Source organism: Daucus carota, chromosome 8 (assembly GCF_001625215.2).
Source record: "Daucus carota subsp. sativus chromosome 8, DH1 v3.0, whole genome shotgun sequence".
Lineage (NCBI taxonomy): Eukaryota > Viridiplantae > Streptophyta > Magnoliopsida > Apiales > Apiaceae > Daucus > Daucus carota.
In genome coordinates, this window is record NC_030388.2 from 24,769,185 (window position 1) to 24,841,273 (window position 72,089).

At 34.2% G+C, this 72,089-nt stretch overlaps 3 protein-coding genes and 2 long non-coding RNA genes across 11 annotated transcripts; 3 read left to right on the top strand and 2 right to left on the bottom strand.

Annotated features, from left to right (window-relative positions):
* Window positions 1–1,053: 1,053 nt before the first annotated feature.
* LOC135148188 (uncharacterized) lies at window positions 1,054–6,508 on the bottom strand. 4 transcript variants are annotated; one of them, XM_064082377.1, is made up of 10 exons: window positions 5,826–6,506; window positions 5,630–5,663; window positions 5,477–5,552; window positions 3,540–3,661; window positions 3,091–3,451; window positions 2,541–2,785; window positions 2,137–2,340; window positions 1,964–2,056; window positions 1,766–1,882; window positions 1,054–1,666 (listed from the first exon to the last, which is right to left on the bottom strand). In XM_064082377.1, the coding sequence occupies exons 5-10, from the start codon at window positions 3,416–3,418 to the stop codon at window positions 1,289–1,291; spliced, it is 1,365 nt and encodes a 454-aa protein (XP_063938447.1). In that variant the 5' UTR covers window positions 3,419–3,451; window positions 3,540–3,661; window positions 5,477–5,552; window positions 5,630–5,663; window positions 5,826–6,506; the 3' UTR covers window positions 1,054–1,288. The 4 variants fall into 4 exon arrangements, with proteins under 4 accessions (XP_063938447.1, XP_063938448.1, XP_063938450.1 ...); XM_064082378.1 differs by having other exon boundaries at window positions 5,765–6,506; XM_064082380.1 differs by having other exon boundaries at window positions 2,541–2,776; window positions 5,630–6,508.
* Window positions 6,509–8,148: 1,640 nt separating this feature from the next.
* On the top strand, window positions 8,149–8,715 carry LOC135148526 (uncharacterized). The gene has a single exon (XM_064083802.1). It carries the CDS (start codon window positions 8,149–8,151, stop codon window positions 8,713–8,715), a length of 567 nt encoding a protein of 188 aa, XP_063939872.1.
* An 8,491-nt stretch (window positions 8,716–17,206) lies between these two features.
* LOC108199950 (uncharacterized) lies at window positions 17,207–24,034 on the top strand. Of its 4 annotated transcripts, XM_064083508.1 has the most exons (10): window positions 17,207–17,248; window positions 17,336–17,429; window positions 19,373–19,467; window positions 19,574–19,616; window positions 20,170–20,223; window positions 20,325–21,654; window positions 22,054–22,161; window positions 22,437–22,763; window positions 23,160–23,375; window positions 23,648–24,034. In XM_064083508.1, the coding sequence occupies exons 6-10, from the start codon at window positions 21,499–21,501 to the stop codon at window positions 23,663–23,665; spliced, it is 825 nt and encodes a 274-aa protein (XP_063939578.1). In that variant the 5' UTR covers window positions 17,207–17,248; window positions 17,336–17,429; window positions 19,373–19,467; window positions 19,574–19,616; window positions 20,170–20,223; window positions 20,325–21,498; the 3' UTR covers window positions 23,666–24,034. The 4 variants fall into 4 exon arrangements, with proteins under 4 accessions (XP_063939578.1, XP_063939577.1, XP_063939575.1 ...); XM_064083507.1 differs by lacking the exons at window positions 17,207–17,248; window positions 17,336–17,429 and adding an exon at window positions 17,658–17,767; XM_064083505.1 differs by lacking the exons at window positions 17,207–17,248; window positions 17,336–17,429 and adding an exon at window positions 18,125–18,816.
* A 32,987-nt stretch (window positions 24,035–57,021) lies between these two features.
* LOC135148265 (uncharacterized) lies at window positions 57,022–57,890 on the top strand. Its single transcript, XR_010286236.1, has 3 exons — window positions 57,022–57,126; window positions 57,233–57,275; window positions 57,833–57,890. It is a non-coding gene; the product is annotated as an uncharacterized LOC135148265 (long non-coding RNA).
* Window positions 57,891–61,043: 3,153 nt separating this feature from the next.
* Window positions 61,044–63,154, bottom strand: LOC135148222 (uncharacterized). Its single transcript, XR_010286154.1, has 2 exons — window positions 61,695–63,154; window positions 61,044–61,515 (listed from the first exon to the last, which is right to left on the bottom strand). It is a non-coding gene; the product is annotated as an uncharacterized LOC135148222 (long non-coding RNA).
* Window positions 63,155–72,089: the final 8,935 nt, after the last annotated feature.

Below are 72,089 nucleotides of genomic sequence, written 5' to 3' on the forward strand. Positions count from 1 at the left end.
TAAACGATCTGAAAACAAAATGATTACTTTGTTTAACTTATTTTTTATTTCATAATCAGATTGTAGGTGACAATTCGGAGTTTGTTCCGACTGAATTTCAGTATTTTGATGAATTCTTCCCATTTTGTCGAAAAAAATATAGGTATCTTGATCCATTTGGTTCATGCCTACAAGGATATCTTCAATGCCCGATCACATTAGAAGATGACTCATTTAATTTTAACATGTAATCTCATAAATCCAAAATTCTCTTTGTTCTTGAAGTAGCCACCTATTATTTCATGGGCTTCCATCCACTTTCTCCCGTGGGAAACCCATACCATCCATTTATTTTGTTTAGTTTTTTTTTTTCAATAATCTTCTTGAGGAAATTAAAGGATTTCTATATGTGTTTGATTAGACTTGGTTTGTTTTCTTAATCATCATTAGAGCTCTAAATTTATTTTTGGGTTTTATATCGAAGTGCCCACTAAACTCGCTAAAATGTATGAACTACCTACCCAATCTCCACGACCCATTTAAAATAATATATACTCAAATTTGAGAGTTATCAATGACGAAGATGAAAGCCTCACACTACACCATAAAAGGCCTTATCTAACATAAAAAAATTGTTGCAGAATGGGGTCAATATGTTGCTAAAGGCCCATAAAAGGGCTAAGGCAACATTTATTTTATGATAGGATTTTTGCCGTTGCCTTAGGGGGTCTAAGGCAACATATCGTTTGCCTACAGCAACAACCGAGATATGTTAGCAAAGAGTGTTTAATCTAACATTTTATTCTCCTACTCCAACAAAAAATTATGTTACCTTAGAGTAATTTTATTTTTTTAAAAAAGTGGGGCCCACGTGGGGGCCATTGTGGGGCCCACGTGGGGGCCACTGTGGGGCCCACGTGGGGGCCATCAAGTTGCCAGGTGGCAGCAGCTAAATTGGCAACATATTTTTCCTATACTGCAACAGTTTTGAAATACAAGTTTTGCAACATTTAAATAGGCTACTGCAACATTTTATCCAAAAAAATTTGCAATTCTACTGTTAAAATACAATACTTCCCAAAATTTGTCCATCATTTCAACAAACCATTGTAAACATACAAAAACCAACATCAAATCCAATTTACTCCAACATCAAATCCACAGCTAAACCAACATAATATCCAGAATCGACCAACTACCAGCAAACTAACAGTTTAATAACAAAAAGTCTAGATATATAACCCCATACTATTAGCTAGTCAAAATAACTTCAAAGAACCAAAGTCTAAACAACCATACTATTAGCAAACTAGAAGCTGGTGCCTTTAGTCATTGGTGTGCCATCGTCATTGTCACTGGCCACATGTGCACACAGCTCTGTAACATCAATTGTGAACGGGTTTGCTTCACCAAGTTTCTTAAGGACCGATGCCAAATTTTGTTGCACCTTCCTGTTTACCTGCTCATCTACCTCTTCTTGGATTTTCTTCACTTTTTCCTCGACTTCAGCAGCAAGGCCTTCCTTAATTTTTGTTGTCAATTCTTTGACATATGTATCCGTTGGAGCAGCAGCTGATAGTTTTTGCGGCTTCTTGCATCTCCCTAAGAGCCAAGTCGGGCCATGCTCTTTATCCAAAAGCATTTCATCAGCAGCCTCCCCGGAATTGATTTTTTTGTTAATTTTATCCTACAAAAGTACAATAACATGAACATAAACGAGCAAATGCAAAACAGAGAAAACTGAAAGGGCAAATATTATGTGTAACTGATTAAGTTAAATACTTACAATTTTCTTTTTCATTGTTTTAGTACTGGTCTTGTACTCGCGTCCTGCATCACGAGTCCGAGTTTTCACAAAAACCTCTGCATCACATGGTTCAGACTCATCTGGGGCATTCTTTTTCTACAAAAATAGATTATACGAGACATAAATTATCGAACAAGAAAGCCAGAAATCATTAATTTAAATTAGATGACCATATACCATTTTGTGTCGAAGCTGTGCGATACTTTTAGGACCAAGAGTGTGAGTCTCGGTATATGACTTGCGGCTATTTGAATTTTTCCTGGCTTTATCCTACAAAAAATTAAACGAAAGTTGAGCAACTTATACTATGTTCCCAAGACAATATTTAGTGCCTAAAATCACAAGTATACCTGAATACTTTCATCATTCCAATATTCCAACAGCAATTTGAACCTCTCAAGTGGAATATCATCAGGCCTATTTTGTAGCCTAATTTCATCAGTTTCAAAAGCTGTATAATGCGCTGCCTTAGTTCGACACTTATACCCCCTCCAGGATGCATGAATTGTCTCAATTGCCCAACTTTCCAGTTCATCGGGAATAATATAGCGGGCCTTGCAAATATTAATAAGAATTACTTTATCGAACTACTCATATAATTCACATTCTCTAATTAAATTTATCATCACCTAACATTTCTATAAGCCAATCAAAATGAAAATTAACTAATTGATGTTCCTAATTCATACTGCTTTGAATTATGCATTACTAATAAAAAGAACAAGAAAATATTGATATATTCAACAATAATTACCTTGACATAATTCCACATAGTTTCCTTCAAATTTTTAGGAACTTTGCGCCAAGTTACATAAGTCAGTGGCACACATCGCTTGGCCAGTGTTCCCAAAAAGCTACTCAGCTCAGAGAGTACCTTGTCATTTTCTGTTATGGGTTGGCCCAGCTCATTCATCCCAATCACAATTCTCTGCTCAAAACTTCTTGTATGAACTTTATCCATTCTTGTCTTTCCTCTTGGGCGGTATGGAACTACAACTTCTAATCAAATTTCAGCAGATGTATTATAAGAGTTATCATGTTTAAGTAGAGCTAATAAGAGTTATAAGCTGTTGAAAAAATTCAAAATGGGGATCTTTAATTTTAACTACTCTAAGTTGAATTATAACAGTTATCATGTTTAACTAGAGATATTAAAGAATATTTTTAAAAAAAATTCCATAATTTATCATACTGAGATCATGAATAAGCAATGTGTTTCTTGTATCTCCTATCATTCAACAAAGAAATGTACTCAAACTTGAAAAACTTATATCGAGAAATAAAATAAAATAGGAATTGCTTACCTTCTTCATCGCCCTCTTCTATTTCAGGCATAGATTCTTGAACAACCTTTTTACTTGCATCTGCAAGAGCTTTTTTCTTTTCAACTCTTTCTTTTTCGAGCTTTTCTTTTTCTTCTTTTTCCTTTTTAGCTTCCTCTTGTTGGCGTTTCCGGAGAGCCAAAAAAGCAGTCATTGAACCATTTCCATCATCTGCTTGGGGTATCTCAATTAATGGATTTGCAACTGTTGTTGGTTGTACCGAATGATGCGTCGGTTCCTTATCGCTTCCATCCTCAGTTGTCTTGCTTCCAACATTGGCTCGAGAACGTGTTGTTGGTCCACGTCCCATGACAAGCTTTTTTTTACTTTCTTTCTTCTTTCCCTGCAAAATACAGGGGCATATATCCCAAATAATTAATTTATAATTATAATGCTTGAAACCATAAAATTCGACTCTAAAAAATACAGACCTTTGGTGGAGACACTGATCCAGCAGCATCGCTACCATCATCCTGTGCTGGATCATAATCTTCACTCCCATCCCGCGTCTTTTCTTTTTGTTTGTCCTTCGATTCAGCTTTTTTAAGTCCAGCTAATAGCACAGGTAAATTCAGAGCATAATATACTTAATTATGCGGATATACTTAATTAAGAATTGAAACACAAGTTTATAATGGAAACAGTACTTAAACACAAATGTATCACTAGATCAAATTACAAAAGAGGGTGCACCAAGGATTTAAATATTTAGACATCTTAAGATATTAACTTTAAGTTAACAAAACAATTTCATTTAGAATTCTAGACAGCTTCTTTGACTCTATCCGGATCTATGAGAATTTGTTGAGCTGGAACATCTTCCCGACACCAACTGGAATCTATGACCTGATTGTCCACTTCTGGAACAAGGGGAATAGTATGCACCATTGGCTCTTCATTTTCATGACCTTCATTGGCATCATCTTTTTCGATATCACAACAGTCCCTAGGCACTTTTTTGATGACATTATATATCATCTTTTCAGTGGGATCTTCTACGTAGAAAGTCCCAAATCCAGACTCCGTGATTCCGTGAACACAATTTAAGGAATAAAGTCGGATAATAAAACTTAATCTTGAATATTTTTTGGAGCCTGGATATAAGGGTTGCTTTCCCTCTTCAAGATGGGCATAAAATTTTTTAGCATCGACATTTGGTCCATTAGGCTGATGAAACATCTCATCTAGGTTATCTTCGAAATTTAAATTATTCTCTTTATCCCCTAAATCAAGATCCTCGTCGTTAACTGGCTGGAGAGGAATCTGTGCAATTCCCACAATCCATTCAGAGCACAAAGGCGAATGGCCATTGCAGATGAGATGATCGTATATAAGGTCCTGACTATGCCACTTTATGTTTTTACATATTCTACAGGGGCATGTCATTTCATCACCTACGGCTACGTTAGGGAATGCATTCCGAATAAAGGATTTTATTCCTCTGATGTACTCGACACTATACTTTGGAAGGTTTATCCAAGTATTATCCACATCGTCCATGGCTACAATTAAGACAATTCAGTTTATTTATTATTTAGGTCACATAAACAAACGATTTCAATGCCTTTCCTAGACAAGACCATTATTTTACTTTATATATTGAAGATCATATATGGATTATACTTAAAATAAAACATTCAAAACCTATATGTTTATTATGGTAACCTATACAGGGGTTAACATATCTGCCATGTACTACCTCATCCCAGGGGTTAAGATAAACAGAATATACATATATGTCATAATTTATAGTTTCACTTTCAAATATAAGACCAAACACATGCATATTATTAATCATACAAATCATTAACAACAATATTCTTTTAATCAGGTAAGTCATACATAGAAATTTATCGCAATTCCCTTAAGTTATATATAGAGTATACATAGAGTTTATGAGCCAAGATAATATGTTATGGCATCTAACCAACTAGCTCACAATATCTACAATGGAATCTTACATGTATGGCAGCAGAGCACAAAAATATACAAATGTTCAACAGAGAATCAACACCAGCTACTCTTAATTGTCAAATTTTTTAAGTTATAAACAGAGCATACATATAGAAACCACAAAACAGAGTCATAACTGGTCACCAGAACAACCTATTTCAAGCATAAATATTTAATAACAAGTCCTGGACACATACACTTACCACAAAATATAAATCAAATGTTAACTAGTAACAAATATTAACTACAAAATGCAACAAATAACAAATGCCACAAAATGAAAACAACAAAGATTCATAAAATGCAATTCCAAACCCCTAATAAAAACAAAAATCAGATAACTTCCCTAATAAAAACAAATAACAACAAAAACAAACCCAAAAACTCAAAAATGTTGAAGCAGAGAGGGAGATACCTGTAGCAAAATCTTTAAACTGAAACCCTAATTTTAAATCCTTTAAATGAAATCCTTAAAATCAACCGAAGAAGCCCTGAAAATAGAAAATAAAGTTAGATTAACAGCCCCCACTATATACAAATGAAAAAAATTAAATCAAAGCCACCATACCTAATTCCAAATGCAAAGCCTCCGCTGAAAATACCTGAAATCAAAGATAAAGTACGATTAGATGTAGTTTAAAAGAAGAAAGACCTGTAAATGGAAGAAAATAAAGAAATGAAGCCCTGATTTAAAGAGAGAAACCCCTAGTTAGGAGTATCAAAGCATCGAGCCCTCAAACCATGCCCTAACTTGAAATCCAAACCTGAGATGAGAGAGATGTGCTGATGAGAGACCAGAGAGACCAGAGCGACGAGAGAGACACGGTGAAAAGAGAGAGAGGCGACTGTGGGGGTGAAAAGAGAGAGAGAGAGACGAGATGTGGGGGTGAAGAGCGAGAGAGGACTGTGTGGAAAATGAGAGATGACTGAGTGTGAGTGGAAAAGGAAGTGAAAAAATGGGGCGGGGTGTTAGTGAAACAAAGTCCCGCTGCTTGTCTGATTTCACCGGGAACCACGCCCGCTTGTTCAAATAAACATATATACATATATTTAGTTTATATTTTATTTTTTTGTTTACATTTTATTTTACTTTTTAAATAAATAAACATATATTTATTATTTAAAATAAAATCATTCACCTATTAAATTATTTAATATTTTATATAATTTTTTATATTTTTAGTTTATATTATTACATAACTTCTATTTTTATTTTTAATACAAGTAATTACTTTTTTCTTTAATTTTAAGTTAAAATATTATTTTCACATTTTAATAGCTTAAGCTAACATATTTGTCTCCATGTTGCACCCTTAAACACTTTCTAACAAAGGCAACATCCCCTTTTTGGCTAAGCTAACATGAAAAATATTATGTTGCGGAAGGGTGAAAGTAGTGTAGCTAAGGTAACATTTTTTAGCAACATTTACAAAGGTCGCGTTGCGATAGGCCTTTTATGGCGTAGTGTCATGATCATAAAGAGTGAGTGGGGTGATGAAGTGTATAACTTGGTGGTGACGGCACTAACAGAGTTAAACGAGTATAATTCAAGTGGAAGATATCCCGTACCCGAGTTGTGGAATTTTAAAGAAGGAAAGAAGGCAACCTTAGGTGAGGGTGTCGATTTCATGGGAAGAGAAATTAAAGTATTCTTGTACTCAGATGATTTGCACCCCTTCTTTACTTTTCCCGTTTGATTATTGATGTGTTAAAACCATTTTCTATGATGTATATGAATTTCTTATATCTTTTATACATCTTTATAAGCATGGGCATGTTGAATGTTCCAACTTCCAGCCAAATTTAGGAATTTATTCCTAAATAAATCCAAAGCGGATATATATGTGTGTGTATTTATATATATGCGGAGAGGACACTAGGAACCATTTTTCCCATTACTATATATCATCAATTATTTGCCTACACAATATAACATTTTGTTTTAATATATAATATTATGATACATAAGTTTTATATACTTAAAACTTGTAGGAAAAAGATCAATTTTCAGTGCATATTTTATAATTTTGAATGAATTTTAAAAGAATAAAATTCCTCGATTTTATTCATGGTCGGCCAACAAAATTGAAAAGAGGCCCAACCACTTATTGTTTTGTGATAAGTACCTGACAGCCTGGCGGCCTCATTAGTATGATATTATTGGTTGTAGCCATGGCCGAGCTCAGGCGGATTTGTTTTTGGCTCCACCTCTCATAAGAACTCAAGTTAATAGACTTGTTTGGCTACTTTTTCTTTACGATGTGGGACTTGGTTTGACACCCACTCAACACTACCCTCACTTAAGTGGAGTCCAGCCCAGAACAAGGACTGGGTAGGGAACATTATGGACCTGCCTCTTGCGCATGTTAGAATTCAAACTCTCAAGTGTAGTAATTATTACAGTTGGGTTTATAAATGCAGTGACATGAAAAAGAAAAATAAGAGCAATCATCCTTAAAATATGGTAGGCTAGTAAAGGTGGCACAAAGGCTGGAGTCAAGATTGCATGCAAGTATTAGATGTACACGGTTTAAATACTTGAATTAAGGTACGCTGCATGTGTGAAAATTAGAAAACCAAAATAGCTACAGCTGGTGATGAAATGGTAAGTCCAGGAAAGATGGTAGGCTGTTAGAAAAATACTACTGCAAGAGGGTGTGAAAGGAAGACAAAGGCAATGTGAAATCTGCATGTGTTATTAATTATGATAAATGAGAGTCAACGAAACCTGGTATATGTACTGCTGCGTAGCTCCTGAAAATAGGGCTGGTCACAGGCTAATATTAATTATAAGCATATGTAAGCAGTGATGCATCTATTTCTATTTGTAGTCTATAAATAAGACTTCTGTTTGTATTGTAAAAGCACCGAGAGAAAAAAAAAACTGAGAGAAGTAAAAGAGCCGAAGCTCTGCGTCTTGTATGAGAAAAGGGCAGTAGCCTGCAGTGTGTAAAATATTTATAAGTTGTATTTTATTCGGTGAAATTAGTATTGCAGTGTTTGTAATATTATTGAAATTTTAGTATACAAAGCTTATCACGTTTCCAACAAGTGGTATCAGAGCTAGGTTATTTCGGAGAAGAAAAAATGTCAAATATGATGGTGCAACCACAAATCCCGAGGTTGACGGCAACAAATTACGGGAACTGGAGTATCCAAATGAAGGTGTTACTCGGTTCGTACGATAATTGGGATATTGTCGAAAGTGGGTTTGACGAGCCCATGGATGAAGCTGTTCTTTCTGATGCGGAGAAAACGGCGTTTAAAGATTCCAAGAAAAAAGACCAAAGGGCGTTATATACAATTATTCAAGGAGTTGATGAATCAACCTTTGAAAAAATTTCAAATGCAAAAACGGCGAAAGACGCGTGGGAGATTCTGCAGAAATCATTCCAGGGTGTCGAGAAAGTCAAAAAGGTGCGGATCCAAGTTCTACGTGGAGAGTTCGAAAATTTAAAGATGAAGAGTTCAGAAAATATTGGTGAATTTGTTACGCGTTTGAAAACAGTGACAAATGAGATGAAAAGAAATGGAGAAAGTCTCGATGATGTTCGAGTCATGGAAAAGTTGCTCCGTTCATTAACAAGAAAATTTGATTATGTTGTGACATCCATCGAGGAGTCAAAAGACTTGTCCACAATTTCTATTGATTAGCTCGTTGGTTCTCTTCAAGCCCACGAGCAGCGAATGAACCAGTATGATGATGCAAGCCATTTGGAAAAGGTGTTGCAAAGTAAGGTGTCCATTGGTGACAGTTCTGGCAGTAGCAGTTCTGCACGTGGCAGAGGTGGCTTTAGAGGTGGCTACCGTGGTGGACGAGGACGAGGAAGGCAGTCCTTTAATAGAGGCCAGAATTCTGAAGGCTATCAGCCATCTGGTCGTGGTCATAATTTTAGAGGCCGAGGACGAGGCGGATATCAACAACGAGGTGATAAGTCTCAATATCAGTGCTATAACTGTAATAAATTTGGTCATTTCAGTTATGAGTGTAGAGCCCCAAATGTGGAAGAAAGAAGTCATTTTGCTAAAGCAAAAGAAGATAAAGATGTTGGCTCTGCTATGTTTCTCAGTTACAAAGGAGATGAAGGAGGCAAGAAAAATACATGGTATCTTGACTCGGGAGCCAGCAATCACATGACTGGTCATAAGGAATTATTCACGGAGATAGACGACACCATCAGCGGAGAAGTTACTTTTGGTGACTCGTCAAAGATCCCGGTGAAAGGAAAAGGTACCGTCACGATCATGACAAAGAAAGGTGAAAAGAAATATATAAATGATGTTTATTATATTCCTGCTTTGAAAAATAATATTATCAGTCTTGGACAACTGGTGGAGAAAGGATATAATATACAGATGCAGGACAATTCCCTTGTTATCAGAAATCAAGCTCGGGAATTGATTGCAAATGTGGAGATGTCAAAGAATCGTTTGTTTACGCTTGATATGCAAACGAAGGTGCAAAAGTGCTTAAAGTCGGTCATTAAAAATGACTCGTGGTTGTGGCACTTAAGATATGGTCATCTTGGATTTTCTGGCCTGAAATTATTGTCAAAGACAAAAAATGGTGGACGGCTTGCCAGAAATCAACGAACCAGAAAATTTGTGTGAAGCGTGTGTAAAAGGGAAGCAACATCGACAAAGTTTTCCCGTCGGAAAATCATGGAGAGCCAGGAGGCCATTGGAGATTGTTCACACAGATATTGCTGGTCCATTCGATATCTCATCACTTGGAGGTAATAGATATTACCTAACATTTATTGATGATTTTAGCAGGAAAAGTTGGGTGTATATCATCAAATAAAAGTCGGAGGCTCTTGATAAATTCAAAGAGTTTAAAGCACTAGCAGAAAAGCAAAGTGGTCATTATTTGAAGGTACTCAGATCAGACAGAGGAGGCGAGTATACTTCTAATCTGTTCAGAAGTTTTTGCAGAGCACATGGAATCAATCATCAGTTGACAACGGCCTATACTCCTCAACAAAACGGCGTTGCAGAAAGAAAGAATCGTACTATTCTTGACATGGCAAGGAGCATGGTGAAAGCAAAGCACTTGCCGAGAACCTTTTGGGCCGAAGCCGTTCTATGTGCAGTTTATTTGTTGAATCGCTGTCCAACGAAAAGTGTCAGAAACAAAACTCCAAATGAAGCATGGAGTGGTAGCAAACCATCAGTGGGACATCTCAGAATTTTTGGGTGTATTGCATATGCCCATGTTCCAGATCAGAAAAGAAAGAAGTTGGATGATAAAGGCGAAAAGTGCATCTTTACCGGATATGATAAAAGGAGCAAGGCGTATAGACTCTATAATCCCCTTACGAAGAAATTAATCATTTCTCGAGATGATGAGTTCGATGAATCAGATTATTGGAAATGGAGCGAGGAGGAAAGAAAAGTTGCTGGTTTATTTTTCAATAATGATGATGATGATGGCAATGACGACCCCAATATAGAAGGTGACGAGGATGATGATCAAACTCCCCCGCAAAGTCCGAATCAACAAACTCACGCATCAACACCATCTGATTCAAGTGGAAGCAGAAGTTCAGGGGGAGCACCTAGAAAAATGCGGAGTCTAGATAATATTTATGAAGCAACGAGTCCGGTACAACCAACCTTTGATTATTCCTTATTTTGTTTAATGGCTGAATGTGATCCAGTTACATTTGAGGAAGCTTATGAAGAAAGCAAATGGAATAAAGCAATGGATGAAGAAATTGGTGCAATCAAGAAGAATGATACTTGGGAGCTCACGGATCTTCCAAAAGGACACAAAGCAATCGGTGTCAAATGGGTCTATAAGACAAAGACAAATCAAGATGGTGAAGTAGAAAAATACAAGGCGAGGTTGGTGGCTAAAGGCTACAAGCAAAGATACGGAATTGACTATGATGAGGTGTTTGCTCCAGTTGCACGAGTTGACACAATCAGACTTCCTACAGCAATTGCCGCTCAGAATCAATGGAAGATTTATTTCTAAATGGTTATCTCGAAGAAGAAGTCTACATCGAGCAACCTCTAGGATATGTTCAGAAAGGCCAGGAAGATAAAGTCTACAAACTAAAGAAGGCATTGTACGGCCTAAAACAGGCACTGAGAGCGTGGAACACAAGGGTTGATGAATATTTTCAGAAGAATGGTTTTGTGAAAAGTCCATACGAGCATGCTCTTTACACGAAAACAAATTCAGGGGGAGATATTATGATCGTTTGCTTATACGTGGACGACATGATATTTACCGGAAACAATCTTGGTATGTTTGATGATTTTAAGAAAGTTATGACTAATGAATTTGAGATGACAGATATTGGTCAAATGTCATACTTTCTTGGAGTCGAGGTGAATCAAAGCAAGGATGGAATTTTTATGTCTCGGAAAAAATATGCCGAGCAGATTTTAAAAAAGTTCAGAATGGAGGAATGCAAGCCAGTGAGCACGCCAGCAGAAGCAAGCATAAAGCTCACAATTGATTCAACAAGGGAGTCGGTAAATCCGACATTGTTCAAAAGTTTGGTTGGAAGTCTGAGGTACCTAACTTTCACTCGTCCCGATATTATGTGTGCGGTTGGACTGGTTAGTAGGTACATGGAGAAGCCGAAGCAAGATCACTTCATAGCAGCTAAAAGAATTTTGAGATATATTAAAGGTACACTTGATCATGGTTTATTTTACACTCATTCTCAAGATTCAAAATTAGTTGGCTATTCAGATAGTGATTATGGTGGAGATTTGGATGACGGGAAAAGCACATCGGGATATGCTTTTCATATTGGCTCGGCGATATTTTCATGGTCTTCAAAGAAGCAACAGACAGTCGCTCTCTCAACATGTGAGGCAGAATATATTGCAGCAGCAGGAACAACATGTCAGGCTATGTGGCTAGGCTATATTTTGGGTGAGTTAAATCTTGTCAGGGAAGAACCGGTTACTATTTACGTGGATAATAAATCTGCTATTTCACTTGCGAAAAATCCGGTGTCACATAGTCGAAGCAAGCACATCAACATTAAATATCATTTTCTTCGTGAACAAGTGAATGATAAAATCGTGGAGTTGGTACACTGCAGGACGGAAGACAATCTAGCAGATATTTTCACGAAGTCATTGAAGCCGGATGTATTTCAGAAAATGATAACAAAGCTCTGTTTGACTTGTTAATAGGTCGCCGCGCCAACTGTTTGTGGAAACGACTGAGAGAGATAGTTTTACCAGAAACAATGGCTGTCACCGGAAACAATGGCTGTAAAACGTGGAGGTAAGGAGCTTTAAAGCTCTGATACCATGATAAAACTTGATGTACAGATATATGTATAAAACAGTGTGTGAATGTTTATATGTATATATGCTGCTAATCAATGGAAGAGAAGAAAGAACTCTTGTATTGATACTTGTCAAAGCTTGTTCAGTTTGATACATGAGAAGAGCTGATTTATAGAATACAAAGCGTGTGAGAGAATCTGTTCCATATTGAATAATACTAGTGAACTACCCAACTACTTACTTACTGAACTACTGCTGTTATTTACTATGAGAAGACTTTGTGTGCAAAGGAAACAGCTATCAACTTAATATATTTAACACCCCCCCTCAAACTGAAGTTGGTCCAAAAATCAACTTGAGTTTGTTAACTAAATCACGAAATTTGCCGGGAGAATGAGATTTTGTGAAGATATCTGCAGTATTGTCAGCACTTGAGACACTATGTAGACAAACTGTGCCTTTTGCAACTTGTTGACGAGTGAAATGACAATCAATCTCGATATGTTTCGTACGTTCATGGAAAACATCATTGTGAGCAATGTCTATGGCACTTTTGCTATCACAATAGATAGAAGTGGCTGGAGAATGAGTTACACTCATATCTTCAAGTAACCATCGTAGCCAAATTAATTCCTGTGTTGTGTCAGCAAGAGCTCGATATTCCGATTCGGCAGTTGACTTAGAAGCTAGTGATTGTTTCTTACTACGCCAAGAGATAAGAGAATCACCAAGAAAGAAACAAAAACCAGTCGTAGAACATCTGGTAGATGGATCACCACCCCAGTCAGCATCTGAATAAGCATGTAATTCAAGTGAAGAGTTGTTTGAATAATGTAGTCCATAAAATATGGTGCCTTTGACATAGCGAAGTATGTGAAGAACAGCTGTGAAGTGGGGGGTACGAGGAGCTGCCATAAATTGACTAACAATATGAACGGCATGAGCAATATCTGGACGTGTGACAGTGAGATAAATCAAACTCCCAACCAACTGGCGATACAGTGTAGGATTGGGAAGTAATTCACCGTCTTCAGCGTTAAGTTTAACCTCGTATTCCAAAGGAGTAGAGGTAATCTTAGTATCAGTAATTCCAGATTTCAACAAAAGGTCAGATGCATACTTCACTTGTGATAGAGTGTATCCAGTAGGGACAGAAGAAACCTCAAGACCTAAGAAATAGCTTAGTGAACCAAGATCCTTCATCTCAAATTGCTGACTGAGAAATTGTTTGAGTTCAGAAATTCCTGCGGTGTCATCTCCAGTAATGATCATATCATCCACATATAGAAGTAGAACAATTCCTCGTTCGGAACGTCGAATGAAAAGGGCATGATCATATAGACTTGAAGAAAATCCCAGTTGCTGAACTATTTTGCTGAATTTTTCAAACCAAGCTCGGGGTGCTTGTTTAAGACCATAAAGAGCCTTGTTAAGCTTGAACACTTGATTTGGAGAGTGAGGAAAACCTGGAGGAGGTTTAAGATATACTTCCTCATGTAGGTCTCCATTGAGAAAAGCATTTTTGACATCCATTTGCCACATATCCCAGTGTTTTGAAGCTCCAACAGCTAGTAAACTTCGAACAGATGTGAGACGAGCAACTGGTGCAAATGTTTCTTCGTAATCAATGCCATACTCTTGTGTAAAGCCTCTAGCAACTAGACGAGCTTTATATCTATCAATAGAGCCATCAGATTTTGTTTTGATTTTGTAGATCCATCGGCAACTTACGGCTGTTTTACCAGGAGGCAAAGTTACCAAATCCCAAGTATGAGTTCTGTCTAATGCATGAAGTTCTTCTTCCATTGCTTTCTGCCAAAGAGGGTTAACACTCGCCTCTCTATATGTTTGAGGCTCATGTAATGATTGTATAGCAGAATAAACATGATAATCAGTAAGTCGAACAGAAGGTTTTCTTACTCGAGTAGAGCGATGGACATGCTCGTTTGAAGGAGATGGTTGTGTGGAGGGCTCAACATCAGAATCCTCAGACTGAACTTCTGTTAAGGGAGCATCGGTAGTCAGAGGTGGTTGAGTGAGCTCAATTGAAGATTCTCCTGAAAATATGTTAGAAGATGTCGAAGAATCTACATAGTCATCAGTGGGATGTAAATCAACAAAAGGATCTGTAAAGTGAGAAATGCTGGTAGAAGTGTCAATCTTAAACTCTGACATTGATGAAAACATTTTGTGTTCCCAAAATGTCACATTACGAGAGACTCGTAGACGTTGAGAGATAGGATCCCAACAACGGTATCCTTTTTGACCACTACCATAACCAATAAAACAACAAAGACGGGCACGAGGCTCTAGTTTTGACCTTTCATGTGGAGGAAGAAGAACAAAACATGCGGAACCAAAAACCTTAAGAGAATCATATGACGGAGGTTCTTCATATAATTTTTCATAAGGAGACACATTATCTGTAACGGGAGAAGGAATCATATTTATAGTGTAAACAGCAGTTAATGCAGCTTCCCCCCAAAATAATTCCGGACATGAAGAAGAAATGAGAAGAGCTCGAACTGTATCAAGAATATGCCTATGTTTACGTTCAGCACGACCATTTTGTTGAGATGTGTAAGGACAAGAGCTTTGTGCAAGAGTACCATAAGATGCAAGAAATTTGTTAAGTTCTGATTCTTTATACTCTTTGGCATTATCGGCACGAAAAAGCTTGATTTTCTTTTTGAATTGAGTGTGAATCATAGTGGCAAAATTTCTATAAGTTTCTCCTAATTCAGATCGATTTTTCAAAATATATATCCAAGTATAACGAGAAAAATCATCAACAAATATCACATAGTATCGTGACCCTCCCATAGTTGGAGTAGGGGATGGACCCCAAATATCAGAATGTATGAGATCAAAAGTAGCCGATGATTTTTTATAATGGATAGGAAAGGGAAGTACATGTTGTTTTGCCAGTCTACATGGAACACAATCAATTGTGTTTGTGTTAACACTACCTAGATGACCACTAGAAACTAGACTGCGTAAACGAGAAGGTGAAGGATGACCTAACCGAGAATGCCATATGCTGGCTGTAGTGGAAACAGAAGCAACCAGATGAGTAGATGATGATTTTGGAAGATGAAGGGAAGTGAGCTCAAACAACCTTCCGCATCTACGCCCTGTCCCAAGAGTCTGTCCTGTCTGAGGATCCTGTACATGACAACCAGAAGAGGTGAAGATAATATCAAGACCAAGATCACATAACTGACCGACGGAAACCAGATTAAGTGAAAGATTAGGAACAAAGTATGTATTAGGAAGATTAAGATCTTTCGTGGATACAGTTCCAGTATGTGTCACTTTCATTGTGGAACCATCGGCAGTTTGAATATTTGGAAGGTATGAACTTTGTTTTTCAGTGGTAAATATGGATGAATCATTTGTCATATGATTGCAACATGCAGAATCAAAATACCACGAAGTACCTGAAGTGACGGAAAATGCAGTCGAGGGAGAGCTGGTTTTAGATAAAACCTGTTTGAGCAAGGATTCTAGCTCGCTGGTAGATGTGGTTGGAGCATTTTCTGATGTAGATTCAGAGGTTGCAGCAGCGGAAGATCGAGTAAATTTGTTTGCGTGGAATGATGGCTTTTTCTTGCAAAACTGTATAGAGTAATGACCTTTTTGATGGCAGTGTTGGCATGTATGATTACGAAGTGCAACGCAATCCTTGGTGACATGTCCACTTTGACGACAAAACCTGCAAAATGGTTTGTCAGAAGTAGATACTGGAGGTACCGCAAGGACAGTATCAGTCATGGAATTGATTTTGCCAATGCCGAGTCGAGTTTCTTCGGAAATAAGTTCAGTGACAGAACTTTCTAATGAAGGTAGTGGAACTCGATGGAGAAGAGCAGCTCTAACTGGTTCAAAATCCTGAGTGAGAGCCATAAGAAACTGGATGAGTCGTTGCTGGTCACGATATGTATGATAAAGTGTAGCATCTTCTGTATGTAACCACTTTGGTTCAGATAATGTTAGTTGATCCCAAAATGATTGTATCTGAGAAAGAAAATCTGCAACCGGCTGACCAGGCTCTTGCTTTTGTTTACTTAGTGAACTCATGATCTGATATTGGTGAGAAAGATCAGATGTAGTATATCTTGATGCCAATAAATCCCAAATCTCTTTTGCGGTGTCATAATTTCCAAACTGTAAATTAATTTTAGAAACTGAAGAGTTTCTAAAAAATGTGATAGCTTGGTGATTTTTGACATCCCATTCTTCAATGCGGTCCTTGAATTTTGAGTCGGTTTCATCTTTTTCTTTTGTGGGAATAGTAAAATCCCCGTTGACATATCGCCAAAGTCTTTTTCCTTTAAGATAACTGCGCATAGCTTGAGACCAAGTTATATAGTTCGAGCCATTCAAAATCGTTTGAATTGGTGAACTATTTTCTTTCTCCATATCAAAACAAGATAAATGCAGGGATTAAAAAGCGACTTGTAAAAGTTTAGATATTTTTCAGTAAGTACCAAAACGTTAGAGCACTGGAGTGTAATTTAGCCAATATGTGTGACTAAAAAATAGAAGTACGCCGTGAAATTATGTTACCACTGCAGACGAGCTGGGTGACTCGATTGAGTTGAGCGACTCGAAAAAGATGCTTGCTCGTGTGTCACCCGGGGCTGAGACTGGAAAAAGATGCGGTGACGAAGCTGAAGTTGAAGACAGAGCCGGTATCGTTGAACGCGAGTAGTGAGATTAACGGCGTGATTCAGAGGATTTTTGATCGGTTCGATTCGGTGACGACGTTGAAGTTGAAGTTTGGGCGGAGATCTAAGAGTATCGGAGATGATGTGCTGGTGTTGGTTTCTGAGAAATGTAGAAAACTCACGCGGTTGAAGATTCGTGTATGTAAGGAGTTTGAGTGACTCGGTTGGTGGACTCGGTGACTCGTCGGAAGGACCAGGTGAGTAACTCGGTGAACCCAGTATATGGATTGAGTTTTGTAATGGAAAATGAGATGAGTAAAATGATCTGTTTGACTTGTTAATAGGTCGCCGCGCCAACTGTTTGTGGAAACGACTGAGAGAGATAGTTTTACCAGAAACAATGGCTGTCACCGGAAACAATGGCTGTAAAACGTGGAGGTAAGGAGCTTTAAAGCTCTGATACCATGATAAAACTTGATGTACAGATATATGTATAAAACAGTGTGTGAATGTTTATATGTATATATGCTGCTAATCAATGGAAGAGAAGAAAGAACTCTTGTATTGATACTTGTCAAAGCTTGTTCAGTTTGATACATGCACATCAACATTAAATATCATTTTCTTCGTGAACAAGTGAATGATAAAATCGTGGAGTTGGTACACTGCAGGACGGAAGACAATCTAGCAGATATTTTCACGAAGTCATTGAAGCCGGATGTATTTCAGAAAATGATAACAAAGCTCGGAATGCAGAGTCGAGTTCGAGGGGGAGTGTTAGAATTCAAACTCTCAAGTAGTAATTATTACAGCTGGGTTTATAAATGCAGTGACATGAAAAAGAAAAATAAGAGCAATCATCCTTAAAATATGGTAGGCTAGTAAAGGTGGCACAAAGGCTGGAGTCAAGATTGCATGCAAGTATTAGATGTACACGGTTTAAATACTTGAATTAAGGTACGCTGCATGTGTGAAAATTAGAAAACCAAAATAGCTACAGCTGGTGATGAAATGGTAAGTCCAGGAAAGATGGTAGGCTGTTAGAAAAATACTACTGCAAGAGGGTGTGAAAGGAAGACAAAGTCAATGTGAAATCTGCATGTGTTATTAATTATGATAAATGAGAGTCAAGGAAACCTGGTATATGTACTGCTGCGTAGCTCCTGAAAATAGGGCTGGTCACAGGCTAATATTATTTATAAGCATATGTAAGCAGTGATGCATCTATTTCTATTTGTAGTCTATAAATAAGACTTCTGTTTGTATTGTAAAAGCACCGAGAGAAAAAAAAAACTGAGAGAAGTAAAAGAGCCGAAGCTCTGCGTCTTGTATGAGAAAAGGGCAGTAGCCTGCAGTGTGTAAAATATTTATAAGTTGTATTTTATTCGGTGAAATTAGTATTGCAGTGTTTGTAATATTATTGAAATTTTAGTATACAAAGCTTATCACGTTTCCAACAGCGCATAGGGTTCCATTAAATAATTGGAAGAAATTAAAACAAGGTTTTCTTATACCTATGCTTAATATGTTGCATGATACTTAAAAGAGATTTTCACTGGATATCAGTGTATGGGAAAACTATAGCTGCACTTTTCACTGAAGTCATTACCTGATATATATGGAATTTATCAATTATTAAAAATTTGTGTTCTGTAGAACTTAGCAGTGGCATCATGTTTGTGTTTTGCATATAGTTGGACTTATATTGTGAACTTAACAGGGGCTGAAACTTCCATACTTCTTTTCCTTCAAATTCTTAGTCACCTAATTGTTATAAGGATTTTCCAGCAACTAGAGTACCTAGCTTGGAATGAGTTCTATAATGGTTGGTGGAAATTCGCTAACTCTAAAGTCATATTTGAGTTTTTCCTTGTTCTGGTCTATTTATAACACATCTTTATAATCACTAATAACTATATGAGTTGATTAAAATAAACATTTTAAAATCATTATATGACTCATGCCTCATATCTCTATTTGAAATGTGATATAAATAAAATAAATGGACTCTTGTGCTGGCTGTGATATCTCGAAATACACAACTAAGATTTTAGTCAGTGAAAACTGTGAAGTTTTCTTTACATATTGATCAAATTTGATCAATATGTAAAGAAAAAGCAGATTTCCTCCTAAGTCAACAATGTTTGTAGGCATTTTTGTTGGTCAGATATAAACCTATTGAACATTTTAATTGATATTAACCTCATTCATACACTTTAAATTTATCACTCATTACAAGAAAATGTAATAAATTTTGTAAATAATTGGTTCCTTTATATAATTGAAACTTTCTCCCGTGGTCTAACCATTAGTAAATATGAATATTTTCTTCCAAAGAGAAGATATGTACCAATCTGACAACATGGTTCTCATTTATTCAGGTCATGATAAGAGAGTTTGTACTGGCACCTAATTGTGACACTGAAATAGCTGGCCAGGGACAAGTTTATATAAAATACTACGGCAGTGAAGAATGGTAATTCACCTGTTTTAGTGCTTACTGATTTTTTCGAGTTTTCAACCATATTTGTTATCAACTTCAAATTGTAATCATGAGCCTTTTATTTGGAATTAACTTTCAGTGCTTTGATGGATCCAGCTAGAGATCTTTCACCGTTTGACCATGTGAGTATAAATCTTGTATTTAGTAATTAGACCACTTAACATAGTTCTTGAGTGGCCATTTTCTTTCTTTGCACCCAATAATTAGTGTTACGCGGTAGAGAGACATGGTTACTTGGCTTTCAATGTCTTTACCATTAACATTTTCTATTCTTATAATTATAAACCTTGTGCAAATGCAAAAATGCAGTGCATTGTATATTTGTTCTACATTTGTTTTCACTTAAGCTACAATGATTACGGCACATTGTGTGCAGTCTTTTATATTAGCTAATTTTTCATGCACGGTAAAATTAATTACTGAAATATATGATGTGCAAATTTTAATGCACCGATTCTTGTACAGCAGTGATCTTATGCTACTTGTTTTAGTTACTTGCCCAGTCATATCCTAGGTTGCTTCAGTCATGGGATGTTGTACTCAATACTCAATACTCAGAAACTAAATATTGCATATAAGGATATGATTAATGAAGCAAATTTTATATTGGTTAAATACCCTTTTTCTGTTGTCACATAGGAGACACCTGATCAACTAACCATTCATTATTTTCAGTGCTTTGAAAGAAGTGCCAACCCTTCAGATGAATTTCAGGAAGCACTGAAACAGGTACAGCAGCTCTGATAATGTGCATTTGATTTATATTTAAAACAAATTATATATAGGTCTTATCTTTATCTCATATTCTCTATTTATTCTACTTGGTGTAGGCAATGGAGGCAATAAAAAAGAAGGAAACCAAACAAGGGACAGATTCTTCTTAAAGGCTGTAAAATGTTACTTAGAAATACCTGACTATTAGGATCTTTATACATGTTCAAGGCAGAAGTAATGAATTCCATAACATTGTTCGTGAAACTAGAGTTTCATGCATTCTTAATTATGTCCTGCTATGGTCTTAGGGAATTTTTATTGTAGGATTTCCATATATTTGACGTTCAAGATTTATTTTTCAAATTCTCATAGTATTTAATTATAAACATATAATTGTTATTCAAACAAAAAATTGTTACAGGTTGAATTTGCAACCTGAAATTATTAAAAAAAGGTAGTTCGCTAATAAAAAAATTATAAACAACAGCACAAATTTGAATATATGTGTGTGGGATCCCGATATTGATGTGATAATTTGTCCACATAAATTTAGGGTTAATTTGTTCATGTGTTTGGAAGTTGATATGAATTTTCATATTTAACCCCATATTTAGGGTTAATTTAGGGTTGTGATAATGTGTATCCCAGTATTTATACAAACAAGTTACTTTTTTAAATTTATATTAAAGTAAAAATTAATTAATTTGAAATTTCGGACACTGCTCCAATAATTTTGCCCCATAACTCAATGTATCAGCTTAATGGGGTGGCATGCACGTACAGATTGAAATGGAGCGAGCTGCTGGTACTGTTCTTGGCGTATCTTTGGAATGGTGCTCATGATGCTGCTGCTGGTGTTGTGGCTGCTGATGGTGGGGGTGCTGTGGCTCATCGTGGTGTATTGGATATTGAACGATTGAGGGGTGTTGTAGAACTAATGAGACCTAATAGTAATGGTGAGGATGCAGAAATGAAGAAAAGATTGATTGTTCACAAATGTTCTAACATAGATTAATCCTTTTTTCGGTCTTCTGATTGCTGATGCTTATCAAGTGCTATGTAACCCTTTTAAAGATATTTTTAAGGAGTGTGTTTTCCATATGGATATATAAGAAGAATCTGTGATGAATATAATCAAAATTTATATTTGCTAGTTTGGAAACTTCGACACTACATGAACGACATAAATATGCAAATTTATTTGGCTTTGCTTATGGTCATAAAAGATTCTGAACATGTATATGTTGTTGGTCTGACTCTTTTGTTTCTTTCAACCTGAAATATTATGTGATGAACTTACAATTATTTCCACAATCTGATACCATCAATGGGATATGCCGTACCCTCACTAAGTTGAGTCCAGCCGAGAACAAGGACAGGGTAGGGGACATTATGGACCTGCCTCATTCGCATTGGGTTTCCATTAAAGAAATCGAGGAAAACAAGGTTATCTCTTGTACCTATGCCTAATATGTTGCATGATACTTCTCAGAGATTTCCACTGAATATCAGTTTATGTGAAAACTTTAGCTACACTTGATCAATTACTAAAGTCATTACGTGAAATGGAATTTATCAATTATTAGATATTTGTGTTCTGTAGAACTAAGCAGTAGCATCATGTTTGTGTTTTGCATATAGTTGGACTGATATTGTGAACTTAATAGGGGGTGAAACTTTCATACGTCTTTTCCTTCAAATTCTTAGTCACCTGATTGTTATAAGGATTATCCAACAACTAGAGTACCTAGCTTGGAATGAGTTCTACAATTGTGATGAACACGAGAGCTCCAACTTTCCATTCTGATTTTCAACTGATCATGGAAATTTTTTTTTCTCTTCCAGTTTAGTTGTGTTGATGAGCACAGAGGCCTAGGGAGTGTTGCTTGTTCAAAAAGCGTAGAAGAGGTTGTTTGGCCAAAAAGGGCACCGGAGATATGGTGGCCTGTTGAAGTAAGTTGATTGGCAATCCTTTCTGCAAGTTAAATTTCTCTAAAGTTGACCATTTTTTGCTATTCTAATCTGCATATATATAGTCCGGTGAACAATTTTATTTTTACCTAATTAATTAAAATTTTCTTTATATTCAATCAAATTAGTTCATTTTATTTATACAAATTAGTTTAATTTTATATAAAGTAAAAATTAATTGATTTGAAATTTCATACACACCCCAATAATTTTACCTGGATAACTGAGGTACCAGCTTAATGTTATGGCATGCACAGATTAAAATGGAGCACAACTCGGAAAGAGGACCGCAGGGTGATGGTGTGCTTGGTGGTGTTGTTAGTGCTGGTGATGCAGGTGTTGTGGCTGCTAATGGTGGGGGTGCTGCTGTTGATAGTGTATTGAGACCAAATAATCATGGTGAGGATGTGGAGGAAATGAAGAAAAAGATGGAGTCCTTGGAAGAAAAACTGAAGGAGACGGAAGAAAAACTGAAGGAGAAGGATGAAGACTTTGAAAGCCTTCAAGATTCATATCAAGCTCTACTTGTAAAGGAGAGGAACAACAATGACCAGTTAGAAGATGCTCGAAAAAAGCTAATAAATGTGAGTTGTTTTGTTGTCTTACATTTTAATATGGACTTCACTGTCAATGAATCTGAGTTTTCTTTACATGTCTTGCTCGAGTAATAATTTCATTGTCCACACATAGGAAAATGAACTGAAATATTTAATCTCTTTTGTTATGAATATCTATTTGCGTAAATTATGAGCCATTCAAGGCCGTAAAAGTTCAGCCTGCATACTTTAGCCAAGTCATTCATGATAACCTGACTCTCCCTATACTACAAACCATGCACACTCGATAGCAATTATCTTTTGTTGATAACAATTATATATAAGCAAATGTCTTGCAATTTCTAGTTCGGGAAAATAGAAACTGAAAAATATGTATTGTTTTGATAGTGTCCACCAAAGGTGATCATTTTATTGTTTCAATAGGTTTTGAAGGATAGGCGGACTAACATGAGGGCCTATACTGGTGTCAAGCTGATGGGAGACCTTAACCTCAAACCCATATTTGCTGCTACAAAGAAAAAGTATCCTCCTGCCGAAGTTGAATTGAAAGCAATGGAATTTTCATCCCTGCTAGAGGAGAAACTTCGGGATCCAAACTGGTACCCCTTTAAGGTCATAACATTTGGTGAAGATAGCAAGGTAAGCATTCTGTAGATAAATTTACTTGTCAACTCGAAAGTCATAGCTTCTCCCTTTTACGCAGACCATATCTTTTTACAGTCACTCATGCATCATTGTGATTAATGACTTGTATTCTCCCTGACATTGTAGTAGTTTGTAACCGGACAGTTTCTAGACCACTCTATATATTCTCGTTTCCTTGCTCACGATCTCTCTCTCTCTCTCTCTCTCTCTCTCTCTCTCTCTCTCTATTTCCTTATTGTATGTTTTGATTTCATGTGACATGTTAGAGAGTTATCAATGACTAAGATGAAAGCCTGGTGATCATAAAGAGTGAGTGGGGTGATGAAGTGTATAACTCGGTGGTGAAGGCACTAACAGAATTAAACGAGTACAATTCAAGTGGAAGATATCCCGTTCCCGAGTTGTGGAATTTCAAAAAAGGAAAGAAGGCTACCTTAGGTGAGGGTGTCGATTTCATGGAAAGGTTGTGCAAGAGAAACAAGAGGAAGAGAAATTAAAGTATTCTTGTACTAATGATTTGCACCCCTTCTTTACCTTACCCGTTTGATTGTCGATGTGTTAGGACCATTTTTCTATGTTGCATACGAATTTCATATATCTTTTTATACATCTTTATAAGCATGAGCATGTAGAATGTTCAACTTTCAACCAAATTAAGGAATTTATTCCTAAATAAATCCAAAGCGGATATATATGTGTGTATGTCTATATATATGCGGAGAGGACGGCAGGAACCATTTTTCACATTACTATATATCATTAATTATTTGCCTACACAATATAACATTTTATTTTAATATAGAATATTATGATGCATAAATTTCATATACTTAAAACTTGTAGGAATTGAAAAAGATCAATTTTTAGTTCATATTTTATAATTTTGAATGAATTTTAAAAGAATAAATTCCTCGATTTTATTCATGGCCGGCCAACAAAATTGAAAAGAGACACAACCACTTAATGTTTTGTGATAAGTACCTGACAGCCCTCGTCTGATATCATTGGCTCTAGCCGTGGCGGAGCCCACATGCACGGATTTGTTTTTGGCTTCTCGTATCAAAAGAACTCATGCTAATGGACTAGTTTGGATACTTATTTTGAAGACAAATCTATTTTATCTTTACGATGCGGGAGTTGGGTTGACACCCACTCACCACTACCCACACTTTGTGATTTTTCTTTTTTTTATTTGTGTTGCTAAACTGATATAGTTCTTGCAGTAAATATAAATATATAACAGTATTTGCATAAATGTATATGTGTACTTGGGAAGTGGATGCTTAATATACAATTATAGCTGCACAATCAGAGGGGGCTGAGACCGCACAGCCTGGCCAATAAAGGCCCAAATCTATAAATAATATTTTGGACGTGTTGTTTTTTTTACAAGATATTCAAAAAGAGTTTGCAATTAGTATATTTCTTGTTACAATTTGTATTTTAAGTTCATTTTATTCATACAAATTATTTTAACTTTATATAAAGTAAAAATTAATTGATTTAAAATTACATACACGCCCCAATAATTTTACCTGGATAAGTGAAGTACCAGCTTAATGTTATGGCATGCACAGATTAAAATGGAGCACAACTTGGAAAGAGGACCGCAGGGTGATGGTGTGCAGCTTCGTGGTGCTGGTGATGCAGGTGTTGTGGCTGCTAATGCTGGGGGTGCTGCTGGTTATATTGGTGTAATGAGACCAAATAATAATGGTGAGGATATTATGGAAATGAAGAAAAAGATGGAGTCCTTGGAAGAAAAACTCAAGAAGAGGGAAGAAAAATTGTAGGAGAGGGAAGAAAAACTGAAGGAGAAGGATGAAGATTTTGAATGTCTTCAAGATTCATATCAAGCTCTACTTGTCAAGGAGAGGAACAACAATTACCAGTTACAAGATGCTCGAGAAAAGCTAATAAATGTGAGTTGTTTGGTTGTCTTACATTTTAATATGGACTTCATGTCAATGAATCTGAGTTATTTTTCATGTCATGCTCGAGTAATAATTTCATTTTCCACACATAGGAAAATGAACTGAAATATTTAATCTTTTTTGTTATAAATATCTACTTGCATGACTCTACCTATACTACAAACCATGCACACTCGATACGAGTACAACTTTCCATTTTGATTTGTAACTAATTATGGAATTTTTTCTCTTTTCCAATTTAGTTGTGTTGATGAGCACATAGGTCTAGGGAGTGTTGTTGCTTGTGCAAATAGGGCACAAGAGGTTGTTTGGCCAAAAAGGCAGCATAGATATGGTGGCTTGCCCAAGTAAGTTGATTGGCAATCCTCCTGTATGTTAAATTTCTTGCACAATTTTTTTCGCTATTGTGGGAAACATGTCAGTTTGATTACTATTTACCATATATTTCTAGTTTGTATATATATATATATATATATATATATATATATATATATATATATATATATATATAGAGAGAGAGAGAGAGAGAGGCCGGTGAAAAAATTTACCTGAGCATACTTTAGCAGATTATAGCATTAGAAGGATATTTTTTCTAAAGCAAAACATTAATTACAGAAGAGAATAGAAGAGAATGGTATGTTCCTCCTCTATTATGGTCGCTGAATGTTGGCTCACAAAAACATTTTTTCTTGATAAGCTTCCAATATATATAAATACACCAGAGTAATCTCAATTAAGATATGAGCTTTTTCTCATGCTCGCCTCAATGATTACATAATATTTAGAACACATCTTTGTAATCAGTTTATAATTTTCTCATGAATCCTACGTCATATGGAATGTAATATAATTAAAATAATGTCTTTGTCATTTGATCCAATAGAGTTTTGTAGATAGGAATAGATTTGATAAAACCTGATAACTCTCGGATATTAGAGTATTAGAACGGAAAGATCCATTAGATAATGATACTAGTGGTTCTAAACCATCTCTGGCGATTAATCAACAATTCAAATAGACTCTTTTGCAGGCTCCGAAGCCATGGTCCTTATTTGTTCAGGTCTTGATATATAAGAGAGTTTTAACTTGCACCTAGCTAATTCTGACACTGAAGTCGCTGAGAGACAAGTTTTTGTAAAATACTACCGCCTGTTTAAGTGTGAAATTTCATATCAGCTTCAAATTGTAATCATGAGCCTTTTATTTGGCATTAACTTTCACTGCTTTGACCTATCCAACTAGAGATCTTTCACCATTTGATCATGTGAAATATAGATCTTGTATTTAGTAAGACCACTTGAAATACTTTTTAAGTGACAATTTTCTTGCTTTTGCACCAACAATGTTATGCATTATGGAGGACGTCATAACTTGGCTTATCAATGTGCTTTAACATTCTCTATTTTAAGCACTATCACTATAAACCTTGAGTGCAAATTCTTCCTTCTCCCTTATTATGCAGAAAGGACTGTGGTGCTTAGGTGTGTGGTGTTTTTGCTATGCAACCTGTATATTGGACGTCATTTACTTTGCTTGGATGATAATTTCTAGTTATCCTGTAATGTATCGCAGAGCCCCCAGAAGAGCTTTATGAAGACCAACTCTCTCAGCTGCGGTGGTTGGGTTTCCGTGACACTCATGACAACATACAAGCACGAAGCACTGGTCGAGACATCTGGTGATGTTCATGCAGCGGCGCTTTTGCTTCTTCAGAACCTTTGACTGCTTCAGAGCCTTTTTTGTGAAGGTAGTATGTGATCTCTATGGATTAGTTTTACATGGAAGTCTAAATCATCAGGTGAAGTCTGATAATTCTGAAGAAAAATTCATAAATCCAAATTGTGTCTTATCATTTGTACAATTTTACTTTGTTGTTGGCATTTGATGGCAACACCTGTCATGGCAACATCTATCGTGGGAAGCTCTTTGATAACGAGACTTAACTCCGACCAGGATTGTTTCTTAAACTGGAGGATTTTTCCTGTGAATTTCGATTTCGCTTTAGCCCATCACATTTTTTACAATCTTTATGTATTCTCTAATTTCTGTGTATGGGACAGAAATGATGAATTTGATAAACAAAAAACTTACAACTGTGGCATATTTAATGGAGGATTATAATAAACTGAAGCAGTTCTCAAAAAGAAATTATATACAATATTTTTATTCTAGCACAAAGTTTGCTATAAGAGTGAGACGGGAATTTAAGGTACTTCAAATCAAACGTGTGTTAACTCTGTATCAAAATGTTCCAGTGAATAAACAACATTTGATTTTCTGTGGCCAGTATCTCCAAGACGATCAGACCATTGTGAGTTTTGATTATTAACTGTATTCTGATTTTACAGTATTTAGTATTATTACTTTGTAAAGTTTTTTGATCGATATTATTAAATACCCTTGTGTATGTTAACATATTTTATATCAGCTTCAAATTGTAATCATGAGCCTTTTATGTGGCAATATTAATGACCTATCCAGCTAGAGATCTTTCACCGTTTGATCATGTGAAATATAGATCTTGTATTTAGTATGACCACTTAAAATACTTTTTTTAAGTGACAATTTTCTTCCTTCTGCACCAACAATGTTATGCATAATGGAGGATGTTCGCAAAAATCTACACGCAAGCGCACGTGATCACAAGTAATATATTAAGTTCGATCCCACAGAGACTGGTGAATTAAGAATACGTACCTATGCAACAATGTATGAGTAATTTTCACTGCTAAGACAATTAACAAGGATGTGTTCTTTTATACTAATAACTAAATTTACTAATCAAAATCAAAATAGGAAAACACATGGGATTCTAACTTCATTATCGAATTCATCTAGAATTGAAATTACTGATTAACATGCGACTGTTGATCCTAATCAGACAACACGAAAGTAATACATGCCAACTCTCGTTGCACACATATCATACCAATCAAAATCCGCAATTAAGACAGAGATTTCATGGACACCAACAAAGCTCAGACCCTATATCTCTATAGCGGTAGTGTAAGCAGAGAGGTTTAATAACAGGTCGTCTATCGTGATTACACAGGGTGATAAAAATAGTTCAAGTCTACCACAAATTATGTTTCATTCACATAATCCTATGTTTACATGGCATAGTTCTAAATTCAATCATCCACTCTCGCTTCAGAAAGAATTAACAAACAACTTAGAAGTTAGCCACGCTCCTAAGAAGAATAAGCACGGCTCATGCAAAGAAATCAACGTACGTCACACAATCAAGCAATTAATATTCGTTACTAGACTACATCGATAAATCCATTAGAATCCCATGAAGGCGGTTAGCTCATAATCGAACTAATCGACATCATGGGTTCTAGTGAAAACATGATAAATAAATTACGAGAATTAAACGGAATAAAAATACTTGAATTAATAATAAAGAACACAACGTTACAGAATTGATGTTCACGATCTCGCTCGAAACTGTCACTTCCTCGCGAAGAACGATCCAATACAAACTGATAATGTGCTTGATTACAAAAACTAAACTATGATATTGTTCTATGATACAAGTGAGGCTAGGATTTTTTCACATGAGAAATTAAAATACATTGACCAAGTCAACCGGGCCTCGACCGCTGCTAAAATCCATCAGAAAAGCTTCAAAAATCAGCCCGGAACAACTCTGCTGGGCGCAGCCGCGCTAACCAAGCGCGGGCGCGCTAGTGGAACAGGCTGTAGCGCGGGCGCGCTAGTGTCTGCCCCCGGATGGCCAATTTCTCCAATTCCGCTCGTTCTCGCGTGCTTGTCCTTCCTCGCTCTAGTACCACTTCCGTAGGTGATCACGGTTGCATTTAGCACATGCAACAAGCCCTTTAAACCCCTAGATAGCTCTAGTGGACGAGTGTGTTCTCGTGAGGGTTTGTAGAAGATGTACCCACAAAATCCCAAGTCGTGCTGAATCCACAGTTCTCTATTCTTGCAAATAATGCACCAAAAACAACCTAAAATGATAGAAAATCACTTCATCACCTCAACTCGTGACCTGCACAGAAAAACACTAAAAACACATCAAAAGACACTAAACACTTAAGTACAACCAACCAATTTAAGTGGAAATGAAGGCCTATAAGTGTGTATAAATACCACTTATCACACCCCCAAACTTAAACTGATGCTTGTCCTCAAGCGTCAACGACACTATACAATAATACAATGCAATGCATGAATGCAACTACGTGATGAATGAGTGAACTATGAAGTAATTGCCTTGCCAATTATAATACCTCAGATTGTGCTAATGTTCTCGAATTTCATCTGTCTCGCTACTAAGTCAATTACTCCTCTATTTACAAGTGTGGAGTGCCAGTGTGTGCAAGCATGCTCTTTTATTGAGACAAGATAAAAACTACTACTCCCACAGAATCCCAATCAAGAATCGTAAAAGTTTAGAACTAACACCCCGTCACTCAAGTCCCACTAAAAGCCAAGGTCCCAAAGAATGTCCACACCCTTCTATTTTATTCACTATTTTTTTTTATTGGTGATTAATTGCTCGGTCTAAGGTCAGAGCGCTTCGCAGTGTAAATGCGTTACGAACACCACAAGACTTCACACACCAATTATTCACTCTATTCTAGTGGTTTATTTAACCGTGCAATGGTTGAGATCCCTAAAGATTTATGCACTAGTACCCATGTAGCGAGCGTTGGGTCAACAATCCCAAACCACGAAGGCTTTAGGTTGTTAGGCACAAAGTCCCCTCAGACTTAATTACTCGAGTACTAATGAGCTCAACCTAGTTAATTCTACCACTTATTTTTTTTTTGGTGAATTTATTTACTACTATTTTTTTTTCTCTTTTTTTTTTCTTTTTTTTTTTTCTAGAAAGGTATATCTACTCCTCAGTTCCCCCAAACTTAAGAATTACAGACCTAAGCTGAAGGGTGTTCAATTCAATCCTAGAATTCATGGAATTTCGTCTAAATCCTATCTCAAGAACATATGTGAATTACAATTTCCAAGACAAGCAATTTCCAAGTACTAACCTAGCATTGCAATTGAAACTACTAATCAAGAACTACGCACATAACTCATCATAGGCAATTAACTTGGCTTAACTTCATAATTCATGCAAATGCTCGTGATACTAACTACGACAATTACTACTAAACATGTAAAATAAAAAAAATTGAGAAAAATAGAAAAAAAACGTGAGAAATAATCAAAACAAAATAAAAAAAACGTGAACTACATGAACTAACTAACACATGCAATAATAAACAAAATTACAATAACATGCTCTTCCTTAGATTACCACCCCCAAACTTAAAGTTTTCAATGTTCTCGTTGAAAGTGGTAAAAAGGCTAGAGCGAACACGTACCTAATCGGAGTCCTCCCCCTCCTCTGCCGGAGGTGAATCCGGTGGAGGATATTGCTTAGGTTTAAGAAATGGGGTATCCACTTTCTCAAACAAAATCTCGCCACCACAAATAAAATCAAGAGCATCAAATATTGTCTTTGTCCTGCAGAAAGTCTCCAAACAAACGTTAGTAAACTTAATTGTCACTTCAAGAAGTAACCATTGATCGACATTTATACTTTCAGAGAACTTTGTGATAAAACAACGAAAAAATTCACATCCATTAAAGGACCGAACTCCTTCGACTTTCACACAAGGTGGAGGCTCGGGTGGTGGTTTTTCAGAACTCTTCACTTTCACAAGAGTCATAAGAACTTCTTGGCCTTTCATGTCACTGAATAAAGAGATGAAATTGCTATCCTCTTTTTCCAAGAGTTGAAGTGTAAGAGCCTTTTGGACTGGATAACCCACTAGATTTTGTGTAAGATCATCTTGGACAATCATCATGTCAGCTTTAAAACATGTACTCTCAAGTATAGGGGTAGAGGTTGGATTGAAAGCCAAATTTTCAATATCAGAACATGGAGCAACCTTGATTGAGCTAATCCCCTTCAGGAAATGTAATTCAAGCACACCTGGTGTAGGAGAAACTACGATCAACTCGATATTGCTTTTTTCACGCACCTCATCATCGCCCACACGGTCCACAACAACAACTTCATCGATTTTGCCGTCAGCGACACGATCTTCCTCTTTATTAATAGGCACATCATCATCCCAGGTCGAAAAACTATCACAATCTCCATCATTTGCAAGAATGGTAGCATTTATGTCATCTTCAACTTGGGTGGCTATAAGTGGAGAAGAATCGGGTTGTTCGACAGTAAAAGAACTAGCTAACCGCTCAAGTCGAGCCTCCATCATCAGTTGTGTAACTTTGAGTTCCTTAAGCGTCTTGTTTATGTTTACCAACATATCATATACCTCATTTGTTTGATCAGAAAGCACTTCTACAGTGGGTTGAGGAACCTGTAGCTCTTGTACTTGAGGATATTGATACTGTTGAGATTGTGGTTGCTCATATTGAGGCTGATAATACTGTTGCTCAAACTGATCATATTGTTGCATTGGAGGTTCTTCATAACATTGTTGCTGAAATTTTTGTTCTTGAAATTGATGTTGACCATGATATGGGAAATCACCAAAATTGTTGTCCATGTAAGAGAAATCTGGTTGATCCATCCATTCTTGATCACAAGAATTAGAATACTGATTGTACTCATATCCTTCTTGATAATTATATCCATGTCCCGACTGAGTATTCTGAGAGTTGAAGTGGTTATAAGAGCATTCATAACTATAGTGACCCTGAACACCACAAACTTGACAGAAGCTGTATGTTGTAGGGGCAACTTGTGACATCTCATCGACACTCATCGGATACAAGGTCGGCTCTGTAGCTTTCGACGAATATGCCTCAACTATGGAAGATAGAAGTGCAAAGGTATCGACTTCTTCCATTGTAACCCTGTAACAGCACAAACACAGCCAAGAACGCAGTAAAAGCTACCTCACTTGGAACTGAAGTCCCAAGGAGGCAAAGGAAACATTATAAATAACTAAACAAAAACAATAGATACAACAACAACTAAGAAAAGTGAGAAAAGAATCCGAGTCAGTGAATTTTAATGCACACTGATGACAGGTACATAAACTAATTAATTAACACCGAGTCCCCGGCAGCGGCGCCAAAAACTTGTTCGCAAAAATCTACACGCAAGCGCACGTGATCACAAGTAATATATTAAGTTCGATCCCACAGAGACTGGTGAATTAAGAATACGTACCTATGCAACAATGTATGAGTAATTTTCACTGCTAAGACAATTAACAAGGATGTGTTCTTTTATACTAATAACTAAATTTACTAATCAAAATCAAAATAGGAAAACACATGGGATTCTAACTTCATTATCGAATTCATCTAGAATTGAAATTACTGATTAACATGCGACTGTTGATCCTAATCAGACAACACGAAAGTAATACATGCCAACTCTCGTTGCACACATATCATACCAATCAAAATCCGCAATTAAGACAGAGATTTCATGGACACCAACAAAGCTCAGACCCTATATCTCTATAGCGGTAGTGTAAGCAGAGAGGTTTAATAACAGGTCGTCTATCGTGATTACACAGGGTGATAAAAATAGTTCAAGTCTACCACAAATTATGTTTCATTCACATAATCCTATGTTTACATGGCATAGTTCTAAATTCAATCATCCACTCTCGCTTCAGAAAGAATTAACAAACAACTTAGAAGTTAGCTACGCTCCTAAGAAGAATAAGCACGGCTCATGCAAAGAAATCAACGTACGTCACACAATCAAGCAATTAATATTCGTTACTAGACTACATCGATAAATCCATTAGAATCCCATGAAGGCGGTTAGCTCATAATCGAACTAATCGACATCATGGGTTCTAGTGAAAACATGATAAATAAATTACGAGAATTAAACGGAATAAAAATACTTGAATTAATAATAAAGAACACAACGTTACAGAATTGATGTTCACGATCTCGCTCGAAACTGTCACTTCCTCGCGAAGAACGATCCAATACAAACTGATAATGTGCTTGATTACAAAAACTAAACTATGATATTGTTCTATGATACAAGTGAGGCTAGGGTTTTTTCACATGAGAAATTAAAATACATTGACCAAGTCAACCGGGCCTCGACCGCTGCTAAAATCCATCAGAAAAGCTTCAAAAATCAGCCCGGAACAACTCTGCTGGGCGCAGCCGCGCTAACCAAGCGCGGGCGCGCTAGTGGAACAGGCTGTAGCGCGGGCGCGCTAGGCACTAGCGCGGGCGCGCTAGTGTCTGCCCCCGGATGGCCAATTTCTCCAATTCCGCTCGTTCTCGCGTGCTTGTCCTTCCTCGCTCTAGTACCACTTCCGTAGGTGATCACGGTTGCATTTAGCACATGCAACAAGCCCTTTAAACCCCTAGATAGCTCTAGTGGACGAGTGTGTTCTCGTGAGGGTTTGTAGAAGATGTACCCACAAAATCCCAAGTCGTGCTGAATCCACAGTTCTCTATTCTTGCAAATAATGCACCAAAAACAACCTAAAATGATAGAAAATCACTTCATCACCTCAACTCGTGACCTGCACAGAAAAACACTAAAAACACATCAAAAGACACTAAACACTTAAGTACAACCAACCAATTTAAGTGGAAATGAAGGCCTATAAGTGTGTATAAATACCACTTATCAGAGGACATGATAACTTGGCTTATCAATGTGTACTTTTAACATTCTCTATTTTAAGTACTATAAACAAGTTGTTTGACAATGTCAAGAACGATGCAGATTTCCATAGTATAGCAGATGGAGATGAAGAGATATCAGGAATTGGTGAATTTTCACCGAGTCTTTTGAGATCCCCAAGATCCTCTTTGTCGATGTTTATTTTGGACGTGATCTTGTCTATCAAGTATGTATATAAATGAAGAAAAATGCTCTGGAGTAAATATTTTGGCAGGTTATACAAGTACGTAGTTTTATGTTGAACATAAAAAAAAATATGAACTTTAACTTTAAACGCAATATAATTCACCTGACCTGTGATAATTCAATCTTCATCCCCTTCACTAATTAAGCCTCTTCTACCTTCCATCATCTCTCATATTTAGCAATGTTTTAATAAATCAAAATCTGATTCTTTTTGGGTGAGTTCTTATTAAGTTCGTGCTTGTTATCAAAGGTTGTTGGTCATGCCCTTTTTTTGGATGTTGTTTTATGTTATGATATTTTTGTGAGTCTTCTTGTGGATTTCGGTAATATTTCTAATAAGGACTTACATGATAATTTGGCTAATTCGTAAAGCTTGAATCAAATATGGAACGGTAGTGATTCTCGCAAGGGCTCACATTTCATGGTAGTGATTCTCGCAAGGGCTCACATTTCACAACAGAAAATTGTTCATATCTTGGGGGCAATTGTTGCTCCAATATGAGTTGATTAACTGATATTTATGAACACTGGGCTACAAATTGTGCTTATGTGAAGATCAATGTTCACAACTGAAGTAGATTTGATTGTTCGAGATATCATTGTAATATTTTTAGATTAAAGAATTTATATATTTTGTGTGTTAAACGATTCGATTTGAAAACAAAATGACTACTTGTTTAGCTTATTTTTTTTGTTTCATAATCAGATTGTAGTTGACAATTCGGAGTTTAATTTGTTCCGATTGGATTTCAGTATTTTGATGAATTCTTCCCATTTTGTGGAAAAAAATATCGGTGTGTTAATCCATTTGGTTCATGCCTACAAGGATATCTTCAATGCCCGATCACATTAGAACATGACTCATTTAATTTTAACATGTACTAATATGATAAATCCTAAATCTCTTTGTTCTATGAATGATGGGCATCAAAAGGATATTAGTATTGTCCTCCATTTGGGTTTACAAAATTTTAACATGTTTACAAAATAAATTATTTATAATCAAACAATCTTATAATCATTTGTTCACAAGTTAATATTATTCTCTATATAAAAATATAATATGTTTAATATTATTAAATATGTTATTCATGAAAAATCAATACTTTTTAGTTAATAAGTGATACATAAGGTATCAACAGAACATTAATCATACATGTGCTTTGATACAACGGAGAATCAATTTTTTTTTTCGCTAACTAATTTGGTGATCACCAATCTTTTATCCAAAAGATAAAATACCAAAAGTATGATATGAATGAAAATATATATGATCTATTTTTTTATAATAAACTCAAAAGATAAAATAGCTCCATTGTTATGATCAGATACTTTAAAATAGTCCCGCAAAATTTGAGGATCCAAAACACTAATTAGGTCATAGGGCCATTTTATGATCCGCCTTATTGAGACCCATCAAATTGACATTTATTCACAACACTATTGAGGTCATGGGGCCATTTTATGATCCACCTTATTGAGGCCCAACAAATTGACATTTATTCACAATTACACACGTAACTCTTCTAGAAAATAGAAATCTTTTTAATAAATATTAATCCTTTATTCCCCTTTTGTAGATATTACTTTTAACTTAATTCAAATATTCTTCCTAAATCTTTTGCACTAGAAAAAGAAAGTTTTTAAGATAAAACTTAATCCGTTATTCCCCTTTTCAATATTTACTAGTAAAATCAATTCAAAGATTTTTCATACATGTTTTGAATTTCAATATATTAAATCATGTAGAATGTTTGTACTTCCAACCAAATTTACTCGTAAATAAGTCAAGGGGTATATTTATGCTTTTTATGAATTTTATTATATTAAAAGACACTAAAAACTATTAACTTTTGAAACATTAGATCATAATTTTATATTATTATTGGCTTGAATGAAAAGATTGATGATTTTAATTCGACTTTTAATTATACTTGTTTAAAACCGGACTACAATAACATATTAATATATAAATTAAGAGGGGTATATTCGATTGGGATTTTAATGGATTGTTTTTTATCTACGGATTTTAAATGGATTGTATGTGATTTTGATTTTGTGGATAAAATGTCGTAAAGTTGATATGGATTCTTTAGGATTTAAGAACATTAATGCTTCAAAATCCCATGGATTTTGATGGGATTCCAAAAAACTTAAAATACATTGAGAAATGCCACAAAATCCATCATTTTATGAAATCCAAAAAAAATCTATTAGCATTTGAATATCATGATTTTATTGGATTTTAAACAATCCCAGTTGAATATCGGATTTAAAGCATAATTTAAAATCTTAATTGAATACCACCAGATTTTGTAGTATTATTTAAAATCTAAATTGAATACCTCTAGATATTAATGGATTTTAAAAAATCACAATCCTTCAAAATCTCAATTCAATACACCCCTGTAAAAGTATCAATATTTGCATATATTTCAACATGAGTTAATGAGATAAAAACTAAAACATACCTTCTTGTATCAAATATACCAACAACCAATGCTTGACTAATATTATTTACACAATATAACTTAAAAATATATGACAGTAGAATATATAATTTTATATATGTAGACTTGTTTTTATATGTGTTACTATTTCCTTTGTTCCAACTATATTTTTAATTTTTAATTCTTAATTTCTCAATTTCTTATATTTCAAATTTTGAAAAAAAAATTGTCAACATTATAATACAAATTTACCTGTTCCTTTCATTTCATCCACTTTTCAATACCACAATAATTAATAATTTAGTGGCGCGGAAAAAGTATTATTTTTACTATTTTATAAAGAATTAATATATGGTACTATTATCTTATATACTTTAATAGTATGAAAAAATGCATGTAATTAGCAACTAAGATTTCAGTATTAATAAATATTTATTTTTTGTAAAAAATTTATTTAAAATTCTGGAAATTTGAAATGAGATAAATATTAATTTTATAAATTTAAAAACATATAAAAGACATAAATGTAATCACATATGCAAAATTTAAGAATATATGTTTGCAAAAGGTCACAACAAAGATCAATACAATACATATTTTATAATAATTAATAAAAGTAAAGATATTACACCTAAATTTAAGATTCTATAGTATATTTTATTCTTTCTACACGCCTTTATATTGGAGCATGTAAATCATTATTATCATTTGGTTTTGACACCTCCATTTTCAGATTGCAAGCTTGATTTTTGCTTTCTCTCTCTCTCTCCCTTCCATTTTGTTAGTTGTATCATTTTGGATATTTGAATACTTCTTAAGGGTGAAGTGAAACATACACTACTACAAGAGCGGCTATTTTCGACCTATATACGTGAGTTTTTCTATGTATCATATATGTTGTAAGAAATTTTAATATTTCTCTTCATTTATGTGGATAAAATTTAAAAATTTATGTATTATATGTTATATGAAATAATGGTACTTCTCTTCATTTGTTTGAATAAAACTCAAAAATATATGCGCTTTGATGTCGAGATGAAGCTATTTTGCTCAACATAAATTCGCTCCTTCAGTAGCTTTCTTGTTATATTTCATCTTACAAATTTGTGATTTTTCTTTTGTTTATTTGTCTTGCTATAAACTGATATAGTTCTTGCAGTAAATATAAATATATAATATTATTTGCATAATCAAATGTACATCTGTATTTAGGACGTGGATGCTTAACTATATATACAATTATCACTGCACTACCAGAGGGGGATGAGATCCAGGGCCAATAAGGGCCCAAATTTATAAAGAATATGCTGGACGTGTTGTTTTTTTTACAAGATATTCAAAAGGAGTTTACAATTAGTATATTTCTTGTTATTATTTGTATTTTAAGTTCATTTTATTTATACAAATTATTTTAATTTTATATAAAGTAAAAATTAATTGATTTGAAATTTCATACACACCCCAATAATTTTACCTGGATAACTGAGGTACCAGCTTAATGTGATGGCATGCACAGATTAAAATGGAGCACAACTTGGAAAGAGGACCGCAGGGTGATGGTGTGCTTGGTGGTGTTTTTAGTGCTGGTGATGCAGGTGTTGTGGCTGCTAATGGTGGGGGTGCTGCTGTTGATAGTGTATTGAGACCAAATAATCATGGTGAGGATGTGGAGGAAATGAAGAAAAAGATGGAGTCCTTGGAAGAAAAACTGAAGGAGACGGAAGAAAAACTGAAGGAGAAGGATGAAGATTTTGAAAGCCTTCAAGATTCATATCAAGCTCTACTTGTAAAGCAGAGGAACAACAATGACCAGTTAGAAGATGCTCGAAAAAAGCTAATAAATGTGAGTTGTTTGGTTGTCTTACATTTTAATATGGACTTCATTGTCAATGAATCTGAGTTTTTTTTACATGTCTTGCTCGAGTAATAATTTCATTGTCCACACATAGGAAAATGAACTTAAATATTTAATCTCTTTTGTTATGAATATCTATTTGCGTAAATTATGAGCCATTCAAGGCCGTAAAAGTTCAGCCTGCATACTTTAGCCAAGTCATTCATGATAACCTGACTCTCCCTATACTACAAACCATGCACACTCGATAGCAATTATCTTTTCTTGATAACAATTATATATAAGCAAATGTCTGCAATTTCTAGTTCGGGAAAATAGGAACTGAAAAATATGTATTGTTTTGATAGTGTCCACCAAAGGTGATCATTTTATTGTTTCAATAGGCTTTGAAGGATAGGCGGACTAACATGAGGGCCTATACTGGTGTCAAGCTGATGGGAGACCTTAACCTCAAACCCATATTTGCTGCTGCAAAGAAAAAGTATCCTCCTGCCGAAGTTGAATTGAAAGCAATGCCCTCATGCAGTAGTTGAATTGCTTTCAATTCAACTTCGGCAGGAGGATACTTTTTCTTTGCAGCAGCAAATATGGGTTTGAGGTTAAGGTCTCCCATCAGCTTGACACCAGTATAGGCCCTCATGCTAGTCCGCCTATCCTTCAAAGCCTATTGAAACAATAAAGTGATCACCTTTGGTGGACACTATCAAAACAATACATATTTTTCAGTTCCTATTTTCCCGAACTAGAAATTGCAGACATTTGCTTATATATAATTGTTATCAACAAAAGATAATTGCTATCGAGTGTGCATGGTTTGTAGTATAGGGAGAGTCAGGTGATCATGAATGACTTGGCTAAAGTATGCAGGCTGAACTTTTACGGCCTTGAATGGCTCATAATTCATGCAAGTAGATATTCATAACAAAAGATATTAAATATTTCAGTTCATTTTCCAATAATGTTTCTGCTAGATTTGGGATCTTTTATATGTTGACAATGAAATTATTACTCGAGCAAGACATGCATGAAAAAACTTAGATTCATTGACAATGAAGTCCAAATTAAAATGTAAGACAACTAGCAAACAACTCACATTTATTAGCTTTTTTCGAGCATCTTGTAACTGGTCATTGTTGTTCCTCTCCTTGACAAGTAGAGCTTGATATGAATCTTGAAGTCCTTCAAAATCTTCATCCTTCTCCTTCAGTTTTTCTTCCAAGGATTCCATCTTTTTCTTCATTTCCACATACTCACCATTATTATTTGGTCTCATTACACCAATATAACCAGCAGCACCCCCGGCATTAGCAGCCACAACACCTGCATCACAAGCACCAACAACACCACCAAGCACACCATCACCCTGCGATCCTCTTTCCAAGTTGTGCTGCATTTTAATCTGTGCATGCCATAACATTGGCCTGGTACCTCAGTTATCCAGGTAAAATTATTGGGGTGTGTAGAAATTTCAAATCAATTAATTTTTACTTTATATATAAAGTTAAAACAATTGTATAAATAAAATAAACTTAAAATACAAATTGTAACAAGAAATATACTATTTGAAAACTCTTTTTGAATATTATTTGTAAATTTGGGCCCTTATTGGCCGGGCTGTGCGGTCTCAGCCCCCCTCTGATTGTGCAGCTATAATTGTATATATATTTAAGCATCCACTTCCCAAATACACATATACATTTATGAAAATACTATCATATATTAATATTTACTGCAAGAATTATATCAGTTTAGCAACACAAATAAACAAAAGAAAAATCACAAAGTTAGGGTTGTGTTGAGTGGGTGTCAACCCAAGTCCCACATCTTAAAGATAAAGCAGATTTGTCTTCAAAATAAGTAGCCAAACAAGTCCATTAGCATGTGTTCTTTTGATACGCCGAGCCAAAAACAAATCCGTGCATGGACCTCCGTCACGGCTAGAGCCAATAATATCATACTAATGAGGCCGTCCGGCTCAGGTACTTATCACAAAACATTAAGTGGTTCGGCCTCTTTTCAATTTTGTTGGCCGGCCATGAATAAAATCGAGGAATTTTATTCTTTTAAAATTCATTCAAAATTATAAAATATGCACTAAAAATTGATCTTTTTCAATTCCTACCAGTTTTAAGTATATGAAATTTATGTATCATAATATTCTATATTATAATAAAATGTTATATTGTGTAGGCAAATAATTAAATGATATATAGTAATGGGAAAAATGGTTACTGTTGTCGGTCTCCGCATATATATATAAATATACACACATACATATATCCGCTTTGGATTTATTTAGGAATAAATTCCTCCACATCCTCACCATTATTATTTGGTCTCATTACACCGATATAACCAGGAGCACCCCCAGCATTAGCAGCCACAACACCTGCATCACCAGCACCAACAACACCACCAAGCACACCATCACCCTGCGGTCCTCTTTCCAAGTTGTGCTCCATTTTAATCTGTGCATGCCATAACATTGAGCTGGTACCTCATCAGTTATCCAGGTAAAATTATTGGGGTGTGTAAAATTTCAAATCAATTAATTTTTACTTTATATAAAGTTAAAATAATTTGTATAAATAAAATGAACTTAAAATACAAATTGTAACAAGAAATATACTATTTTCAAACTCTTTTTAAATATCTTGTAAAACAACAACACGTACAACACATTATTTATAAATTTGGGCCCTTATTGGCCGGGTTGTGCAGTCTCAGCCCCCCTCTGATTGTGATTGTGCAGCGATAATTGTATATTTAAGCATCCACTTCCCAAATACACATATACATTTATGCAAATACTATCATATATTAATATTTACTGCAAGAATTATATCAGTTTAGCAACACAAATAAACAAAAGAAAAATCACAAAGTGAGGGTAGTGTTGAGTGGGTGTCAACCCAATTCCCACATCTTAAAGATAAAGCAGATTTGTTTTCAAAATAAGTAGCCAAACAAGTCCATTAATTAGGATGAGTTCTTTTGATACGCGGAGCCAAAAATAAAGCCGTGCATCCTCTGCCACAGCTAGAGCCAATAATATCATACTAATGAGGCGGCTGCCAGGTACTTATCACAAAACATTAAGTGGTTGGGCCTCTTTTCAATTTTGTTGGCCGGCCATGATGAAATTGAGGAATTTTATAACTTGCACCTAGCTAATTCTGACACTGAAGTCGCTGAGAGACAAGTTTTTGTAAAATACTACCGCAGTGAAGCTGAGTGCTAACCTGTTTAAGTGTCAAATTTCATATCAGCTTCAAATTGTAATCACCAGCCTTTTATTTGGCATTAACTTTCACTGCTTTGACCTATCCAACTAGAGATCTTTCACCATTTGATCATGTGAAATATAGATCTTGTATTTAGTAAGACCCCACTTGAAATACTTTTTAAGTGACAATTTTCTTGCTTTTGCACCAACAATGTTATGCATTATGGAGGACGTCATAACTTGGCTTATCAATGTGCTTTAACATTCTCTATTTTAAGCACTATCACTATAAACCTTGAGTGCAAATTCTTCCTTCTCCCTTATTATGCAGAAAGGACTGTGGTGCTTAGGTGTGTGGTGTTTTTGCTATGCAACCTGTATATTGGACGTCATTTACTTTGCTTGGATGAAAATTTCTAGTTATCCTGTAATGTATCGCAGAGCCCCTAGAAGAGCTTTATGAAGACCAACTCTCTCAGCTGCGGTGGTTGGGTTTCCGTGACACTCATGACAACATACAAGCACTGGTCGAGACATCTGGTGATGTTCATGCAGCGGCGCTTTTGCTTCTTCAGAACCTTTGACTGCTTCAGAGCCTTTTTTGTGAAGGTAGTATGTGATCTCTATGGATTAATTTTACATGGAAGTCTAAATCATATCATTAGGTGAAGTCTGATAATTCTGAAGAAAAATCCATAACTCCAAATTGTGTCTTATCATTTGTACAATTTTACTTTGTTGTTGGCATTTGATGGCAACACCTGTCATGGCAACATCTATCGTGGGAAGCTCTTTGATAACGAGACTTAACTCCTACCAGGATTGTTTCTTAAACTGGAGGATTTTTCCTGTGAATTCCATCACATTTTTTACAATCTTTATGTATTCTCTAATTTCTGTGTATGGGACAGAAATGATGACTTTGATAAACAAAAAACTTACAACTATGGCATATTTACAGGAGGATTATAATAAACTGAGGCAGTTCTCAAAAAGAAATTATATACAATATTTTTATTCTAGCACAGGGTTTGCTATAAGAGTGAGACGGGAATTTAAGGTACGTCTTAGTAAATTATAAAATCACTGTGAGATTTATGAAAACAGTTCCATCTGGATACTAAGAGCAAGTCCAATGGTGAGCTAAAAATAAGTGTAGCTATTGCTATTATATAGCACCAAAAAGTGGTTTTTGGTGCTAAAATAATATCACAACTCCAATGGTTGGTGCTATATCTTGTGCCAAATGAATATATGTGCATTCATGTACTTGAATAGGTTGAGATATAAATCTATTTATTATTCATTTCCCACCACTTTTTTACTTTTTGATGAGGTGGCAATTATAGCTATTGCTATAGTTTGTGCTAAATATAGCACCAACTATAGCAATATGCTATTTTAGCACCAAGTTTAGCACACCATTGGAGTTGAAATTTTTTGATTTTGAGCTATAATATAGATATAGAACAAGATATAGCTCACCATTGGACTTGCTCTAACTTGTGTTTATTTTATATTATTTCTCACATTATAATTATATATTTATAGTTATGAAAATGATTTTGATATTAGACGAGTGTGAATTTAATTTTATAAAATTGTAAATATTTAATTTTATATCATATAATATTCGAAAGACCATGCACGTACGTCATGTAATACATGTTAATATTTTATCCACCACAACATAAGGAAACGGTTGTTTTTTTTTGCCATCAAAGTAAATAAAAAGCTCGTTCTAATCTGTAGTGTGTAGAGACTCGTATAATTTTAATTTTTTTATCAAATTGATCTAAAAATACAAATATTGATTAGTCATATAAAATATCTCGGGATGGACTCTGATTTGTTCTAATAGTATCTAAAGGTAACGAATTAATATAATTGGCCTAAAATAAAGAATGATATTTGATTGGTACTAAATTACTTCCTCTTTTTTTATTGGTTAACATCCTAAAATAATTTATTTATTTTTAAATTGAATTAAATTAAATTACTTAAAGTAAATGTCCAATTCTATTATTATCTAATTAGATTATTTTTAATTAGATAATGAAAAAGAGTCTAATTGGTTGAGTTATAATCAGATAACGAAAAAGAGTTGATTAATTATACTGTATAATAAAAAAATGTATTGATTAACTTTTATGTGATTAGTATTTTGGATAAAATTTAATAGAAAAAAAGTTAGATAATGAATATTATTAGTGCTAAAATAATTTTTGTTTTCTAATTGGTTAATTCCATAAGGTGGTTGGAGAATGAATATGATTGGTTTAGTTTTAGTAATGACTTCTGGTCCTAAATTTTGACAGAATAAATATAATTGATCTAAAATTCAGTTGTTACATCTAAATATGATTTTTATAAAAATTAGTTTCGAAAAAACTAATATAACTCGTGTAAAATTTAGATGTCAAAAAATTTGCATGTTTGGTTTTAAATTCAGGTGCTAAAATAGAAATTCAAAGAATGAATATGATTGGTATAAAATTTCGTAAATTTAGGAATGAATTCTGATTGGTCCTAAAATTGTGATTGGTTAACTAGGGACTGTGGTAGACTCAGGTATTATAATATAGGATAGGATATTATGATACATAATTTTATATGCTTAAAACTTGTAGGAAAAAGATGAATTTTCAGAAAAAGATCAATTTTCAGTACAACATATTTTATAATTTTGAATGAATTTTAAAAGAATGAAATTCCTCGATTTTATACATGGTCGGCCAACAAAATTGAAAAGAGGCTCAACCACTTATTGTTTTGTGTTAAATACCTGACAGCCTGGCAGCCACATTAGTATGATATTATTGGTTGTAGCCATGGCCAAGCTCAGGCGGATTTGTTTTAGGCTCCACCTCTCAAAAGAACTCAAGTTAATGGACTTGTTTGGCTACTTTATCTTTACCATGTGGGATTTTGTTTGACACCCACTCAACACTACCCTCACTTAAGTGGAGTCCAGCCGAAAACAAGGACCGGGTAGGGAACATTATGGACCTGCCTCTTGCGCATTGGGTTCCATTAAATAATTGGAAGAAATTAAAACAAGGTTTTCTTATACCTATGCTTAATATGTTGCATGATACTTAAAAGAGATTTTCACTGGATATCAGTTATGGGAAAACTATAGCTGCACTTTTCACTGAAGTCATTACCTGATATATATGGAATTTATCAATTATTAAAAATTTGTGTTCTGTAGAACTAAGCAGTAGCATCATGTTTGTGTTTTGCATATACTTGGACTTATATTGTGAGCTTAACAGGGCCTGAAACTTCCATACTTCTTTTCCTTCAAATTCTTAGTCACCTAATTGTTATAAGGATTTCCAACAATTGGATCGGAGTACGTAGCTTGGAATGAGAAATTTTAACATTGTTCTACTTGTCATATATACGAGAGCTCCAACTTTCCATTTTGATTTTTAACTAAATATGGAATTTTTTCTCTTTTTCCAATTTAGTTGTGTTGATGAGCACATAGGTCTAGGGAGTGTTGTTGCTTGTGCAAAAAGCACAAGAGGTTGTTTGGCCAAAAAGGGCAGCGGAGATATGGTGGCCTGCTGAAGTTGATTGGCTATCCTCCTGTATGTTAAATTTCTCAACAGAAAATCAACTAACCCTTGGTTAAGAGACAAGCTCATTGTCCCCTACAAAAGTGTATACTATGCCGCCATTGTAAGTAATTTATTCAATTACAAATTCTATTTATTTTCATGATATAAAAACAAATTGTCGAGCTCAAACACATTGTTCCCCTGGTTAACAGACAAACTGATGGTTCTTTTTATTTATGATAGGCTTTGAATGTGTTACTGAGATTTTCGTGGATTCAAATGGTTTTGGACTTGGAAGTTCCATTCCTGCACGAGCAGAGTATGATTGCAGTCATAGCTATCCTGGAAATTGTTCGTAGAGGGGTTTGGAATTTTTTCAGGTAAATTAACAGATATACTGTTATAATTTTTTCTAGTGTGTGTCATGAGCACATGCTAAGCACTAAAAATTATAAGTTGACTCATTTTGATTGGCTCTTATTTCTTAATAATGGTCAACCCCCTTCCTATACAATAATCACACCAATTAAAATGTCTCAAACATATAAAATTTAGTGTGGTAACTATTTTGGTAGGTTATACAAGCACATAGTTTTGTGTTGAACATAAAAAAAATGAACTTTAAATATAAACGCAATATAATTAACCTGAGCTGTGATAATTCAACTTCATCCCCTTCACTAATTAAGCCCCTTCTATCTACCATCATCTCTCATATTTAGCATTGTTTTAATAAATCAAGATCTAATTTTATTGGGTGAGTTCTTATAAAGTTCGTGCTTGTTATCAAGATTACTGGTCATGCCCATTTTTTTGGATGTTGTTTTATGTTTTGATATTTTTGTGCATCTTGTTATGGATTTCGGTAAATTTTCTAATAAGGACTTACATAATATTTTTTGACTTATTCATAAAGCTTGAATCAAATATGGGACGGTGATGATTTTCGTAAGAGCTCACATTTTACAACAAAATTGTTCATATTTTAAGTGCAATTGTTGCTCCAATATCAGTTGATTAACTGATATTTTTGAACATTGGGGCGCTACAAATTGTGCTTATGTAAAGGTAGGTTGGATTGTTCGAGATTTCATTGTAATATTTTTTAGATTAAAAAATTTTGATATTATATGTGTTAAACGATCTGAAAACAAAATGATTACTTGTTTAACTTATTTTTTATTTCATAATCAGATTGTAGGTGACAATTCGGAGTTTGTTCCGACTGGATTTCAGTATTTTGATGAATTCTTCCCATTTTGTCGAAAAAAATATAGGTATCTTGATCCATTTGGTTCATGCCTACAAGGATATCTTCAATGCCCGATCACATTAGAAGATGACTCATTTAATTTTAACATGTAATCTCATAAATCCAAAATTCTCTTTGTTCTTGAAGTAGCCACCTATTATTTCATGGGCTTCCATCCACTTTCTCCCGTGGAAAACCCATACCATCCATTTATTTTGTTTAGTTTTTTTTTCTTCGATAATCTTCTTGAGGAAATTAAAGGATTTCTATATGTGTTTGATTAGACTTGGTTTGTTTTCTTAATCATCATTAGAGCTCTAAATTTATTTTTGAGTTTTATATCAAAGTGCCCACTAAACTCGCTAAAATGTATCAACTACCTACCCAATCTCCACTACCCATTAAAAATAATATATACTCAAATTTGAGGGTCCAAAACACTAATTAGGTCATCGGGCCATTTTTATGATCCACATTTTATGATCCAGTTCATTGAGGCCCAACAAATTGACATTTATTCACCATTACACACGTGACTCTTCTAGAAAATAGAAATCTTTTTAATAAATCTTAATCTTTTATTCCTTCTGTAGATATTACTTTTAACTTAATTCAAATATTCTTTATAAATATTAATTTTATAAATTTAATTACATATACAAGACATAAATGTAATAACATATGCAAAACTTAAGAATATATGTTTGCAAAAGGTCACAACAAAGATCAATACAATACATACATTACAGTACTTAATAAAAGTAAAGATATTACACACAAATTTAAGATTCTACCGTATATATTATTATTTCTACGCTCCTTTATATTGGAGCATGTAAGTCATTGTTATCAATTGGTTTTTGCACCTCCATTTTCAGATTGCTAGCTTGATTTTTGCTTTTTCTCTTTCCCTTCCATTTTGTAAGTTATATCATTTTGGATATTTGAATACTTCTTAAGGGTGAAGACCTGAAGTGAAACACACTAAGCGATTATTTTCTACCGTTTTTCTATGTATCATATATGTGTTGTAAGAAAATTTAATATTTCTCTTCATTTGTGTGGATAAAATTTAAAAATTTATGTATTACATGTTATATGAAATAATGGTACTTCTCTTCATTTGCTTGAATAAAACTTAAAAATATCTGTGCTTTGATGATGAGAAGAAGCGGGGATGAAGCTATTTTGCTCAACATAAATTCACTCCTTCGGTAGCTCTTTCTTGTTACATTTCATCTTACTATCTTGTGATTTTATTTCTTTTGTTTATTTGTGTTGCTATAAACTGATATAGTTCTTGCAATAAATATAAATATATAATATTATTTGCATAAATGTATATGTGTATTCGGGAAGTGGATGCTTAAATATACAATTATCCCTGCACTCTGAGACCCTACATCCCGGCCAATAAGGGCCCAAATTTATAATAATATATTGGACGTGTGTTTTTTTTACAAGATATTCAAAAAGAGTTTGCAATTAACATATTTCTTGTTACAATTTGTATTTTAAGTTCATTTTATTTATACAAATTATTTTAACTTTATATAAAGTAAAAATTAATTCATTTGAAATTTCATAAATACCCCAATAATTTTACGTGGATAACTGAGGTACCAGCTTAATGTTATGGCATGCACGGATTAAAATGGAGCAAAACTTGGAAAGAGGACCGCAGGGTGATGGTGTGCTTGGTGGTGTTGTTGGTGCTGGTGATGCAGGTGTTGTGGCTGCTAATGCTGGGGTCCTGCCGGTTATATTGGTGTAATGAGACCAAATAATAATGGTGAGGATATTGTGGAAATGAAGAAAAAGATGGAGTCATTGGAAGAAAAACTCAAGGAGAGGGAAGAAAAATTGAAGGAGAGGGAAGAAAAACTGAAGGAGAAGGATGAAGATTTTGAAAGTCTTCAAGATTCATATCAAGCTCTACTTGTCAAGGAGAGGAACAACAATTACCAGTTACAAGATGCTCGAGAAAAGCTAATAAATGTGAGTTGTTTGGTTGTCTTACATTTTAATATGGACTTCATTGTCAATGAATCTGAGTTTTTTTTACATGTCTTGCTCGAGTAATAATTTCATTGTCCATACATAGGAAAATGAAGTGAAATATTTAATCTCGTTTGTTATGAATATCTACTTGCATGAATTATGAGCGATTCAGGGCCGTGAAAGTTTAGCCTGCATACTTTAGCCAAGTCATTCATGATAACATGACTCTACCTGTACTACAAACCATGCACACTCGATAGCAATTATCTTTTGTTGATAACAATTATATATAAGCAAATGTCTGCAATTTCTAGTTCGGAAAAATAGGAACTGAAAAATATGTATTGTTTTGATAGTGTCCACTAAAGGTGATCATTTTATTGTTTCAATAGGCTTTGAAGGATAGGCGGACTAGCGTGAGGGCCTATATTGGTGTCAAGCTGATGGGAGACCGTAACCTCAAACCCATACTTGCTGCTGCAAAGATAAAGTATCCTCCTGCCGAAGTGGAATTGAAAGCAATAAAATTTTCATTATCTCTGCTAGAGGAGAAGCTTCGGGATCCAAACTGTTACCCCTTTAAGGTCATAACATTTGGTGAAGATAGCAAGGTAAGCATTCTGTAGATAAATTTACTTGTCAACTCGAAAGTCATAGCTTCTCCCTTTTCACAGACCATTTCTTTTTACAGTCACTAATCATTGTGATTAATGACTTGTATTCTCCCTGACATTGTAGTAGTTTGTAACGGGACAGTTTCTAGATCACTCTATTTTCTTTTCCTTGCTCATCACGATCTCTCTCTCTCTCTCTCTCTCTCTCTCTCTCTCTCTCTATTTCCTTATTGTATGCTTCGATTTCAGGTGACCTGTCAGAGAGTTATCAATGACGAAGATGAAAGCCTCATGATCATAAAGAGTGAGTGGGGTGATGAAGTGTATAACTTGGTGGTGACGGCACTAACAGAGTTAAACGAGTATAATTCAAGTGGAAGATATCCCGTACCCGAGTTGTGGAATTTTAAAGAAGGAAAGAAGGCAACCTTAGGTGAGGGTGTCGATTTCATGGAAAGGTTGTGCAAGACAAACAAGAGGAGTTGTACTCAGATGATTTGCACCCCTTCTTTACTTTTCGCGTTTGATTATCGATGTGTTAAAACCATTTTCTATGATGTATATGAATTTCTTATATCTTTTATACATCTTTATAAGCATGGGCATGTTGAATGTTCCAACTTCCAGCCAAATTTAGGAATTTATTCCTAAATAAATCCAAAGCGGATATATATGTGTGTGTATTTATATATATGCGGAGAGGACAGTAGGAGCCATTTTTCCCATTACTATATATCATCAATTATTTGCCTACACAATATAACATTTTATTTTAATATAGAATATTATGATACATAAATTTTATATACTTAAAACTTGTAGGAAAAAGATCAATTTTCAGTGCATATTTTATAATTTTGAATGAATTTTAAAAGAATAAAATTCCTCGATTTTATTCATGGTCGGCCAACAAAATTGAAAAGAGGCCCAACCACTTATTGTTTTGTGATAAGTACCTGACAGCCTGGCGGCCTCATTAGTATGATATTATTGGTTGTAGCCATGGCCGAGCTCAGGCGGATTTGTTTTTGGCTCCACCTCTCATAAGAACTCAAGTTAATGGACTTGTTTGGCTACTTTTTCTTTACAATGTGGGACTTGGTTTGACACCCACTCAACACTACCCTCACTTAAGTGGAGTCCAGCCCAGAACAAGGACTGGGTAGGGAACATTATGGACCTGCCTCTTGCGCATTGGGTTCCATTAAATAATTGGAAGAAATTAAAACAAGGTTTTCTTATACCTATGCTTAATATGTTGCATGATACTTAAAAGAGATTTTCACTGGATATCAGTGTATGGGAAAACTATAGCTGCACTTTTCACTGAAGTCATTACCTGATATATATATGGAATTTATCAATTATTAAAAATTTGTGTTCTGTAGAACTTAGCAATGGCATCATGTTTGTGTTTTGCATATAGTTGGACTTATATTGTGAACTTAACAGGGGATGAAACTTCCATACTTCTTTTCCTTCAAATTCTTAGTCACCTAATTGTTATAAGGATTTTCCAACAATTGGATCGGAGTACGTAGCTTGGAATGAGAAATTTTAACATTGTTCTACTTGTCATATATACGAGAGCTTCAACTTTCCATTTTGATTTTTAAGTAAATATGGAATTTTTTCTCTTTTCCAATTTAGTTGTGTTGATGAGCACATAGGTCTAGGGAGTGTTGTTGCTTGTGCAAAAAGAGCACAAGAGGTTGTTTGGCCAAAAAGGGCAGCGGAGATATGGTGGCCTGCTGAAGTTGATTGGCAATCCTCCTGTATGTTAAATTTCTTGCACAATTTTGTTTCCGCTGCTATTGTGGGAAACATGTTTACTATCTGCCATATATATTTTCTAGTTTGTTTATATATATAGAGAGAGAGAGAGTCGGGTGAACTTTTTAACCCTAGCATACTTCAGCAGATTATAGTATTAGAAGGATATTCTTTATATAGCTAAGACAAATATCAATTTCAGAAGAGAATGGTATGTTCCTCCTCTACTATGGTCGGTGAATGTTGGCTCACAAAAACATTTTTCCTTGACTAGCTTCCAATATATATAAATACACCAGAGTAATCTCAATTAAGATATGAGCTTTTTCTCATGCTCGTCAATGATTACATAATATTAATTAGAACACATCTTTATAATCACTAATCTTTGTATGAGTTGATACTATTTATTGAACTTTATCATATTCTCATGAATCCTACGTCATATGGAATGTAATATAATTAAAATAAATAGACTCTTTTGCAGGCTCTGAAGCCATGGTCCTTAATTTTTTCAGGTCTTGAAAGAGAGTTATAACTTGCACCTAATTAATTCTGACACCGAAGTGGCTGAGTGACAAGTTTTTGTAAAATACTCCGGCAGTGAAGAGTGCTAACATGTTTGAGTGGCTGAACTTCACACTGATTATTTTCAGCTTTTAACATATCTCATATCAGCTTCAAGTTGTAATCATGAGCCTTTTATTTGGCATTAACTTTCACTCCTTTGACCTATCCAGCTAGAGATCTTTCACCGTTTGATCATGTGAAATATAGATCTTGTATTTAGTAAGACCACTTAAAATACTTCCCCCGTCCCTTTTTAGTTGTCACATTTCTATTTTTGTTGGTCAAATTGACTCATTTTTTACCAAAGATTATAAGTCACTCTTATAATATTTTAAAAAACTGAAAATTACATCTTAAAGTATATTAAAAGTTATATTCGGTGACATATTTTTTTTATTTATTCACTTGATGAAATATTAAAATTTCAGTCAAATTTTGGTCAATTTGACCGGCACAAACTCAAAGATGACAAGTAAAAAGGGACGGAGGGAGTACTTTTTAAGTGACAATTTTCTTCCTTCTGCACCAACAATGTTATGCATTAGGGAGGACATGATAACTTGGCTTATCAATGCTTTAAACTTCCGTTGTATGATTCGCTAAGAATTCAGGCGCAAATTAATAAAATATAATAAAAAAATTTCCCGCTGAAAAAATCGTCGTAAATAACCGCCGTAAGTTACATTTTCGACGTAACTAAACCGTCGTACGTTAACATATTTAGATATTTAAAAACTAAAAATAAATGAAAATAAAATGGTTCCGATACCGTCATAAGTCCACATAATTATAGCTATTTAAAACGAAAAATAAATGAAAATAGTATGTTTTATTTTTCCGTCGTAAGTTAACATATTTGGCTAATTAAAAATAAACAAATAAATGAAAATAGAATGGGTTCCGATTCCGTCGTAACTACGCCGTTGTAAGTTCACATGATTATATAAATATAGCTGTTTAAAAATGAATGTTATATCTAAAGGTGGTCCAGTAATCAAGGGTTATATTTTAGTATTTCTAAACTGATTTTGACATATTATGGATGCTTTTATGTTGTAAGACGATCTAATTTTATGTAAAGATAATTTGACTTATTTACATGGACGAATATGGATCTAGGATATGGTGTAAGTTCTGCACATGAATGAATGTTAATTATAAAAGTTATGGTTTCTTATATCTAATTGCGTGGTTGATTGTGAATTTTGGATTGATAGTGAGTGTGGTACATATTGGTTTTAGATGTATGTGAATATATGTATGGACAGGTTCAATATATATTTTGGATACCGGATATTGGCACGAAACCAAAAAACAAGCTAAAATTTTCCTTTGAACAGACAAACTTATGACGAATAATTTTTGTCATAATTTAGTGTTTCTGCAACTTCCGACATTTGTTCATCACAAGTTTCATCGTAAGTTCTACTTTACGACGGAATTTTCTATCATATATTCTTTGTTTATTTTTGAAAATCAATTTTATTTTCTCTTGTTTTTAAAATTAAATTTACAGAAACTGGGGCCCAAGAATTTAAAATGAAAAAAATTCCGTCGTAAGTTGTTTATTATTCTATTAGAAGATGGGACCCACTTATATGAGACTTAAGACGAAAATATGAACTTGCGATCGATTTTTGAACTTTTCACGCGAGTAAAATGACGGAAAAAATTCGTCGTAATTGGACCATTTACGACTGATTTAGTGTTAAAATACGTCGTAAATACCCATAATTGTTGTAGTGGTTGTCAAAGGTATACACTCAACAAGTGATCTTCGTAAGCAACAATCTAAACAATTATAACTTGTGATCGTCACAAATTCGGGATCAGGATATATAATTGTTATGGGAAAAACCGTAAAATAAAATAATGTATGATTAATTTAATAACTCACACACAACAATTGTGTTAGCAACAAACAAGAATCTTTTAGACTATAACTCTATAAACATGTAGAATCCAAAATCCACGATATTATATACAACATTCTTTGTAGCCCAAATTTTATACTAGTGGTAACGGGTCAAAACTATTCAATACAAAATATCTACTAGAACTTGACGATGTAGACCTTACACTGAATCCAGATATTATAAATAAGATTATTTATATAATGACCTCTCGTCTCTTACGAATTATGCATCTAAGTTTCTCCAATCAATCTTTAGTAAACGAAAGTATGAGCCAAAAAAATGGCTAGCGAGTATGTTTATAAGGCATAATAAGATAAGTACAAAATAATGAGGGTTTCTAAATTCAACAAATATTTGGTACATTTCTAAAACATTTATAACTTCAAAAAGAAATTGTTTGTTATATTTATGATTCCACTGTATAGTTAATTTTGGACTATTTCATAAATCTCAATGATTTTGAAAGAAAGAATTTGTAATTTTTTTATTTTTATAAATAATTGTAATTTACATTATATTCAATAAAAAATTAGATAAATATATGTATTGCATGAATTTTTCAAAACAACACCCTTGTGTATGTTAATTTTTCATGGTTGATATGCACTTTATAATCTCGGACATATTTTACCAAATATACAGAAACTAATCTATTCTTTTTAAATTAAATGATTAGGCTTTCAAAAATTAAAATTTTGGAATATATATATATATATATATATATATATATATATATATATAGTATATTATTTAGGGTTTAATGAGTTTCTGCTGGTCAAAAAGAAAAGATTATATATATGGTTAATGATTAACGGTATCAATTTAAATTCTAATATATTTATTTATTATAGTAGTGTGGTTCCTTTTATAACGTTAATTATATCAAATGATGTATATATATATATATATATATATATATATATATATATATATATATATATATATATATATAAATACATAAATATATTATAGTAAAATTAATACTTAAAAATTGTACGAAAAGATTATTTATTTCGGACTTTTGTTTGCAAAATACATGATTTTATACATATATAATTATTTTTCTAGGAGTATATAAGAGGTGGTGGGGAACTCAAAACCATAGCAGTAGTGTAAGCATACATTTGAACAATCATACTCGTGAATCAAGAATGAAAGCGCATTGCGCTGCAAATCCACAAATCAGGCATGCTGCTGAAATTAATGTGTTTGTGTATATATATACCCAACAGAAGTCGAGAGACCCATCACATTCCATCTCAAAACCCTAATTTCTTGTTTTCTTCGCTCATAAAAATTCATCAACAATCAGATTTTTACAAGCAAAACATGAAGACTTATGTGAGAAGACAGAAGAGAGATATCACCCAAATCCAGCCCTCGATCCCACTCAATTCTCATCATCAAAAAGGTCGTTTCTTGTGATTCAGTCTTACATTTCTGCATTTTCAAGAGGTTTTTTACGCTAATTAACTAATATGTTTTGGTGCCGGATATAGATTTAGTGATTCTTCTTTTCTTGCTAAATGATTGAATGCATTTTGGTTAGGGCTAGTATACGATTTGAAGCACTTTTATGGGTATTTATAGTTGATTATGCTAATGAGTTGATTTTCGCACATCAATTAAAATGCATTTTCATTAGCCCTTATATTTATTATAGTAGAGTTGATGGAATCTGATCAGCCTGGTTTCCCCAATCTATTTTATGATTGAATTCTGTGCTCTGATTTTACGATTAGATGTACTTGCCTGGAATATATTTGAGTTTACTTGTGTTTGATACTTGAACTTTCTTCGGATTTTGAGAGGCATCTATTACAATACATGATTTCTTTTGTGCTTTATTGTGCTCACAAATGTTTTAGCATGATTAATTAATCTTGGACTTGTCATCAGTCCTGCTTATCAAGTGCTATGAAACCCCTTTAAAGATATTATCAGGAAGCAGCTGTTTTCAATATTGAGAAGAAGATTCTGTGATGAATATAACAAAAAGTTAATTTTGCTAGTTTGGAAACTTGGACGCTGTATGAATTCTACATAAATATGCAAATTTATTTGGCTTGGCTTATGTTCGGAAAAGATTCTGAACATGTATTTGTTGTTGGTCTCTCCCTTTTGTTTCTTAATTAATTCAGTCTGAAATCTTATGTGATGAACTTATTATTTCCAGAATCTGATACCATAGATGGGGTATGCCCTACCCTCACCAAGTCGAGTCCAGCTGAGAACAAGGACAATGTTGAGGCAATTATAGACCTGCCTCTGGCCCATTGGGTTCCATCAAGGAAATTGAGGAAAACAAGGTTCATCTTATACCTATATATGCTTAATATGTTCATGATACATATCAGATATTTGCACTGGATATCAGTTTATATGAATAAGTTAACTGGAGCTTGATCAATTATCAAAAGTATAACCTGATATGGACTTGATCAATATCAGAAATTTGAGTTCTGTAGAACTAACCAATAGCATCATGTTTGTGTTTTACATATAATTAGACTGATATCTGAGCGTAATAGGGGGTGAAAAGTTCTAGACTTCTTTTTCTTCAAATTCTTAATCACCTAATCATTATGAAGATTATCTAGCAATTGGAACCCTAGCTTGAAACGAGAATTTTTAACTTTGTTCTCCTTGTGATGTATACGAAAGATCCAAATTTCCATTTTGATACCAAATAATTATGGAAATTTGTTTTTCTCTTTCAAATTGTTTGTGTTGATGTGCACAGAAGTCTAGCGAGTGTTGCTGCTTGGGCAAAAAGGCAGCCAGACGTAGTTTGGGCACAAAGGGCACCCGAGATATGGTGGCCAGCTGAAGTAAGTTAATTAGTACTACTTTCTGTAAGTTAAATTACTTGAAAGTTGCACAATACGTATTTTTTTCCTTTTGTTGGAAACATGTCACTTTAATTACTGTTCACCATACATTTCTAGTTTGCATATACATATAGCCCAGTGCAAAATTTCTCGTGAGCAAACATCTGCAGATAACAGTAAGGATTATCTTTATAAGCTAATGCTAATACTAGTTTCAAAATGGTATGTTTCTCCTCAACTATGGTTGGTGGAAATTCGCTAACTCTAAAGTCATATTTGAGTTTTTCCTTGTGGTCTATTTATAACACATCTTTATAATCACTAATAACTATATGAGTTGATTAAAATAAACATTTTAAAATCATTATATGACTCATGCCTCATATCTCTATTTGAAATGTGATATAAATAAAATAAATGGACTCTTGTGCTGGCTGTGATATCTCGAAATACACAACTAAGATTTTAGTCAGTGAAAACTGTGAAGTTTTCTTTACATATTGATCAAATTTGATCAATATGTAAAGAAAAAGCAGATTTCCTCCTAAGTCAACAATGTTTGTAGGCATTTTTGTTGGTCAGATATAAACCTATTGAACATTTTAATTGATATTAACCTCATTCATACACTTTAAATTTATCACTCATTACAAGAAAATGTAATAAATTTTGTAAATAATTGGTTCCTTTATATAATTGAAACTTTCTCCCGTGGTCTAACCATTAGTAAATATGAATATTTTCTTCCAAAGAGAAGATATGTACCAATCTGACAATATAGTTCTTATTTATTCAGGTCATGATAAGAGAGTTTGTACTGGCACCTAATTGTGACACTGAAATAGCTGGCCAGGGACAAGTTTATATAAAATACTACGGCAGTGAAGAATGGTAATTAACCTGTTTTAGTGCTTACTGATTTTTTCGAGTTTTCAACCATATTTGTTATCAACTTCAAATTGTAATCATGAGCCTTTTATTTGGAATTAACTTTCAGTGCTTTGATGGATCCAGCTAGAGATCTTTCACCGTTTGACCATGTGAGTATAAATCTTGTATTTAGTAATTAATTAGACCACTTAACATAGTTCTTGAGTGGCCATTTTCTTTCTTTGCAGTTTGCACCCAATAATTAGTGTTACGCGGTAGAGAGACATGGTTACTTGGCTTTCAATGTCTTTACCGTTCACTATTTCAATTCTTATAATTATAAACCTTGTGCAAATGCAAAAATGCAGTGCATTGTATATTTGTTCTACATTTGTTTTCACTTAAGCTACAATGATTACGGCACATTGTGTGCAGTCTTTTAAATTAGCTAATTTTTCATGCACGGTAAGATTAATTACTGAAATATATGATGTGCAAATTTTAATGCACCGATTCTTGTACAGCAGTGATCTCATGCTACTTGTTTTAGTTACTTGCCCAGTCATATCCTAGGTTGCTTCAGTCATGGGATGTTGTACTCAATACTCAGAAACTAAATATTGCATATAAGGATATGATTAATGAAGCAAATTTTATATTGGTTAAATACCCTTTTTCTGTTGTCACATAGGAGACACCTGATCAACTAACCATTCATTATTTTCAGTGCTTTGAAAGAAGAAGTGCCAACCCTTCAGATGAATTTCAGGAAGCACTGAAACAGGTACAGCAGCTCTGATAATGTGCATTTGATTTATATTTAAAACAAATTATATATAGGTCTGATCTTTATCTCATATTCTCTATTTATTCTGCTTGGTGTAGGCAATGGAGGCAATAAAAAAGAAGGAACCCAAACAAGGGACAGATTCTTCTTAAAGGCTGTAAAATGTTACTTAGAAATACCTGACTATTAGGATCTTTATACATGTTCAAGGCAGAAGTAATGAATTCCATAACATTGTTCGTGAAACTAGAGTTTCATGCATTCTTAATTATGTCCTGCTATGGTCTTAGGGAATTTTTATTGTAGGATTTGCATATATTTGACGTTCAAGATTTATTTTTCAAATTCTCATAGTATTTAATTATAAACATATAATTGTTATTCAAACAAAAAATTATTACAGGTTGAATTTGCAACCTGAAATTATTAAAAAAAGGTAGTTCGCTAATAAAAAAATTATAAACAACAGCACAAATTTGAATATATGTGTGTGGGATCCCGATATTGATGTGATAATTTGTCCACATAAATTTAGGGTTAATTTGTTCATGTGTTTGGAAGTTGATATGAATTTTCATATTTAACCCGATATTTAGGGTTAATTTAGGGTTGTGATAATGTGTATCCCAATATTTATACAAACAAGTTACTTTTTTAAATTTATATTAAAGTAAAAATTAATTAATTTGAAATTTCGGACACTGCTCCAATAATTTTGCCCCATAACTCAATGTATCAGCTTAATGGGGTGGCATGCACGTACAGATTGAAATGGAGCGAGCTGCTGGTACTGTTCTTGGCGTATCTTTGGAATGGTGCTCATGATGCTGCTGCTGGTGTTGTGGCTGCTGATGGTGGGGTTGCTGTGGCTCATCGTGGTGTATTGGATATTGAACGATTGAGGGGTGTTGTAGAACTAATGAGACCTAATAGTAATGGTGAGGATGCAGAAATGAAGAAAAGATTGATTGTTCACAAATGTTCTAACATAGATTAATCCTTTTTCGGTCTTCTGATTGCTGATGCTTATCAAGTGCTATGTAACCCTTTTAAAGATATTTTTAAGGAGTGTGTTTTCCATATGGATATATAAGAAGAATCTGTGATGAATATAATCAAAATTTATATTTGCTAGTTTGGAAACTTCGACACTACATGAACGACATAAATATGCAAATTTATTTGGCTTTGCTTATGGTCATAAAAGATTCTGAACATGTATATGTTGTTGGTCTGACTCTTTTGTTTCTTTCAACCTGAAATATTATGTGATGAACTTACAATTATTTCCACAATCTGATACCATCAATGGGATATGCCGTACCCTCACTAAGTTGAGTCCAGCCGAGAACAAGGACAGGGTAGGGGACATTATGGACCTGCCTCATTCGCATTGGGTTTCCATTAAAGAAATCGAGGAAAACAAGGTTATCTCTTGTACCTATGCCTAATATGTTGCATGATACTTCTCAGAGATTTCCACTGAATATCAGTTTATGTGAAAACTTTAGCTACACTTGATCAATTACTAAAGTCATTACGTGAAATGGAATTTATCAATTATTAGAAATTTGTGTTCTGTAGAACTAAGCAGTAGCATCATGTTTGTGTTTTGCATATAGTTGGACTGATATTGTGAACTTAATAGGGGGTGAAACTTTCATACGTCTTTTCCTTCAAATTCTTAGTCACCTGATTGTTATAAGGATTATCCAACAACTAGAGTACCTAGCTTGGAATGAGTTCTACAATTGTGATGAACACGAGAGCTCCAACTTTCCATTCTGATTTTCAACTGATCATGGAAATTTTTTTTTCTCTTCCAGTTTAGAGTTTAGTTGTGTTGATGAGCACAGAGGTCTAGGGAGTGTTGCTTGTTCAGAAAGCATAGAAGAGGTTGTTTGGCCAAAAAGGGCACCGGAGATATGGTGGCCTGTTGAAGTAAGTTGATTGGCAATCCTTTCTGTAAGTTAAATTTCTCTAAACAGACCATTTTTTTTTTTGCTATTATGGGAAACATGTCAATTTAATTAATATATTCCATATATTTCTAATCTGCATATATATAGTCCGGTGAACAATTTTACTTGAGCGTACTTCGGTGGATAATAGAAGGATATTATTTATAAACCTAACACAATTCTGGCATTTACGACGGATATCTTGCCAAATAAAATTATATTTATATAATCTCACGGAGTAAAATTATATTTATATTTGGTATATTTCCAAAACACTTGTAATTTTTTATTTTTACCTAATTAATTAAAATTTTCTTTATATTCAATAAATGTTATAAATATATGTATTCGATGAATTTTGCAAAGGAACACTCTTGCCTATGTTGATTTTTCATGATTAATATGTATTTTAAATTGTGAAACATATTTTATTAAATATACGACGACTCTTTTATTCCTTTTAAGTTACAATCCTTCTATTTCTTTTAAGTTAGATAATCAGATTTTCATAAATTAAATTTTTGAATTAAATAAGTATAATATAAATATAGTCTCCTCACATGTTATCATTTTCAAAAAATTCCTAAATTTCATATAGTTTATTTATCTTTAAAGTTTAAAAAAAAAAACCCAAGCACGCGATATATTAATTCAATATCCACTAATATAATGGGTAAGGCATTGATTTATTATGAGTTTTGGTCCTAACAACTGATTGTCATGCAGATCTTATCTAATACACAGCTATTTTAAGGGTTGCGATTGAAAACTTTTTTTTTAAGTATCCGTTATAATTTTCCGCGGGGACTTTTTCTTTCCACAAAAATTTTCCGTAGAAAGAGAAAGTCCCTATCCGCGAAAAATTATAGCGGATACTTAAAAAAACGAAGTTTTAATCTCCAACGGGCTTAGAAGTGTGTGTTAAATAACATGTCCTGACAATTGGTTGTCAGGGACCAGGACCCATTTATTATATGTACGGTGCAGACGGTGGATATCATGGAACCCGATCCGCTGCCGTCGCTCCTGCTTCCATTTGTTGATTTGTTCCAATAATTTCTTCCCTTCCCACTAACCCTTTGATACCCCCTAAATTCCAAAATAATTTAGGCCATATTATATACGAACAAAAAAAAAAATCCTTCCAAACCCATCTCAATTTCATTATAAAATCGTCACGAGAAGTGAAATTAGAGGGGACCCTCCGGAGAAATTACCCTGAATTCAGCAAAACCACATTCACCATCTATCCATGAGCTACTATTAATTTATAGTCACTCATTATTCCAGTATCTTTGTGTGGAAAATACTGACCGAGCAAGAGTGACTCCAGGAGACTAACCTCATGGAGAAAAACACTACAAGAAAAGGCAACAAAAATCTTACAAAGTTTAATAATAGAAATCTGTGACCATTACACCTGTAGTCTGTCAGTCATGGTTCAGTATACCATAGGATAGAAACTTGGAAAGTTAACTCAATCCTGGAATAGCCTTGTAATGTTCAACAAGAAACTCTTACTCCGCTGCATTTTTGGTCCATCAACTGTCCAGTACCACATTGATGAGCTTGAATCAGTTGGTTGTACCATTCTGTGCACCAGGATTTCCCCTTTCCCCGCTGCAACAGAAGAAATGTGGCAGTTTCACTCGACCACAGGCCCTGTATAGGTGCAATGGTCAAGCGGAAATCCCATGAAATTATGACAAAAGAAGATCCCTATTTCAATTTATTTTGGTACAGGTTTATATGCAACTGAAATGACATTTGCACTTGTCATCAGTACAACATAGTATAGGCATAGTATGAGTTATTAATTCAATTGAAAAAGAAAAACTCACTTGCAACGGATGATGACGGGAATAGGTTTTAATGCCTTTGGTCCATTTCTTATGCCTCTTTTGTGTCGAGAAACCTGCACAAAAAGGAGAAAGTGCACTGGTCAAATGCAAAATGAAAATTTTTTTCATAAGGAACTGGACAATTCTGCCAATTTTCACAAGTGCAAGACAATTAGAGAAACTATACCAAAAGGTTCCTACTTAATGTACTATGGAAGACAGTCAATATATGACTAGAGAATTACGGATACTTCTGTAGATTGGACTTACTTTTTCCCATAAAAGGTAAACCAAACTCCCTGTAGAAGCGAAATCTACAATAATAATGAAATTGGGTAGTACCACGACTACATTTTCCAATATAAATTAAAAAATTTCAGAACAGATCCTTATACTTCCAGAAATTTGAAATGTGAGGTCAGCACTCAGCAGAGTGTTAATCATTCTTGTTCTTGTGAGTATAACCCTGCACAAAAACTTTATTCTAGGAAGGCCAGGTTTTCCGGTTCTAACTTGGAAGAGTATAATATCAGAAAGGATACTAAAAAAATCCTTAAATCATTACAATGTTTTTCTGACTTGCTAGAACACTCTGTAAATCCATAAAGACACCCCCACCCACCCGGCCCCGCCCCCCCCAAAAAAAAAAAAAAACAGCACCCTTGCAACAGTATATATTCACTGATTTGGCTACTTGAATCACGTGTTTTAGAGTTTGGTTGGCCACTGGATAAGGCTGTACATAGCATTCACAAAAGGGGTTTGCAGATTTAGAGGGGAAAAAAATTTCAGATCATCCCCTTTACCGAACAACTTATGGTACTCCATTGTAATTTTTTCGACATCGTAATCAAATGGAGTCTGACTCAGCTGTGGTCAGAACAGACCAAATAAGGCTAAATTATCTTCTCATGGAAAGGCTTAAGTAGACCTTATAATAGACTACAAATCTGAACAATCAAAATTGAATTAAAGAACATTAGAGCAACATATATTGTGATGTTTTTTCATCATTTAAAGTGAGGTAACCAAAGCGATTTATTCTGAGAGAAGTTTACAGTTCCTTAACACTTATGTGCCGTAGTTCCCTGGAGGTGGATATCTCAACAAGAAGGAGCATGCTATTAGAGGTTTAGTTTATGGTCAAATTAGTGTAAATGAGGTAGCTGGCCATGAGGAAAGTGGAAGTTCAGTTGTTGCTGAATCTTTTTTACAAAGAGACAGAGCAGAGCATCTTATGTTCTGATGACAACAGTATCAAGAACAGGGGAAACTCCTTTCCGTAAAAAATGATTTAATCGATTCCTAAGAGTTACATTCTCACAGTAAAAAATCAGTAGGGAGATACATAGAAATTTATGCTTGCTTGTAAAACATTAAATTTTTTGCGCTTACATTCAACTAACAGTCAAAGTCCCAGGTTTTTTAGTCTACTGAGCATGTACAAAAGGCTGCTAACTTACAAATTAGCAGCCACAACACCTGCATCACAAGCACCAACAACACCACCAAGCACACCATCACCCTGCGATCCTCTTTCCAAGTTGTGCTGCATTTTAATCTGTGCATGCCATAACATTGGCCTGGTACCTCAGTTATCCAGGTAAAATTATTGGGGTGTGTAGAAATTTCAAATCAATTAATTTTTACTTTATATATAAAGTTAAAACAATTGTATAAATAAAATAAACTTAAAATACAAATTGTAACAAGAAATATACTATTTGAAAACTCTTTTTGAATATTATTTGTAAATTTGGGCCCTTATTGGCCGGGCTGTGCGGTCTCAGCCCCCCTCTGATTGTGCAGCTATAATTGTATATATATTTAAGCATCCACTTCCCAAATACACATATACATTTATGAAAATACTATCATATATTAATATTTACTGCAAGAATTATATCAGTTTAGCAACACAAATAAACAAAAGAAAAATCACAAAGTTAGGGTTGTGTTGAGTGGGTGTCAACCCAAGTCCCACATCTTAAAGATAAAGCAGATTTGTCTTCAAAATAAGTAGCCAAACAAGTCCATTAGCATGTGTTCTTTTGATACGCCGAGCCAAAAACAAATCCGTGCATGGACCTCCGTCACGGCTAGAGCCAATAATATCATACTAATGAGGCCGTCCCGCTCAGGTACTTATCACAAAACATTAAGTGGTTCGGCCTCTTTTCAATTTTGTTGGCCGGCCATGAATAAATTCCTCGATTTTATACATGGTCGGCCAACAAAATTGAAAAGAGGCTCAACCACTTATTGTTTTGTGTTAAATACCTGACAGCCTGGCAGCCACATTAGTATGATATTATTGGTTGTAGCCATGGCCAAGCTCAGGCGGATTTGTTTTAGGCTCCACCTCTCAAAAGAACTCAAGTTAATGGACTTGTTTGGCTACTTTATCTTTACCATGTGGGATTTTGTTTGACACCCACTCAACACTACCCTCACTTAAGTGGAGTCCAGCCGAAAACAAGGACCGGGTAGGGAACATTATGGACCTGCCTCTTGCGCATTGGGTTCCATTAAATAATTGGAAGAAATTAAAACAAGGTTTTCTTATACCTATGCTTAATATGTTGCATGATACTTAAAAGAGATTTTCACTGGATATCAGTTATGGGAAAACTATAGCTGCACTTTTCACTGAAGTCATTACCTGATATATATGGAATTTATCAATTATTAAAAATTTGTGTTCTGTAGAACTAAGCAGTAGCATCATGTTTGTGTTTTGCATATACTTGGACTTATATTGTGAGCTTAACAGGGCCTGAAACTTCCATACTTCTTTTCCTTCAAATTCTTAGTCACCTAATTGTTATAAGGATTTCCAACAATTGGATCGGAGTACGTAGCTTGGAATGAGAAATTTTAACATTGTTCTACTTGTCATATATACGAGAGCTCCAACTTTCCATTTTGATTTTTAACTAAATATGGAATTTTTTCTCTTTTTCCAATTTAGTTGTGTTGATGAGCACATAGGTCTAGGGAGTGTTGTTGCTTGTGCAAAAAGCACAAGAGGTTGTTTGGCCAAAAAGGGCAGCGGAGATATGGTGGCCTGCTGAAGTTGATTGGCTATCCTCCTGTATGTTAAATTTCTCAACAGAAAATCAACTAACCCTTGGTTAAGAGACAAGCTCATTGTCCCCTACAAAAGTGTATACTATGCCGCCATTGTAAGTAATTTATTCAATTACAAATTCTATTTATTTTCATGATATAAAAACAAATTGTCGAGCTCAAACACATTGTTCCCCTGGTTAACAGACAAACTGATGGTTCTTTTTATTTATGATAGGCTTTGAATGTGTTACTGAGATTTTCGTGGATTCAAATGGTTTTGGACTTGGAAGTTCCATTCCTGCACGAGCAGAGTATGATTGCAGTCATAGCTATCCTGGAAATTGTTCGTAGAGGGGTTTGGAATTTTTTCAGGTAAATTAACAGATATACTGTTATAATTTTTTCTAGTGTGTGTCATGAGCACATGCTAAGCACTAAAAATTATAAGTTGACTCATTTTGATTGGCTCTTATTTCTTAATAATGGTCAACCCCCTTCCTATACAATAATCACACCAATGAAAATGTCTCAAACATATAAAATTTAGTGTGGTAACTATTTTGGTAGGTTATACAAGCACATAGTTTTGTGTTGAACATAAAAAAAATGAACTTTAAATATAAACGCAATATAATTAACCTGAGCTGTGATAATTCAACTTCATCCCCTTCACTAATTAAGCCCCTTCTATCTACCATCATCTCTCATATTTAGCATTGTTTTAATAAATCAAGATCTAATTTTATTGGGTGAGTTCTTATAAAGTTCGTGCTTGTTATCAAGATTACTGGTCATGCCCATTTTTTTGGATGTTGTTTTATGTTTTGATATTTTTGTGCATCTTGTTATGGATTTCGGTAAATTTTCTAATAAGGACTTACATAATATTTTTTGACTTATTCATAAAGCTTGAATCAAATATGGGACGGTGATGATTTTCGTAAGAGCTCACATTTTACAACAAAATTGTTCATATTTTAAGTGCAATTGTTGCTCCAATATCAGTTGATTAACTGATATTTTTGAACATTGGGGCGCTACAAATTGTGCTTATGTAAAGGTAGGTTGGATTGTTCGAGATTTCATTGTAATATTTTTTAGATTAAAAAATTTTGATATTATATGTGTTAAACGATCTGAAAACAAAATGATTACTTGTTTAACTTATTTTTTATTTCATAATCAGATTGTAGGTGACAATTCGGAGTTTGTTCCGACTGGATTTCAGTATTTTGATGAATTCTTCCCATTTTGTCGAAAAAAATATAGGTATCTTGATCCATTTGGTTCATGCCTATAAGGATATCTTCAATGCCCGATCACATTAGAAGATGACTCATTTAATTTTAACATGTAATCTCATAAATCCAAAATTCTCTTTGTTCTTGAAGTAGCCACCTATTATTTCATGGGCTTTCATCCACTTTCTCCCGTGGAAAACCCATACCATCCATTTATTTTGTTTAGTTTTTTTTTCTTCGATAATCTTCTTGAGGAAATTAAAGGATTTCTATATGTGTTTGATTAGACTTGGTTTGTTTTCTTAATCATCATTAGAGCTCTAAATTTATTTTTGAGTTTTATATCAAAGTGCCCACTAAACTCGCTAAAATGTATCAACTACCTACCCAATCTCCACGACCCATTAAAAATAATATATACTCAAATTTGAGGGTCCAGAACACTAATTAGGTCATCGGGCCATTTTTATGATCCACATTTTATGATCCAGTTCATTGAGGCCCAACAAATTGACATTTATTCACCATTACACACGTGACTCTTCTAGAAAATAGAAATCTTTTTAATAAATCTTAATCTTTTATTCCTTCTGTAGATATTACTTTTAACTTAATTCAAATATTCTTTATAAATATTAATTTTATAAATTTAATTACATATACAAGACATAAATGTAATAACATATGCAAAACTTAAGAATATATGTTTGCAAAAGGTCACAACAAAGATCAATACAATACATACATTACAGTACTTAATAAAAGTAAAGATATTACACACAAATTTAAGATTCTACCGTATATATTATTATTTCTACGCTCCTTTATATTGGAGCATGTAAGTCATTGTTATCAATTGGTTTTTGCACCTCCATTTTCAGATTGCTAGCTTGATTTTTGCTTTTTCTCTTTCCCTTCCATTTTGTAAGTTATATCATTTTGGATATTTGAATACTTCTTAAGGGTGAAGACCTGAAGTGAAACACACTAAGCGATTATTTTCTACCGTTTTTCTATGTATCATATATGTGTTGTAAGAAAATTTAATATTTCTCTTCATTTGTGTGGATAAAATTTAAAAATTTATGTATTACATGTTATATGAAATAATGGTACTTCTCTTCATTTGCTTGAATAAAACTTAAAAATATCTGTGCTTTGATGATGAGAAGAAGCGGGGATGAAGCTATTTTGCTCAACATAAATTCACTCCTTCGGTAGCTCTTTCTTGTTACATTTCATCTTACTATCTTGTGATTTTATTTCTTTTGTTTATTTGTGTTGCTATAAACTGATATAGTTCTTGCAATAAATATAAATATATAATATTATTTGCATAAATGTATATGTGTATTCGGGAAGTGGATGCTTAAATATACAATTATCCCTGCACTCTGAGACCCTACATCCCGGCCAATAAGGGCCCAAATTTATAATAATATATTGGACGTGTGTTTTTTTTACAAGATATTCAAAAAGAGTTTGCAATTAACATATTTCTTGTTACAATTTGTATTTTAAGTTCATTTTATTTATACAAATTATTTTAACTTTATATAAAGTAAAAATTAATTCATTTGAAATTTCATAAATACCCCAATAATTTTACCTGGATAACTGAGGTACCAGCTTAATGTTATGGCATGCACGGATTAAAATGGAGCAAAACTTGGAAAGAGGACCGCAGGGTGATGGTGTGCTTGGTGGTGTTGTTGGTGCTGGTGATGCAGGTGTTGTGGCTGCTAATGCTGGGGTCCTGCCGGTTATATTGGTGTAATGAGACCAAATAATAATGGTGAGGATATTGTGGAAATGAAGAAAAAGATGGAGTCATTGGAAGAAAAACTCAAGGAGAGGGAAGAAAAATTGAAGGAGAGGGAAGAAAAACTGAAGGAGAAGGATGAAGATTTTGAAAGTCTTCAAGATTCATATCAAGCTCTACTTGTCAAGGAGAGGAACAACAATTACCAGTTACAAGATGCTCGAGAAAAGCTAATAAATGTGAGTTGTTTGGTTGTCTTACATTTTAATATGGACTTCATTGTCAATGAATCTGAGTTTTTTTTACATGTCTTGCTCGAGTAATAATTTCATTGTCCATACATAGGAAAATGAAGTGAAATATTTAATCTCGTTTGTTATGAATATCTACTTGCATGAATTATGAGCGATTCAGGGCCGTGAAAGTTTAGCCTGCATACTTTAGCCAAGTCATTCATGATAACATGACTCTACCTGTACTACAAACCATGCACACTCGATAGCAATTATCTTTTGTTGATAACAATTATATATAAGCAAATGTCTGCAATTTCTAGTTCGGAAAAATAGGAACTGAAAAATATGTATTGTTTTGATAGTGTCCACTAAAGGTGATCATTTTATTGTTTCAATAGGCTTTGAAGGATAGGCGGACTAGCGTGAGGGCCTATATTGGTGTCAAGCTGATGGGAGACCGTAACCTCAAACCCATACTTGCTGCTGCAAAGATAAAGTATCCTCCTGCCGAAGTGGAATTGAAAGCAATAAAATTTTCATTATCTCTGCTAGAGGAGAAGCTTCGGGATCCAAACTGTTACCCCTTTAAGGTCATAACATTTGGTGAAGATAGCAAGGTAAGCATTCTGTAGATAAATTTACTTGTCAACTCGAAAGTCATAGCTTCTCCCTTTTCACAGACCATTTCTTTTTACAGTCACTAATCATTGTGATTAATGACTTGTATTCTCCCTGACATTGTAGTAGTTTGTAACGGGACAGTTTCTAGATCACTCTATTTTCTTTTCCTTGCTCATCACGATCTCTCTCTCTCTCTCTCTCTCTCTCTCTCTCTCTCTCTATTTCCTTATTGTATGCTTCGATTTCAGGTGACCTGTCAGAGAGTTATCAATGACGAAGATGAAAGCCTCATGATCATAAAGAGTGAGTGGGGTGATGAAGTGTATAACTTGGTGGTGACGGCACTAACAGAGTTAAACGAGTATAATTCAAGTGGAAGATATCCCGTACCCGAGTTGTGGAATTTTAAAGAAGGAAAGAAGGCAACCTTAGGTGAGGGTGTCGATTTCATGGAAAGGTTGTGCAAGACAAACAAGAGGAGTTGTACTCAGATGATTTGCACCCCTTCTTTACTTTTCGCGTTTGATTATCGATGTGTTAAAACCATTTTCTATGATGTATATGAATTTCTTATATCTTTTATACATCTTTATAAGCATGGGCATGTTGAATGTTCCAACTTCCAGCCAAATTTAGGAATTTATTCCTAAATAAATCCAAAGCGGATATATATGTGTGTGTATTTATATATATGCGGAGAGGACAGTAGGAGCCATTTTTCCCATTACTATATATCATCAATTATTTGCCTACACAATATAACATTTTATTTTAATATAGAATATTATGATACATAAATTTTATATACTTAAAACTTGTAGGAAAAAGATCAATTTTCAGTGCATATTTTATAATTTTGAATGAATTTTAAAAGAATAAAATTCCTCGATTTTATTCATGGTCGGCCAACAAAATTGAAAAGAGGCCCAACCACTTATTGTTTTGTGATAAGTACCTGACAGCCTGGCGGCCTCATTAGTATGATATTATTGGTTGTAGCCATGGCCGAGCTCAGGCGGATTTGTTTTTGGCTCCACCTCTCATAAGAACTCAAGTTAATGGACTTGTTTGGCTACTTTTTCTTTACGATGTGGGACTTGGTTTGACACCCACTCAACACTACCCTCACTTAAGTGGAGTCCAGCCCAGAACAAGGACTGGGTAGGGAACATTATGGACCTGCCTCTTGCGCATTGGGTTCCATTAAATAATTGGAAGAAATTAAAACAAGGTTTTCTTATACCTATGCTTAATATGTTGCATGATACTTAAAAGAGATTTTCACTGGATATCAGTGTATGGGAAAACTATAGCTGCACTTTTCACTGAAGTCATTACCTGATATATATATGGAATTTATCAATTATTAAAAATTTGTGTTCTGTAGAACTTAGCAGTGGCATCATGTTTGTGTTTTGCATATAGTTTGACTTATATTGTGAGCTTAACAGGGGATGAAACTTCCATACTTCTTTTCCTTCAAATTCTTAGTCACCTAATTGTTATAAGGATTTTCCAACAATTGGATCGGAGTACGTAGCTTGGAATGAGAAATTTTAACATTGTTCTACTTGTCATATATACGAGAGCTTCAACTTTCCATTTTGATTTTTAAGTAAATATGGAATTTTTTCTCTTTTCCAATTTAGTTGTGTTGATGAGCACATAGGTCTAGGGAGTGTTGTTGCTTGTGCAAAAAGAGCACAAGAGGTTGTTTGGCCAAAAAGGGCAGCGGAGATATGGTGGCCTGCTGAAGTTGATTGGCAATCCTCCTGTATGTTAAATTTCTTGCACAATTTTGTTTCCGCTGCTATTGTGGGAAACATGTTTACTATCTACCATATATATTTTCTAGTTTGTTTATATATATAGAGAGAGAGAGAGTCGGGTGAACTTTTTAACCCTAGCATACTTCAGCAGATTATAGTATTAGAAGGATATTCTTTATATAGCTAAGACAAATATCAATTTCAGAAGAGAATGGTATGTTCCTCCTCTACTATGGTCGGTGAATGTTGGCTCACAAAAACATTTTTCCTTGACTAGCTTCCAATATATATAAATACACCAGAGTAATCTCAATTAAGATATGAGCTTTTTCTCATGCTCGTCAATGATTACATAATATTAATTAGAACACATCTTTATAATCACTAATCTTTATATGAGTTGATACTATTTATTGAACTTTATCATATTCTCATGAATCCTACGTCATATGGAATGTAATATAATTAAAATAAATAGACTCTTTTGCAGGCTCTGAAGCCATGGTCCTTAATTTTTTCAGGTCTTGAAAGAGAGTTATAACTTGCACCTAATTAATTCTGACACCGAAGTGGCTGAGTGACAAGTTTTTGTAAAATACTCCGGCAGTGAAGAGTGCTAACATGTTTGAGTGGCTGAACTTCACACTGATTATTTTCAGCTTTTAACATATCTCATATCAGCTTCAAGTTGTAATCATGAGCCTTTTATTTGGCATTAACTTTCACTCCTTTGACCTATCCAGCTAGAGATCTTTCACCGTTTGATCATGTGAAATATAGATCTTGTATTTAGTAAGACCACTTAAAATACTTCCCCCGTCCCTTTTTAGTTGTCACATTTCTATTTTTGTTGGTCAAATTGACTCATTTTTTACCAAAGATTATAAGTCACTCTTATAATATTTTAAAAAACTGAAAATTACATCTTAAAGTATATTAAAAGTTATATTCGGTGACATATTTTTTTTATTTATTCACTTGATGAAATATTAAAATTTCAGTCAAATTTTGGTCAATTTGACCGGCACAAACTCAAAGATGACAAGTAAAAAGGGACGGAGGGAGTACTTTTTAAGTGACAATTTTCTTCCTTCTGCACCAACAATGTTATGCATTAGGGAGGACATGATAACTTGGCTTATCAATGCTTTAAACTTCCGTTGTATGATTCGCTAAGAATTCAGGCGCAAATTAATAAAATATAATAAAAAAAATTCCCGCTGAAAAAATCGTCGTAAATAACCGCCGTAAGTTACATTTTCGACGTAACTAAACCGTCGTACGTTAACATATTTAGATATTTAAAAACTAAAAATAAATGAAAATAAAATGGTTCCGATACCGTCATAAGTCCACATAATTATAGCTATTTAAAACGAAAAATAAATGAAAATAGTATGTTTTATTTTTCCGTCGTAAGTTAACATATTTGGCTAATTAAAAATAAACAAATAAATGAAAATAGAATGGGTTCCGATTCCGTCGTAACTACGCCGTTGTAAGTTCACATGATTATATAAATATAGCTGTTTAAAAATGAATGTTATATCTAAAGGTGGTCCAGTAATCAAGGGTTATATTTTAGTATTTCTAAACTGATTTTGACATATTATGGATGCTTTTATGTTGTAAGACGATCTAATTTTATGTAAAGATAATTTGACTTATTTACATGGACGAATATGGATCTAGGA

What these genes read in the sequence shown, in the direction of transcription:
- LOC135148188 (XM_064082377.1), bottom strand. Translation starts at nt 3,418, where the DNA reads ATGGGACGTGGACCAACAACACGTTCTCGAGCCAATGTTGGAAGCAAG. An exon ending in GGAATGATGAAAGTATTCAG is followed by an intron (nt 2,057 to 2,136) that starts GTATACTTGTGA and finishes AATTTTTTGTAG; the next exon opens with GATAAAGCCAGGAAAAATTC. An exon ending in CACAGCTTCGACACAAAATG is followed by an intron (nt 1,883 to 1,963) that starts GTATATGGTCAT and finishes CTATTTTTGTAG; the next exon opens with AAAAAGAATGCCCCAGATGA.
- LOC135148526 (XM_064083802.1), top strand. Translation starts at nt 8,149, where the DNA reads ATGTCAAATATGATGGTGCAACCACAAATCCCGAGGTTGACGGCAACA.
- LOC108199950 (XM_064083508.1), top strand. Translation starts at nt 21,499, where the DNA reads ATGAACTTACAATTATTTCCACAATCTGATACCATCAATGGGATATGC. An exon ending in AAGAAATCGAGGAAAACAAG is followed by an intron (nt 21,655 to 22,053) that starts GTTATCTCTTGT and finishes TTTCTCTTCCAG; the next exon opens with TTTAGTTGTGTTGATGAGCA. An exon ending in CTCGAAAAAAGCTAATAAAT is followed by an intron (nt 22,764 to 23,159) that starts GTGAGTTGTTTT and finishes TTGTTTCAATAG; the next exon opens with GTTTTGAAGGATAGGCGGAC.